This window comes from Tenrec ecaudatus, chromosome 3 (genome assembly GCF_050624435.1).
Source record: "Tenrec ecaudatus isolate mTenEca1 chromosome 3, mTenEca1.hap1, whole genome shotgun sequence".
NCBI lineage: Eukaryota > Metazoa > Chordata > Mammalia > Afrosoricida > Tenrecidae > Tenrec > Tenrec ecaudatus.
Genome location: NC_134532.1, coordinates 214709494 through 214781582, shown reverse-complemented (window position 1 = coordinate 214781582; position 72089 = coordinate 214709494). Strand labels below are relative to the sequence as shown.

Sequence of the window (72089 nt, the reverse complement as noted above, 5' to 3'; positions counted from 1 at the left end):
CACTCACCTATACGAAGACATTCAGATGACAGTCTTTCTGGAAATCAAATAGAACATATTCATACTTGCGCCCATATCAAAGTGTTGAGAGATCGCCGTCATCACGATGGCAGTGTTTTGTTCCGTTGTACTAGGGCCACTATTGGCTGTAAGCAGCTTGATGGCACCTCGCAGTAACAGCGAGCGGTCACCATCTTGAAGTAGTAGAAAGCCTAGCCTCTGTGCCTGTGTTCATGGCCCAATTTTAGAATGAGTTGACTAATCTATGAATAGGCAATTAAGAGTAGGGGAGAATTTTGAGTCATTGAATCACCTCTGTCCACTTCTTGCTTTAGAATATTGGGATGTGTTTCCTGGCTCTTATTCTGCCTATGAAGGAAATATCACGGGGTTGTTTTCAATCCAGTTAATGTTCTCCGCAGAAGCCATGATGGTATAGTAGGTTTTTCATTGGGCTCCAAAGCTCAAGGTTAGCAATCGGAAACCAGCAGCTACTCTATGGGAGAAAGAAGAGGCTTTCTATTCCCGAAAGAAATACCATCTCAGAGGTACCCCTTGTCTTATGGGGTTGCTATATATTAGAATTAATTCGATAGCAGAGTTTGTTTTTTGCCTTCATGTTTTTAGAACATAATTTCAGTTCTGGAAATGAACTGTTGCTTCTACAACACTTTCTGTTCTGGGAAAAGGGATTGCTTATTTTGTTTACATGAGAAGTAGCCACATAAAATAAAGGGATGTTTTGTTTTTCTTTAATTACATGCAAAGCAATTGGGACAAAGTTAAGGATTTACGGTGTTTAAATCAGGCAGAGAAAGTATCCTTTGTAAATCCAGAGTGTTCTTTAGAGGCAACGATGGCAAGATTTCTTCTTACATACTTTGGACATGTTGTCAGGAGTCACTATTCCCTGGAAAAGGGCATCACGCTTGGTAAAGTAGAGGGACAGCAAGTAGAGGGAGGCCCTCAAGGAGGTGGATTGACTGGCCACAACAATGGGATCAAGCATTGGGCAATTAGGAAGATGACCCAGGACCGGGCAGTGCTTTTTTTCTGTGGTGCATACTGTCGCTATAGTTCAGGACCAATTTGATGGCACCTGTGTTAGGGTTCTCTAGAGAGACAAAACCAGATTGCTAATAATTATATATATATTTATAAAGATAGATATAGAAGACAAGAAATGAACAGTTAAATTATGAAGCAGTACAAATGGCTCAGTGCAACTCACTCCCCTGAGAGAGTAGTGAGACACTAGCAGTCCTTCAAGTCTTGAGGGCCGCCAGGTAGTCCTCTGTAGAGAGAGCTAGTCTATCCCAGCACAGGCAGCAAACAGCAAGGCAGTTCACCAACTGTCAGCCATGTCACCAATCGTCAGTCCCCAGCCCAAGAGATGTAAATTCCAATCATGTGGTCTTAAAGGGACCTCAACTTACAGAGACACAGTCCACAGGTTATGTGTCCCACAGGTGTGTAGCTTGCAAATTGAGGCACAGAACAAGCAAGGCATCCGCACATTGGTCCGTTGACCAAAGAGCGAAAGACAAGAAAGGCGTCTCTTCCCCATTCAATTAATCCCACATGTGTTTATCGGCCAGGCTGGCACAATAAACTAGCTATCTTACCACCTAGCAGTCTCAAATCCCACAGGTGCAGTTCCTCTCAGTCCTATAGGGTTGCTAGGGCTGCTATGAGTCATAATCGATCGCATTGAGATTTTTTGTCGTCGGTGTTTTTCTTAGGTTGCAGCAAGTCAGAACCAGCCAGATGCAATCCTTGACCACTTCGGTGTTTCCCGTGTTTGAGTCGTGAGCACTTTGGGCATCATTGCATTAAGCTGTATCCACAGGGACAGTTCCAGCACTGGATCTTCATGAGCATGTGCTTCCAGGGCTCCTCACTCGCAGCAAGTAGGATGCCGTCATCTGCACGTTGCAGGTTGTTCATAAGCCTGCTTCCCCCCCGGGATGCACATTCTTCTTCATGTAATTCAGCTTCTCTGATGATTTGCTCAGTTGGCAGATGGCGTAAGTATGTTAAAGAGTACATTTTCCCGATTTTAAACCATACAGTATCCCCTTGTTCTGTTTGCACAACTTCCTCTTAGTCCATCTATAAGTGCCTCATGAGCACAATGAAGTGTTCTGGAATATTACCATGCTTCTCATGGTTATCCATAGTTTGTTAAGATCCCCACAATTCAATATCTTTGAATCATCAGTAAAACACAAACAAACATATTTTTGGTATTCCCTGATTTGAGGCACGATCCATTTTGACATCAGCAACGATATCTTGTGTCTTAGATCCTCTTTTAAGTCTGGCTTGAATCCTAGAAACTCCCTGGAATTGCACTGCTGTAACTATTGTTGGATAATATTCAGAAAAATTTTACTTACATGTGATATCAATAATATTGTTCTGTAATTTACACATTCTGTGGAGTCACCTCTCTTTGGAAAGGGCACAAATAAAGATATCTTCCATTCAGTGGGCCAGTACAGTACAATGGAACATGTTGTAAATATAACCTTTACATGCTCTGGGAATCAAGAGTCATGCGTTCTCTATATGTTGTGGCAGTCGCTTTGTTGAGGTGGCAGGGAGCCAAACACCATTATCTTTGAGGTATGCATGTGCTTCTAGATCACAGAGCTTTAAAGCCCAGTGCCCCGGCTATGACACCTCCACTCAATGTCTGCGTCTCCATAAAATTCCAATTAGTTTAAGACAAGGGCAGTTATGGTGGGCAAGACATTATTTCCTGGCCCCCTGCAGTTGCTTTCTTGGTTCATAAACCTTATCCATACCCTTTATCTCTCATTACCATGAGTAAATATGCTAACGTGTTTCAAAGATGAAATCAAAGCAAAACTTGAAGTTCCAGGATGTTGGCTTTTCCACAATCTCTGAACAATTTTGGGCTTTGTATTCTAACCCAGTCTGTTGACATAGGATCTTTGTATGTCCATTAGATGACATGTTCCTTAGAGGTCTGTAGGAAAGCCCTAGTGTCACTGTATATCAGGCATTCAGCTACTAAGCCTGTGGTCAATGGTTCAAACCCTCCAGTTGCTCCTTAGGAAAAATGAGGCTACTTGCTTCTGTAAAGAGCTACAGTCTTGAAACCCTCTGTGGGGTTGCTGTGAGTTGAAATGGACCCTGTGGCCATTAGTGGGAGAAGCACAATGGTCAAAGCAGTCAGTTGTTAATTAACAGGTTGGTGGTTCAAGCCCACCAGCAGCTCAGAGGGAGAAAAGATCTGGTGACCTGAAGACCTTAAAGATTAAAACATGACCATTGAGTTGATTCTCTTCCCCAAGCAGGTGTAACTCAGCGAGGCTTAAGAAGCAAGGGCAGAGGGATGGATATGACAGTGAAGAGCAAAGCTATACTTTGGCTCATCAAGGAAGGGGCAAGCTGGGACTCGAGTCTCCAAAGCAAACCCCCCAAAGGAAATATTTGCAGTTGATTTGTGTTCCCCAGGAAGCAGGATGAGGGAGAAATGAATAAGTAATCTATTTCTGAGAAGTGGTCAGGAATATACACTGGGGACAGGCAATGAGTGATTCCTGGCTGGAAAGTGGCTTAGAGGACTCCAGGCTTCTAAATCATATCCAATTTTTTAGAGACCTACAGTTCTCTGTGCAGAGCTCTGTGACTGCAGATCGACAATGCATTCTGTACATGTTTGTCAGGCTAGATTTCGTTAGAGCGGATCCTGGCTTGCTGTGGTGGGCTATGTTCCCAGGACGAAAATGCTCCAAAGAAGCAGGTTATCAGGCTCCATAGAGCAGGGAAGGGGGCTATTACACATTATCTCTGAGATAATATTTCAACATCCTGTGACAACAGCTCTTATTCCCTAAACATTGGTCCTCTGGGAAAGTCATGGAATTCACAGGGTTACATATAGCTAAGAAAGGTGTGGAATGGTCTCGCTTTTGACTCAATGTCATCTTACAGAACTGAGTAGACCTGCTTCACCTAGTGTTCCATGCTGTCAATCTATCTGGAATCAGAGTGTCTAATAATCGGTGTGTCTACTCTAGTAGAGAAGCTGGAGTTCGCATGACCGATGTTTGGGTTAGCAGCCTTGTGCTTAACATACTGCACTACCAGGGCTTCTTCTGGAAAGATGAGAGCCATGGAAATCCTAAGGGGCAGTTTTAATCTGCCTTAGAGGGTTGTTATGCATCCAGATTTACTCAAAACATCCACACTTTGTTTCCAACACTCCATCTGTTAGTTTGTCTCACGGTGGTGGCTAATGGGACACTATGGTGTTGGAAACTGGTCTTCTTAACAACAGAAAAGTCACTGAGCTTCCGTACTCAGACATACGTAGAATAGAGGCCCTGTGTTGTACCTCCTAAAATAGTCCATGAAAGACCCCAGGATCACAGTAAAACAGTGTCTAGTCTAGTAATGGAGGTAAGCTCCTAGACTGGAAGAAATGCTGGAAAGTGCAATATGTTAAGCACACACAGCAGCATTGTGTAGCTGTCAGCAATCCTTGATGTTCACTGGTACACATTGTCATCTTTCTTCAGCCTAGTCTCTGGGTCTGTTCTTTGGCACCAGACCTTTTAAGTGTTAAGAAGCAAAGATGTCACTTTGACAAGTAAGGTATGCCGGACCCAAACCAAGATACTTTCAGTGGCTTCATATACATGTGGAAGATGGACAATAAATAAGGACTTGTGAAGAATATTGAATGGGCTACCAGGAAAATGAATAAATCTGTCGTGGAACAAAGCTTGGGTGCTCCTTAGAGATGGCAAGTACCTTATGATCCAGTAAGCTCTCCACTGGTCATGTGCCCTAAAGAAATCAAGAGCACATCACAAACAAACAGATGAACATCTATGTTTATTGCTACATTTTCCATATCAAAAGCATGGAAACAACCCCAAACCCCAATTATAAAGAAATCAATAAACATTCATACTATGGAATATTAAGCATGAATAAACAACAATGACAACTCTCTTGAATATCAGAAGACATGGACACATATAAAGAGCATTATGCTTAGCAAACTCTTGTCCACTTTACAAAGATAAGTATTGAATCACACCATTGTTACTAGGAAAAACAGAAAAAGAAACTTGGGGGTGTATACACCAATAGATAAGACGTTGATGACCAGGAGGAGGCCAGGAACATGGGTGGGAACAGGGAGAGAGGAGGGATAGATTATTGATGGGGGAAGAAAAAGAACCACATATATGGTGAGTTTAACAGGATATTGCTGTTGATTTCATTTCTTGAGAGAGGCTGTCAATTTATGTATTAGCTTTCTTAAAAACAAAACAAAAAATCCTCCAAATTGCTTAGCCCTCAAACCTACGCAGTGGTCTGAATGGCTTATGAAAACAAAAGAAAACAAATAAATTTAAAAAAAGGGATTGGGAAGTAAAATTAAAATGGACTTGGAGTCTTTTCTGACAACCAAGTTAATCTCAAACAAAAAGAAACAAAACCAAGTAAATAACAAGAATTAAATATGGCAAAACTTTACTCATGTACATGTCATCCAAAAAAAGAGAGAGAAGAAACCCAAACTCATGTCTGACTCATAGAGATGCTATAGGATAGAGTAGAACTGCCCCTGCGGGCTTCTGAGACTAACTCTTCACTGGCGTAGAAAGCCTCACTTTTCTCCCTTAGAGCAGCTGTTGATTTCAAACTGCTGACCCCACAGTGAACAGTGCAATGTATAACCCATTACATCATCAGGGCAAGTTATCAGGAGGAAACAATTCCTGGAGGACATGACGGTTGGTAAAACAGAACGTCAGTAAAAAGAGAACAACTGTCAACAAGATGGACTGACATAGAAGATGCAGCAGCAAGCTTCAACATAACAGGGATTGTGAGGATGGGGCAGGGCTCAGTGATGTGTTTCGATTGACTGTGTGTAGGGATGCTGAGTTAGAACTGATTCAAGGGTACTTAATCACAGCAACCTCTTCTGGCTATTTCTTCTTTTAAAATCAACCAATCTGTGAATCAAAAGCTTTATATACCTTTCAAATGCTAAGAGCTTAGGATTCTTTTTCCTTGGATAATTTGAAATGTAAATTGTATGGGCTGACAAGGGCCAGTGAGAGGCTATTTCATTTTTCTCTCTTATTTTGCTCTCACGAAATTGTCAGAAAGGATCCATGCAGGAATCTAGCTAGGGATGTAGCTCTTTCCCTCCAACATGCTTTACTGTGGTCTGCCAATAAAAGAGAAGTAAGGGGGTGGCAATCATAGTATCATAAAAAGTCAGGATGCCAGCTACCTCCAAGGGGGCTCCGGTTGCTGGCTACCATGTGTGTGTGTGAGCAGAACTGGGCTCAGAGAGTATTCTGTGCTGAGTTTGGGGAAAGGCAGTCAGCAGGCCGCTGGTTTGACTTGCTCCTCTAGCCTCTCGGTTCTTGTTTCAGTTAACCATTTGCACCCCGGATGAAAAGACTCCAAAACCTCAAACCAAACTCACTGCCAGGACAGGGTGAATTTCGGAGACGACTTAGTAACTCTTCTTGGGCGTAGAAAGCTTCCTCTTTCTCCCTGAGAGCTGCTGGTGTTTTCAAACCACTGACCCTTTTGGCTAGTAGCCAACTCGTAGCCCACTGTATGGCCAGGGTTCCAAAGACTATTTAGGCATGCCCTGGCGGCTTAGTGCTTATGTGTTGTGCTGCTGCCCTCAAGATCCGCAAATCAAAACCGCCAGCCAGCCCAAAGGAGAATGATGGATCTTCTCATGCTCCCATACAGACTTAGCGCCTAGGAAACCCACGGGGACAGTTCCACCATGCGCTTTAGGGATTGCCATGAGGCTGAATCAACTTGATGGCAATGAGTTTGGTTTGGAAGTTTAATCCGGACACACTCCTGTGTAGTGAGTAAATAACTCACCCAGTCCATTTAATTCTCATAATGCAATGAAGTCAAGCCAACCCCAAATCCACTCCCATGCAGCCTATTTCAACTTTACTGACCCTATAGGACAGAACAGAACTCCTCTGTTGGGTTTCTGAGGATATAAATCTTTACAGGAGTAGAGATTTCCATCTTTCTCCCTGGGGGCTGATGAGTGCTGCTAATACACCCATTGAACCGATGAGGCAACTGAAATACCGAAATGTTAAGTCACCCATCCAGGTCACAGCTAAGAAGTGATTGGCTTAATTCTCTAGTCCTACTATCACAGAAATAGCACAAGGGAATACCATTAACAAACAGAAATTCATTTATTCTCTCATAGTTCAGGCTGGAAGTTTGAATGCAGAGTGGAGGCTCCAGAGCAGTGGTTCTCAACCTTCCTAATGTCGAGATCCTTGAATACAGTTCCTCATGTTGTGCTGACCCCCCAACTATACAATTATTTTCGTTGCCACTTCATCACTGTAATTTTGCTAGTCTTATGAATCAGGCAACCCCTGCGAAAGGGTCGTTCGACCTCCAAAGGGGTCGTGACCCACAGGTTGAGAACCACTGCTCTAGAGGAAGGCTTTCTCAGTGTGTCTTGGTCCTTTAGGAGGTTCTTAGCAAAGAGATCCCAGGTCCCAAGGTCAATCTTGACTCCTGGATCTTCTTTCTCGCGGGAAGTAGCTCCCTGGTCTCTAGGCTTGCTTCCGTCTCCTTTTCTCACTCGGAAGGAAGGTGTGACTCAAAGTTGAGTGTGACTTCGTTAAGTTTGGTGAGCGAAAAAGCAAAAACTGCTGAACTCTACTTGCTCAAAACCAATATAAGCCCGTCTCATTAACCTAATGCCAACCTGCCAAATTAGCACAACAAAGAAAGAAAACCTATTCCCAAATGGGATCCTAGTCATTGGCAGAAATAAAGACTTATAACACATCACTCATGTATAGATAAAGATGTATAACACGCCTATCCTGCTGGATCTCATAACAGGATAATTGAATCATATCTTCTATTTGGGTAAAAGTGGGCCATCGATTTAGTTATCTGCCGTAACTTCTGAAGTATTAGCTTTAGCCTTTCCATAGAGTTTTGAAGGTTCTCCTGGTAGATACTATCTGGTTTGCCCAAATAACACTCCCAAGGGAGTTGACACTCCAGGAAGCAGAAGTGGCACAGAGGGAGCCTGTGTCTCAGCAGCCTCTCCAGGGCAGCCGTGGAGACTCAGCTTCCACAACACCGGAAGGATAGGTGCTGGGAACAATAGCCCTGGGCAGGCAGGATGAAGGTGAGTTGGGGTCCTGTGATCTCACACCCCCTCAAGTCTAGGAATTGGAGAGTGGCTGGGAATTTACCCAGCAGAATTTGCAGGACCTCAGGATTGAAGTGGGTTAGGGCGACATCACTCAAGTGTAGGCAGCTCAGGTGACTGATGCTGGGGCCCACGGACAGGTATATGAAGTTGACTCCAAAAGTAAGCGATCTGTTATCCAAAGTGTTTTCAGTTGGGTATGCAGGCACCTGAGCCCTTGGCTCAATGTATTTTTGAGGACGAGGACAGAGTCTAGGATGAGCTCCTTGAGCTGGTGCAGACTGAGAAACTGAGAGGTGATGTGGGAAAGTAAGCCATCGACTTCTGACCTGCAATGCCAGGGAAGTAAGATGTTTTGTGAAAGTCAGAGTTTTCTCAAATGAACCATCTGGCCCAGGTGAGGAGAAGACCCAGACAGAGTGGACAGATCCCACATACAGTTCTCAGTCACCTCCTGGACAAAATCCAGCTGCACTGTCTTCAGAATCTTCTCGATGATCATTTGGGGTAGCATGGCCACAACCCCAACTCCCCGCAGCACAGATGCAGCTGACCCTTTCTCTGCTGGACCCTCGCAGTGAGGAAGGTGAGGGATTCATCAGGGCCAGCGGGCTCGAGGCAGACACGTGTCTATGAGCACGTGCACAACGCCAGTTGGCTGATTTTCACCCAACCTTGAATCTTTCATATTTTGCTCCTTTTTCTTTATCTGATTTGCTTATTTTCCCTGGTCTGATTCCCATGTTGAGCACACAGAGGACTCAGCCCAGGATCCTGTACATTTTCCCCAGAACTTGGTATTTGTGTTTTCCCGCAAATCTAACACTTTAGGTTTCCATTTCCTGGGATGAACCTTCTGAGAAAGTGGAGCATTCAGTCCAGCCAGTGCCGCCTTTAAGATGTCCTGATGAGGTGGCTGAGCCTCCAGCAGAGCCCCCAGGGGGATGCATGTGGTGGGCCGGACCCCCACCATTGCTTTCACTGTCTTGAAATGTCTCCTGTAGATGACCACCTTGAACAGGGCTGGGAAGAGTTGTACGGGCAGGCAAGCCAGAGTCATGAAGGCTGAGGCCTCTGCCTACAGCAGGCTCTGAATTGCAAGTCCAAGAGTCGGGGTGGGTCCTGCTGCTCCTGCTGATGAATCTGCTCCATAGGAACTGGCACTTCTGGTGGCAGGTGGGTCTACTCAGACCTCAGAGAGAACCAACCTGGTGACCCCAACCCCAGGGGGACTCCTGAGCTCCTGTATAATCCTTTCTGGCCAAACAACTTCCATTTTCAAATCATAAAAGAAGATTCTGGCAAGTCTTAGGTCCAAGGATCAGATGTCAAGTTAGGGGTTTTTCCTGTCTCATGTGGGTACAGTGGCCTTTAAAACCAAGGTGGGCAGGTAAGATGGTAGGCTGCTGACTCAGAGAATTTAAGATTAGCAAATATCAAGATACAAGCAACAAGACAGGCAGCTGATTCAAGTTCCCAGAAGTGGTGGAGATGATGGTGAGATCAATGTAGGGTCAGAATGAGACAAAGAAGCTGATGAAGTTGGCTAGAACATCCAGTATGTATTCAGAGCAGGCCACACCCCCAGATCAACACTCGTTCCACTGACTGGCTGTTCATACTGGATTTCACCTTGGAAGTGACTATGACATGTCTTCATAAGTGTGCATTGCTTGTATGCTCTTCTTTGATCTCTTTTGCCTTATATTGGTTACTGGTGTAAGTTTTCTGTTAACACTACAATTCCACCCCCATACCCCTTAGAAAACAGCAAATGAAAAACACAGAACACAAGAGTTTCCTTGGAGTTGACAGCGATTCATCGGGACCGTATGTATCAGGGAAGAACTGGGTTCCCTAGGGCTTTCAATGCATGATTGTTTCTAAATAATCACCCAGTATAATCTCCAATCTTCTGGCTAGCAGTGAGCACATTAACCCTTTCCAGCACCCAGGGACTTCTCTGATTACATAACCCACTGCTATGGGCTTGGTTTGGACACAGCAATTGCACAGGGTAGAGTAGAACTGACTTATGGTTCCCAAGGGTCTAAATCTCCTTGGAAGCAGCCTGCAACATCCTTATTCTGTGGGGCAGCTCGTGTTTTGGCACCGCTGTCATTTCAGCTGTCAGCGAAGCAGTTACTCCCTGTACTACCAGAGCTCCTTTACAATTAAATCAGCACCCATGAATTTTATACCTAGACATTAGTACCATGGGAAGTAATCATGTACCACGGATCCAACAGCAACTCAATTGTTTCTTTCATCTTATTCTCTACAAGTGTTAGTTATTTATTTGAAAAGCAGGTTTGTTTGTATTTCTAATTGTTTCTCTTTCTTTTAAATCCTCAAATCCACAGTCAAACATCACAGGTGGGGACTCTACCTGGGAATGTGCCCTGACATGGGGTCAGTAAAATGGAGTAATTTCTGTGATAACTGACCAGTTTCTTAAGATGAATAACCTCTTTGAACCCTGTTTCACCATATATATTGTAAACCAAGAAAGAAATTATGTCTTGTGCAATTTCACTGCAAAATATTAGCCAGACTTTGAGGAGAGCCCCTCTCTACCATTGAAGGGAGCCTATAATTCCTTCAAAAACATAAATTTTATTTTAAACCCATATGAAGACTAGGGTAGGATGTCATCTCCTGAGTTTCTTATGAATTTCTTAATTACATTGTTGTAGATGTTAAGCAAACAAGCAAGCAAGCAAACAAAACAAATTACTGCTATTAAGTCAAGTCTGACTCATAAGATCCTACAAGACAGGAGAGAACTGCTTTGTGGGTTTCTGAAACTAACTGTGTGTGGAAGTAGAAAGCCTCATCTTTCTCTGGGGAGTGGCTGGTGGTTTCAAACCACTGAACTGTCTAGTAGCAGTCCAACACGCAACCACTCTGTCACCACTACCTCTCTCGGGCACATCCAGAGTCACAGTGCCCCGATGTACCGTAGAACCCACTCTGTCTGGCCTTGCTTACACCATCCTCACCACTGCTGTTGTGTTGCAGCCACTGTGTCAGTCCATCTCCTTGGGTGCCTTCTTTTTCTCTGGCCCTCTGTTTTAGTAAGCATGATGTCCTTTTCCAGGGACTAGTCTCTCTGCATCACGTGTCCAAAATCCATAAGACAAAATCTCACCACACTCACTTCTAAGGGCCATTCTGGCTGTACTTCTTACAGGACAAATTTTGTGTTTGTTTCTGGTATCATAGTATTTTCGGTATTCTTTGCCAATGACGTAATTCAAATGCACTGTTTCTTTAATTCAATTTCATTGGGTTAAAGCCAGTGTAAACAGAGAACTGAGTCCCTGGGTGGCACAAATGGTTAATGACACACTTGGCTGTTGTTGTTACTAGGTGCCATCCAGTCAGTTCCTACCCACAGCAATCCTATGCACACCTGAACTGAACCCTGCCTGGTCCGACATCACCCTCAATATGGTTGAGCCCTTGGTGCAGCAGCCTAGTCACTCCATCTCGCCCAGGAACTTCCTTTTGCTCACTGGCCTCCTTGACCAGGCATGATGGCCTTCTCCAGGGACTGGTCTCTCGACAAGTCTGAGTGTGAGACAAAGTCCCACCATCCTAGTCTCTAACGCGCATTCTTCCAAGACAGCCTTGTCTCGTCTCAGGCAGTTCACAGTAGTTAAATATTCTTTGCCAGCACTGCAATTCCAATGCCTCCGTTTCTCTTCAGTCTTCCTTATGCAGTGTCCAACTTTCACATGCAGATGAAGCAGTTGAAAATACCATGGCTTGCCTCAGGTGCACCTTAGCCCTCCAAGTGCCCTCCTTGCATTTCAACCCCTAAAGAGGTCATGTGCAGCAGATTGACCACTACTTAGCTGTCCGTGTCGTACTGTGGTGGCTTGCGTTTTTGCTGTGAAGCTGGAAGTTATGTGACTGGTATTTCAGATGGCAGCTGAAACGGGTTTGATCGAATGATACACTTAGCGAATCATTGAACTATGTGCTGAGAGACCGCCCAGAAGAAAAACCTGACCTGCTTGTGAGAAAGCAGGCACCGGAGACCCGACGGAGGAGCGTTCTACTTTGGTAACGGGCTCAACCACGGGTCGGAGTTGAAATTACACTTAAAAATATAGTTCAATCTCACCCTGTAGAATTGTACATTTTCTAGCACAACCAGCCTCCAAATGTTTTTTTTCTATATGGACCCCTTGACGTCATCACCCCTTTACCCGACCACCACCTCTGTGCGCCCCTCCCCCACCCAATCCCTTAATCCACTTGCTGACTCTATAGGTTCATCAGTCCTGGTTTCACACCCCCCAAAATGAAAAAACATATTGCCGTTTCAGAAGTGCTGGAGCGTGATCTTGTGGTCGTCTCACACCAGAAGAGAGGCATCTGTGGATTCGGTCTTTCATCGACACCCCTACATTTGTTCCCTGTAACTGAATTTCCATGATGTCAAACAGAATCCAGCTAAGTGGCGCCAGCATCTTGAGCACAAGGAGTCACCATATTGTTCTGAGGGCATGATGTCCTTCTCCACGGACTGGTCTCTCCCCACCGCATCTTTCTGGTATTTTCTGCTTTCAGCAAGATTCCCACAACATCAGCAATGATAGTCCTTGGACTGTGTACTTCTCTGCGTCAAACTTGAATTTCTGGCCACTTTCTCTTAATGTCCTGCTAAGTTTTGGGTTACAGCATGTGTTTTGCTTACTCTAAACAGAGACTATTTTGAAGCCACAGAAAATAATACTTTGCAATAAGTTACAAATGGTAGAGGCCTCCCCTGAGGAAAGATGAAAGCAAGGGCAGGCTACCAAGGTGAGAATGGAAGGGGTTGAGTCAGGTAGCATTGTTCCCTGTGGATACCGCTTTTATCTTTCCCATCAATCAGGGTAATAGGGAAATTCTTGTAATATTTGATGATGTTTTCCACGGAATCAAACTTCTGAAAAACAGAAGAAAGAGTTAATACAATTGTATGTAATGTTTACAAAACCCTCACTGCCATGGAGTCAATTCTGACTCATAGCAGCCCCCACCCCCACCCCACACACCCTTATGGGGCAGGGTAGAACTGACTCCGTACATTTCCCAGACCTTAACTCTTTACTGGAATAGAAAGCCCTGGATTTTTTCCATGGTGTGGCTGGTGGTTTTGAACTACTGACCTGGTGGTTAGCAGTTCAAGTCTACTAGCCCTGGTGAGGGAGAAAGATGTGGTGGTGCATGTCCATAAAGACCAGAGCCTTGGAAAACTTAGGGGGCTGGACTCCCTGAATGGCAATGGATGAATTGCTCCTATTCTCAAAATAGAGAGGTGCGTTGAAGGTCTAAAATTCAGCACTCATGAATGGGACCTTTGCTTGGAAATATGGTCTCTGAAGATGTTATCAGCATTATGAGATCTGTATGAGATCAGTATGAGATCTGTGTTGGACTAGGGTGGGTCTGAATCTTGCGGCACAGTTGGTGTGCAGTGGGCTAGCTGCTAGCTCGGCAATTTGAAACCAGCAGTCCTTCCTCAGGAGAAAGCCAAGGGGCTTTCTACTCCTATAAAGAGTTAGAGTCTCAGACACTCACGGGGACGTTCTACTCTGCCCTATAGGGTCACTAGGTCTCAGAATAAATGTGGTGGCAGTGAGTGAGGGCAAGTCTTAATCCAATATAAGCAATGTCCTCAGCAAACAAAAAGAGAGACAGAGATACAGACAGAATCTGGCCAAATGAAGACAGAGGTCGATATTGGGATGATGCACTTATAAAGCTAGGAACACCAGAGATTGTCAGGAAACATCTGAAGGTAGAAAGAAGCAAGGTAAAATCTTTCATTAGAGCCCTGAGAAGCAACACAGCCTACTGATGCTTAGATTACAGATGTGTAGCCTCTGAGGACAGGAGAAAACACTCCCCTTTTATTGTTTGAAAGCAACCGGTTTGTAGCTCTAGATAGTGGTTCTCAAGCTTCCTAATGCTGCGACCAATTTATACAGTTCCTCATGTGGTGGTGACCCCCAACCATAAAATTATTTCCGTTGCCTCTTCCTAACTGTAATTTTGCTACTGTTATGAATCATAATGTAAATATCTGATATGCAGGATGTATTTTCATTGTTACAATTGGAACATAATTAAATCATAGTGATTAATCACAAAAATAATATGTAATTACATATTGTGAAATATTTATTTCTAATTACAAATCAATGAAATTTTGTCTGGAAGCATGGTGTAGCATGGGTAACAGTCTTCACACCAGGTACTCGTAGGTGGGCGTATCTGCATGTGGGCAGACCCGCCTGGACATGGAGAAAGGAGTGGGTTCTCGGTTCCTAAGACCATCAGAAATATGTGTTTTCTGACGGCCTAAGGTGACCCCTCTGAAAGGGTCATTCAACCCCCAAAGGTGTTGTGACCCACAGGTTGAGAACCACTGCTCTAGATGGTATGTGCTCAATTGCCAAGTTCAACGTTGGCAGTTCAAACCCACTTAAATGTCACCATGGAATAAAAGACCTGGAAATCAGTTTATATTACATCCAAGAAAACCCTATGGGACAGTTTTATTCTGTGACACATGAGGTTACCACGAGTTGGAAATGGCTCAGTGTGCAACCAGCAGTCACAACTGGAATCTAATACATGGACGCAACTCTACAGAGGACTTATGCTAATGGAAATCAGAAGTCTCTGCAGTGAGAGCGTAGCTCCTGCGAGGGGAAGGGGAGGGGGAAGAGATGTCACATTTGTATGGGTATCAAGGACGATTTCCTGGGAGGTGGGCTTATCTGGGTCTTGCAGAATGTGTTTTCTTCCCGTAGGAAAAGCGATGCAGATGACACAAAGGATGGTCAAGGGCTGGTCACTAGCCTGTTGTGCTGAAGTGGAAGGACGAGATTATATTGCCCACCTCCTGCAGCTGTGGGCATCAGGAAAGATGAGTTCGGCTACTAGTAATAACCAAATTCATTGCCATCCAGTCGGCGGGCAGAGTAGAACTGCCCCTGTGGGTTTGTGAAATTGCAGAGCAGCCTCATCTTTCTCCTGCAGAGCAGCTGGTGGATTTGAATTTCTGGCTCTGAGGTTAGCAGCCCAGTGCAGAGCCTGCTAAACCACCTGTCCTCCCCAGTGCTTCCCTACGAGGTGCCTGCAGTGTTGCAGGGGAGCAGAGAAGCAATGCTGACCTCGCCTCCTCTGAGTCCTGTCCCCAGGGCAAACTGCCGATCCTTCTCCAGGAAGCGGATTTTCACATTGTAGACTTTGTTTCCATAAAACACCACCAAAACATAGGGTTCTGAGCTGGATTTCGAGGAACAATCCCGGACCAAGAAAGTCCCATCCTGAAGAACAGAGAGTGATGGTGAGCTTCCCAGACCACAGAGGCAAACAAGGGCACCGCTGTGGCAATGAGCCCCAGGACAGTCATGGCTGCAGGGTTTGGCAATTCAGTTAAGTATTGTAGTTTCCGTATGCATAAGGCGTCTTGCTGTTTCTTGAAGAGTGGATCACACCACACTTCCTTCATCCCAATCTCCCATTCTCTGCATCATCCTCAGGGTGCTGCCTACATCCTTAGGGCAACAGTGGTGGGTACACGTGCTAGCATCTGCCTTGCTCTGTTAGCTCTCATCACTCCTTCAGCTTCCTGCCCCTAGGTCCTACCTCTAGCCAAACGACCACCTTCTGAAGCCATCATCGGCTTGAGGGCTTCTGGTTTGCTACACTCGCTGCTGCTTAGGCCCAGGGGTGGTAAGACTTCATCTTACATACTTTGGACATGTTGTCAGGAGAGGCCAGTCTCTAGAGAAGAACACCATGCTTGGTAAAGTCGAAGGGCAGTGGAACAGAAGGCCCTCAAGGAGATAGATTGACACAGAGGCTGCACAAACAGGCTCAGGCATTGGAACAATTGTGAGGATGACGCAAGACCAGGCAGTGTTTTATTCTTTATGCACAGGGTCTCTGTGGGTCAGAACTGACTTGATGGCACCTAGCCACCACAATGACAACGACAGCACAAATAGCAACACTTTCTGAGTGAAGTCCCTGGATGGTACAAACTGTTAACAAGCTCTCCTGCTTACTCAAAAGTTGGAGATTCAAGTCCACTCAGAGATGGCTCAGAAGAAAAGTCTTGCAAAATTTCTGGCATTGAAAAGCCTCTGGAGCACAACTCTGCTCTGAAACGTGCAGGATCCCCCTGCATGAGATGGACTCAATGGACAATTGTATAAAAGACTTTGTACACAGAGTGACCCTCCTCCACCTCTCCGCCTTCTCCCCTTCAATTATTCAGATGGCTCCTGTCTTGCTGAGACAGTGGGAGACATCACAGGATTGCTGCAGGGGGTGGGCCTTAGAAAAATGAAGTGAGCCTCTGTGAGAGGACATGACCTCCTACACATGAGTACAGCACAGAAAGGGGACTTGAGGTTCAGTAGGCAGTGATATCAAAATGAGTGGAGAGACTGAGGGATGAGAGAGAGAGAGACACTGGATCAAGGGGTGCAGCTTTCAGTGTGGATTATAACCCAATGTGAAGAAAACCCAAATTCTCACAACTGGACCACTAGGTAACATCATGATAAACAAAGAAAAGATGGAAATAGTCAAGCATTTGACCTTGCTTGGACCCACGATCAATGTTCGTGGAAGTAGCAGACACGAGATCAAAGGACATATTGCACTCAGAAAATCACTGCACAAGACTTCTTTAAAATGTTGTGAAGCAACAATGTCACTTTGAGGGGTAAGGTGAGCCTGACCGAAGGAATGGTAATTTCAATCACCTCATATGCATGTGACAATTGGGCATCTAGTAAGAATCAATGTATCGGAATTATGGTGCTAGTAAACAATTTTAAGTATCCTGCACGAACTGCCAAAGGAACAAACAAATCTGTCTTGGAAAAAGTACAGCCAGAATGCTCCTTAGTGGCACAGATGCTGAGACTTCATCCCATATACTCTGACATGTTTTCAAGACAGATGAGTCCCTGGAAAAAGATGCCATGTTTGGGAAAGCAGAAGAGGAGGGAAAAGAAGATGCTCAATAGGATGAATGAACACCGTGGCTCCAACAATGAGCTCCAACATAACAATTGTGGAGATGGTGCAGGAGGGGGTGGTGTTTAGTTCTCTGCTCACAGGGTCAGGAAGGGTCAGAACTGACTCGACAGCACCCGGAACAACAAGGAGCCCTGGTGGTGCAGTAGGTTAAGCACCAGGGTGCTAATTCCAGGTCAGCAGTGGTTCAAACACACCAACTGAGAAAGATGAGGCTGTGTGCTCTCATAAAGATGTAGAGTCTCAGAAATCCTATGAAGCTATTCTACTCTGTCCTCTAGGGTCACTATGAATCAGAATCACCTAGACTGCAGGGAATGATATCTCTATATCTATCTATCTATCTATCTATCTATCTATCTATCTATCTATCTATCTATCTATCTATCATCTATCTATCATCTATTTATCTATCATCTATCTATCTATAGAAATATATGCAGCAAAAATTACTGAGAACTACTCTCGTGGTTTCCAGTGTTTTTCAGATATGGTTTCATTGGACAGTTAAGATAAATTTTGAAGAAGGCATTCTATTCACAATTCTACAGGTGAGGGAATCTTCAGAGCTACTAAATGGAATGCCAAGAACTCAACCCTAAGCGCTTGCTCCTTAGACAAACCAACCTTCAGGTATATAAAGTAGGATTGAAAAATGTTATGGAATCCAAGTCCTTTCTCTTTTAATATAAAAATATCCAAGTATAGAATATGGGATTGAGGAGTTTTCTGGGAGCCAAATTCTTGCTCTTCATCTAAACCAGACTTGGAACATACGAGGGGGCTTTAAATCCTTTGTGGAAAAACTGAGTGAAAGATAATGGAATACTCCCCAAAATTTTCTGGAAAGCCTCTGATAAAGGGTTTGATAAAGCCTCTGATAAAGGGTTTGATAAAGCCTTTGATAAAGGGATTCCGGCTTTCTGGAACTTGTTCTGCCTAGAGCCCTCAGCCATCATTGGTGCCTTCACAATCATGCACAAGATGTTGCTGAAGACCAGAAAGAAAGGAGCTCCAAATTCAAGGCTAGTATTCGTGTTCATCATCTTAAATGGAGAAAAGACGGAAGTTGTCAAGGATTTTGTCTGGTTTAGATCCATAACAGATGTTCATAGAAGCTGAAGTTAAGCGAGTCAACTGATGCATGGCTTTGATTAAACCTGCTGGCACACGAGCTCTTTAAATTGTTGGAAAGCAAGGATGTTACTTTAAGGACTAAAATGTGCCTGTCCCAAGCCATGGCTCTCTCAATTGCTTCATGTGCGTGTGAAAGCTGGACAATGAATAAGGAAGACCGAAGGGGACTGGATGCATTTGAAGGATGGCATTGGTGAAGGATGCCGAAGAGATCATGGGCCGCCAAAAGAACAAATCAACCCGTGTTGGAAGAAGTACGACCAGAAGGCTCCTTAGAAGTAACGATGGGGAGACTTCATCTCACATACTTTGGACACGTCGTAAGGAGAGACCAGCCCCTGGAAAAGGACAACATGGTTGGCAAAATAGAGGGATAGAGAAAAGAGGGAGGCCCTTGACAACACAGATTGACACAGTGGTTTAAACAATGGGCTCAAACGTAAGAACTAGTGTGAGTATTCCCAAGCACCAGGTTAGGTTTCATTGTGTGATACATAGATAGGGTCATTGAGTCAGAACTCAGTTGGTGGCACAACAAAAACATCTTAACCTTTGCCATGAGTTTGTCAAATGAATCTGGGAAAGGTTGGTATTTAAATTCAGTGACATTTCATAAAGAAACATTAAGCTGTCTTTCATAAAGAACCAATGGAGACAAACAGAAAAGGGAAATGCTAAGTCATTCCATGGAGGGTCTAGTCCTCCCCCCCCCCCCCCCGGTGTTTTGGGAAGAACAGGAGGCAGAAGCAGGCCTACAAGAGAGCAGAAAAAACAGGAAATACTAAAAAATTTGGAACAAATATGCATTGATCAAAGGGAGACCAAATAACAAGGTGTGTCATATTTTAACCTAATTACATCTGTAGTAATCCACTCTACAACACATTCCATTGTTGTTGGTTTCATTTTGTATGTTTTTCCAGGATAGGTTTATCTATGGAGACAGTAACTGGATTAATAGTTTCTTGTGGGTATGGCAGGGGAGTATGGGGTGGGGAGAATGGGGAGCTAACAGCAATGAGTACAAGAAAGAATGCCCTAGAATTGATTGTGGTGATGATTGGCACAACTCTTTTTAAAAAATAATTTTATTGGGGGCTCATACAATTCTTATCACCATCCATCCATCCATCCATCCATTGTGTCAAGCACATTTGTACATTTGTTGCCATCACCATTCTCAAAACATTTGCTTTCTACAACTCTTTTTAATCTGATTGAACTCTCAAGTTGTATGATTGACTTGTAGGTCAATATATGAATGATGAAGGGTTCATGAGGCAGAGGGGAATGGGGAGGGAGGGGGAAAATGAGCAGCAGATATTAAGGGCTCAAGTAGAAGGCAAATTTTTTGAGAATGATGATGGCAACAAATGTACATATGTTCTTGACACAATAGATGCATGGATGGATTGTGATAAGAATTGTATGAGCCCCCAATAAAATGATATAAAAAGAAAGAAGAAAATGAGGAGTTGATACCAAAGGCTTACATAGAAAGAAAATGTTTTGAGAATGATGATGGCAACAAATGTACAAATGTTATTGACAAAATGGGTGTATGTATAGCTTGTGATAAGAGTTGTATAAGCCCCCAATAAAATGATTAAAGAAAAAATTGTTATGAAAAAGAGAGAGTGAGGATGGAAGAGAGCATTCAGTGAGAGTGCTCAGTGACACCAATCTTTCTCTACCATGATTTCACGTGTGCTGTTGAAAGGAACACCGCTGAGAGCAGTGCTTCCAATGGGAAATCAGGCTTGTTTGTTGCCTGGTGACCAAAAAAGGAGTCATGGCTGGCGACCTGGCTATTGTAAATCCAGTGCCACTGCCCTGCTCTTGATAGGTTGCTTGGCAAATGGGAGCCATGGCAGGTTCCAAGACAGACTGTCTCGAGAGGGGAGGGTCCTTCAGGAGAAGAGTGCGCGAGTCCTCACCCAGAGGTAGGACAGAGATAGCCATCAGAAGCAGCTGTGCTTTCTGGCTACCCTCTTCTCCATTGTGTGACCCGCATACTGGCTTAGCCTCTGTTTCCTCTTGTTTTCAGGAGGATGCCTTGAACACAGCAAGAGGTGCTTTGTTAGCTCCAGCATTAGCAGCCTGCTGCTGCTTTGACAAGTTCCAGGTAGTCCCTTATCTTACTTATGACCATATTTATCACTTTAGTCATTAGTATTATGCTCTGCACACAATGTTGCAACAAGTAATTTGCTGATGTGATTGTTCTCAAATATTAATTAACGATGTTAACTTTCATAAACAGCTGTTCAAGATCTTGCAGGCTTCGACATGGTCTACAGTGAAGAACAAACCAATCTGTCTTGAAAGACATTGTACCAGAATGCTCTTTAGGTGTAGAGATGATGAGACTTTGTCTCATTGACTTTAGACATGTTTTCACAGGAGAGACCAGTCCTTGGAAAAGGACACCATCCTTGGTAGGGTGGAGGGCAGTGAAAGAGCGGAAGGCCCTCAGCAAGATGCTTTGACACAGTGGCTGCAACAATGGGCTCAAACTAACAATTATGAGGATGAAACATGGCCGGGTGGGGTTTTGTTCTATTGTACACAGGCTCTCTATGCGTTGGAGCTAACTTAATGGCATGTAACAACAAGATCATTGATGCTTACAGATCACTATTTATCTACCCACTAATTAACTTATTTATATTGGTATTCCTCCATCCAACAATGACTACTGCACTGTCTAGTTAAAGAGAGGTTTAATGTTGTATCTGTCTTGAGCACTTGTCTAGCACTTCTAAATAATCTATAGGTCTGCACATAGTTCCTCGAAAACTATTTTCTGCTTTTCAAGTTTGGGCATTGATTTGATGCTATTATTGAATTGTGCCCCTCAAAACATGTGCTGAAGTCTCCTCACATCTATCTCTGTAAAAAGATGGTAGAAAAATTTATTTATATTTTCATTGCATTTTTCCCATGAACTTTTGAAACTCCTGCTTGAAAACAGGGGTTTATTGTTTAATGAATAAGGTCACACTAATGTAGGGTGGGTTCTAAACCTGATTACTTCTGAGTTATGAAAAGAGTTGAATAATCACAGAGATACATGCACAGGTGGAAATGTTACATAAACACGCACACACAGAAAAGACACAGCTATAATCCCAGAAACATCCCAAATTGCTGGCTACTAGATGCTGAGATCGGTAAGGACCTCCCTCTAAAACCAGGCCCCTACTTCTGACTTTTATTCTGATGTGTGAGAAAATCAATTTACTTAAAGTCTCTTGCTTGTGATGATATATCTGTTACTAGAATCAAAGACCCTTGCTGCAATTGCAGCCATCCCAGTTCTCTCCACCTTTTGGACACTACACTGTCATGTTATCTGCATGACACACTTAGCCAAGGAAATGTGAGCAGAGGTGATGTATGGGGCTTCAAAAGAATGCAGAGAGCCAGTGTGATTGGTGGAAGTGGATATTGGGATGGGGCCTCCAGCATCCCGAGTTCTCACATTGCAAACCTGCTTAGGTCATGGATGTAAGCAAGAAAAAGTTTCACTTTCCTAATGACTGAACTGCTGAGGGTGTTTGTTACAACAGTGTATAACCTGTCATGGAGACTGGATGATGACAGTGCTCCAACCCCTGCTCCTTCTTGTAAAAGGTAGGATGTAAAGACCTCGCTGTAACTTGGGCAGATATTTAGGAGGGAGATGAAACTGAAGAAGGAAGACACAATGATGGTGACCTTTATCTATACCCAGATTTACATATTTGACCTTCAAAATTGTTACCAGTGTTTGATTCCCCTATCTCCATTTTACAAGTAAAGAAACCCAATCTTAAAAGCATTAGTCCTTGGATGTTATAAACTAAAGATAGGTGATTCAAGCCCACCCAACAGCATTGTGCACGAAAGGTCTGATGATTTGCTTCTTTAAAGATTACAGCCAAGAAAATACCAACACATGGGGGAGGGGCAAGAAGTAGAGTTGACTTGATGGCCTCGGATTTGGTGTCTAGGTTTATATTTGGATCTTTTTTAAGAACTTGAGAAAGCACCACAGTGACAAGTTGCACAAATGAACCTCAAATCTGAAACACTGCATATGAATTTTCTTTTGTAATTACATATTTCTCAAACCAAACCTACTGCCATTGAGTCCATTGAATCACAGTGACCCTTTGTAGGGTTTCTGGGACTGTGAATGTTTTCAGGAACAGATAGTCTCATTTTTCTCCCTCAGAACAGGTGGTGGGTTTGAACAGCTGACCTGGTATTTAGCAACCCGATGTCCAACTCACAGCACTAACAGGGACACTTACACTGAGAAAATCAGGGTGATACAGGAAGTATTATGCTAAAGTACACTGCGTATGACATTCTTGGACTTATGGGATGAAACCCGTGGGATGATAGCAGGAAGGGCATTAGGCTTAAAGGGAATTACCTTGTTCTCCTTCCTTAGTGCCTCTTCTACTGCTTGTCGGCTGTATTCTCCAACGTACCAATTGTGGTGCTCGACACCCTGCACACCAGGTTCAATAATAAATATTTTAGCTCAGAAGGAAATGAGATTTCACCCATGCATTCATCCATCCATCCATTGATTCAACATTTAATTTTATTTCACCAGCCAATTAAAATTTGATCATGGTTGTTGTTTGTTGTTAGATGTCCCAGTAAGGACTTAGAGTGGCTCTGTGTACAACAGAAAGAAACTACACCCAGTCCTTTGCCATCCTCACAACTGTTTGTACGTTTGAGCCTATGTTACAGCCATTGTGTCAATGCATCTGGTTGAGAGTATTCCTCTTGCTACGCTTGTTACCAAATATGATGTCCTTTACCAGGGCCTGGTCTCCTGACAACATTTCTGCAGTACACGAGACAAAATCTTGACATCTTTGCCTCTAAGGTGCATTCAGGCTGTACGTATTCCAAGATACAAAAATTCCCAGAATTTGTTTGTTTGTTTTTTACCCCCATCCCCCAAGCCCCCATCCAGAATTTGTTCTTTTGGCAGTTCATGGCAGTTTCTATATTCTCTGGCACCATAATTCAAATGCAAAATTTTTTCTTATCGTCTTCCTTATTCAATGTTAAACATACACATGTAGATGAGGCAATTGAAAATATCATGACTTGGGTTAGGTATACCTTAGTCCTCACAATAACATCCTTGCTTTTCAACACTTTAAGAAGGTCTTGTGCATCAGATTTACCCAATGCAATGTATTGTTTGATCTCAACCCTGCTCTGAGAACTGGTTGTGGATTTATAATATATTTGCAGTAAAGCCGATCCCATCCCTGAATCTGGAAAATCCCGCAGGTGCAAGAGAAAATTGGAATCAATAATAGCAGTTATTATTAAGTTAAGTAGGTTCTAATTCATAGTGACCATAAATATATCAGAAAACAATGTTACTCAGTGTTACACCATCTTCATGATTGTTAAGAGTATTTGAGTTTATTGTTTTGACTTTTCTGTCAATCTATTTTATTATAAAGTGTTGATTATATAGTGTCCATGAGCAAGGATGTTACTTTGAGGATTGAGGTTCATCAGACCCAGTTATTTTCAATAACTTCACATGCATGTGAAAGTTGCACACTGAATAAGGAAGACCAAGGAATTTGAATCATGGTGCTGGTGAATAATACTGAAAGTGCCATGCTTGCCATAAGAACAAACAGATCTGCCTCGAAAGAAGTGGTCAGGAGAGATCAGTTCCTGGAAAAAAACAGCATCATGAGAGATAAAGAGGAAGAGAAAAGTAAAAAGAGGAAGACTGTGTTAGTCTGGACTTTAGAGACACAAATCCACAGAAACTCATGTATAAGAGAGAGTTTTATATAAAGGTTAAGTGCACATCAAGAAAACATCCCAACCCAGTGCTGCCCAAGCCCACAAGTCCAACATTAACCCATATGTGCAACACCAATCGACAAAGTTCTCAATCACAAAACACACGCAATGATTCTGACTGCAGGAGGAAAGCCGAATCAGTGAATGTGTAAGTATCTCAGTGCTGGCAGGGGTCTCCACACGGCTGCTCCAGCACCCAGGGCTGCATCAGGGTAGGTTCATGCAGCTTCTCCTCGGAGATGTCTTGCAGGAAGTGAGCCTTGCCAGTTGAAACAGGGAACTGGCTAAGGCAGCTGCACCCACCATCACAAAGCAAGAGATCCAAGAACTAGAAAGTCGAGGCTCACTGAGCCATTTATCCCTCTGCTCTTCAATTAACCCCACATGGGTGCTTATTGGCCAGGTTGGCACCATAAACTAACTACCTCAAAGACCCTTGAGATGGCCTGATACAGTTGCTGCAACAATGGACTCAAACAACAAATGTGACAATGGCACATGACAGCGAAGTGTTTCCCTCTGTTGTACATCGGGGGCTGGTGGAACCAACTCCATGGCAACGAAGAACAACAAAAAAACAACAATAATCTTATTGAGTATTTCTCTCATTCCCACTGACCCTGCACTTTACCAATTATGATGTCCTTTTCTAGAGACTATTTTTTTTCCTGGTCACATGCCCAATGTAGGCAAGCCAAAGTCTAGCCATTCTCCAACATGAGGTTGCAATTCCTGCCTGCCTTTCCTGAGATGGTCCGTTGCTGGAAGGGACTAGAAATCTCATTCCACCAGTTGACAGATACAATGTTAGCGACAGTTACACGTAGCTCACGCATGTAGAATGCAACTGCTAGCCTAACTTTCTTTTCTTTCTTTTTGGCTTTACAAAGAGAACTTTATTCTGTCTTCCTTGAGGTACAGAACAAAGAAATGTAGACGTGGCTGTTTAAAAAAAATAAGGTTCTCAACAGGTTGGCTGTAGAAAGTACTGGTCTCTTTTCAACATCTGAGGTGCCTGAATTCCTTGGAGATCTCCATGTCTGGGCATTCATGTTTTACTGAGTCAAGAATGTTTCCAGGGCAGGAATCTTGGCTTCAAAGGAAATGATTGTCTCCTAGGAACCTGGTGACGGAGTGGTTATGCATTGGGTGAAATCTGCATGGCAGGCAGTTTGAAACCACCAGCAGCTCCACACGAGAAAGACTGGGCTTTCTACTCTCTTAAACAGTCTCAGAAACCCATGGGGGCGGGGGGCGGGGCAGGGGGTTTCTAAGAGAAATGGCAGTTAATTTGGGTTCCTTGTTTGCTGATGGGAGTCAGCATCCTCTCTGCCTGCTGTCTTCGCTCTCCTTTGATGTCTTGTGGAGGAGAGACGGGAAGCAAGCAGGGGGTTAGCCTAACTTTCTATCCATATTTATTATGCCTTATTTACACTGATTTTTAAATGGGGTTCTTTTGATCACCCACAGTCATTGAGATAGTTTCTAGAGCTACAATTCCCAAGTGTGTGCTTGTTCATGATGGATCTCATATATGCAGTAGTCAATAAATCCAAGGATGTATTCTATTGAGTAAATCTGCTGCACAGCTTTCTTTAAAGCATTGAAGAGCCAGGATGTCAGTTTGTGGGAGAAGGTAAGCTTAACCCAAGTCACTGTGTTTTCAGATGCCTCCGATGCGTGTGAAAGTTGGACAAGGAAGAAGGAAGATGAGAGAAGACTAGATGCATATGGATTGTGGTGTGAGTACACAATATTGACAGTACCATGGACTGCCAAAAGAACAAACACATATCTTGGAGGAAGGACATCCAGAATGCTCCTTAGGAGTGAAGAGATGGCATGACTTTCTCACATACTTCGGACATGTTATCAGGAATGACCAGTCCCTGGAAAAAGGACACCCTGCTGGGTGAAGCAGGTCATTATTAAATGGAAGATCCTTCATAAGACGGATTGACACAGTGTTTTAGAAAGCGACTAGTTCATTTTCTGCCACATAATAAGCGTTGAGTTGTTCAATCGAAAGGCATATGCAATATGTCCATCAGTGTTGAAAAAAGAATGGTGAAGGTATAAATACCAGTGAATCCACAAAAGATAATTGAGCAGCAAATAAATAGAAAACACATTTAAATCTCTCTGCTCTCCGGTTTTGATCAATGGGAAAATATTTTGAGAGCCTGGTAACAGGCAAGTTAAAGAACTTGATAGAAGAGCAAATTGCATTGGGCAAAGCCCAAATTTAATGGATCTAGAAAAAATGGTATCAATCATTATCATTTCATTTTAGGCATTGTTCAATAAAGTCTATTGTGGTGCGTAGTTATCTAGAAAGACTCGACAGAGAAATATCTGTTTTACCTTTGTATCCGATGGTGGGGGATAAGGCTTTTTCCAGTTCATGTTTTTGCAAGGTAGCTGATTCTCGCGAGCATTGTGGCTGGTTGGAGATGGACATCGCTGAGGAGAATGGGATTGCAGGCTTCCATTATGAACTAGGGAAAAATTAATTCACATTTAAATATGATGTCATTAATGTCTCACCTCGTCTTCCTCTAACGTGGAGCTGGAGCTCACGCACACCCTCCAATCCCCATGGTGACCATCCTGGTTTCATCACCATCACCTCGGACTCCAATGATTGGGATCACCTCTGATTGGTTTTGCCTCATCTCCTGCATTCCTTACCCTTTCCTATAGAACATCCAGAGTAACCTTCAAAAAATGTTCATTGTGAACTAAACTGGGAAACATCATACTTCACAACTTTAGTGAATCTTACAATGATAACTAATGAGAGACAATCAAAAAAAGGAGAAAAGTAGTTTACCATTGATTGTAAGACTTTGATGGCTACAAGGAAGCCAGGGACAGAGGCAGAAACACGGAGTGGGGAGGTTAGGAAATTATAGTGGGAGAGGAAAGGTGGAAAGAAATATCATTGTGACTGAGGGAGAGTGAAGAGTGGAGGCCCAAAGCCCATCTGTAGATAACTGGACACCCCCTTACAGAAGGGTCACACGGAGGAGACGAGCCTGTCAGCATGCTGTGTCGCAACATATAACTTTCCTCTAATTATTAAATGCTTCCCCCCCCCCACTATCATGATCCAAATTCTACATTACAAATATGGCTAGACCAGAGGATGTACACTGGTACATATAGGAACTGGAAACATAGGGAATCCAGGACAAATGATCCCTTCAGGACCAGTGGTGAGAATGGCAATACCAGAGGGTGGAAGGAAGGTGGGGTAGAAAGGGGGAACCGATTATAAGGATCTACATATAACTTCCTCTCTGGGGGATGGACAACAGAAAAGTGGGTGAAGGGAGACGTTGGACAGTGTAAGACATGGCAAAATAATTTGTAAATTATCAAGGGTTCATGTGAGGGGGAGTGAGAATGGAGGGGGGAAAACGAGGAGCTGATACCAAGGGCTTAAGTGTAGAGCAAATGTTTTGAGAATGATGATGGCAACGAATGTAAAAATGTGCTTGACACAATGGGTGTATGTATAGATTGTAATAAGAGTTTTATGAGCCCCCAATAAAATGATAAACAAAAATAACCCCCCACAAGATATAAACTAATAAAGCTGAGCTACACGATGCTAACAAAAATGAACGAACCCAAATTGTTTAGTCTGATAGTAAGAAAATGATCTATAGTGTCATCAATTAGGCATCACTGTGATGCCTATTTGTATAGAAACATATATTTACAAATACTTAGAAAGCTGCTGTGAAGGAAATAAGTAAGCAGAGAAAAAAATGAAGATAATCTACATTAATAGGTTTTTTAAATTACTTGTGTTATCCTTGTATTTTTGCTAAAGTGGTGTGCATAATACATATTTATTAATTATATGAATATAAAATAGGATGGATTTTGAATATTAATTCAATTTCATAATTCCAAATTTAAGATATTATATAATAAACATTTAAAAGCTTTAAAAAGAGAGAGAGAGAGAGCCACATATATGGGTGTCTAATGTGATATTATTATTGATTTTATTTGTTGAGATGGACAGCATTACCCGAGAGGTCAAAATGTGGAAACTCTCTAAATGACTATATTCATTATGAATGAACATTGTATTATATTTACACCATGGAACGCTAATTACCAATGAAACTTAACTAATTACCTTCATAAACATCAGCTCAGTAACTTTGAGGGTCACGAAAGTTCAGTAGCTGTATGGCAATGTGGTGGTGGGTGACCTGCTTGCTTTTTAATCTTTATGTAACGTGTTCTTACCTCTGCTTTGCACACTGTGGCTGCCCGTCATGAATGAAGAGCTAAAAGACACGTGAGAACGGGAAGAATGTTAGTGTTTCTAAAACTCCTTTCACCGTCAGGGCCGATGATAATGCCAAGAAGAAAGCACTTTAAGTTTTTCGGATTATGTTGGAAGCATCATTTACTCTTCAAGGCAGTATGACACGCATTATTTCCCTGAGATTGTCCACGTTAGACAGGGACCAAATCTACAAACAAATCATTTTCATACGCACACGCGAGTGTCTCCTCCTGGATGCTATTCATTTAGACTGGCCTCGCAACTCAGGTTGGGCTGCGATGCGCGTGGTCGGCAGTTCCAAACCACCAGCAGCTCTGCTGGAGAAAGAGTGGGCTTTTGACTCCCGTAAACAGTTACAATATCTGAGACCCCCGTGGTCGCTGTGAATCAGCATTGACTTGGCGGCAGTGAGTTTACAAGGATAGTCATTAAAGAGCATTGTTTTGACTGGTTGCAGTTCATAGTCTGCATCGGAAATATGTATTGAATTGAAGTTGATTAAGCCACAGCAAGGGAGAAAGTCCAGGAATCATTTCATACTGTTTTGAAATGTGAGCTAGGTAAGAACTGTGGAGCTCATTAAAAGGGGGGTCTCAGCCAGTGGGCCTTGTGGTTAGCAGCCCAATGAGTGACCACTATGCCACCAGAGCTCCGTGAACGATATGTTGCGAGGAAAAATACAAGGAGCTTCAAAAAACAGGTGGAAAATGGAAGTGAGAGGTAATGGATTGTTGTTTTGCGCACAGTACCACAAAACATCTCCTGGCATGATCGACCAGGCGAGCATCGTGCTGAGTGCCTTTAGTCCATCACAAAAGGACCAGAATCACACAAGACCACTGTTTAAAGCAAAAACAAGACCACTGTTAAAGCAAAAAACAAAGCAAAAAGAAGCCCAAACAAAAAATGAGACAAAGGTTTCCATATAAAAGGGAACAGATTTGAAGTGTCCAAGGCGGGGGGAGGTGGGGGAGGAGGCAAAGGGGTGGGGGAAGGTGAAACAATTGACTAGAATATAGGTTCCCAAATTTATGTGGCCTGTTTCCCACTTTTCAGGAAAGAAAGAAAAAATTACTTAGCACTCTTAACTTCTGCAATAAAATTTTTGTAATCCAGTCCTTCCAGAATGAAGTATGGGTTTGTGATTTTGCAGCCATTCCAACATCCTCCAGGGAGGGTGGTATCACCCCCTTTGGGAAGACTGGGTTAGGAGGTTCACTTGGATGGAGGGGAAGATAGTAACCCACAGAGGGGGAAGAGAAATCAAACGGGGGGAGGGTGGGGGTGGTTTGGGCTAATCCATTGGGAGGTTTGTTAGCGAGTTTAAACTAAACCCACTGCTGCGAAGTTGATTCTGACTCAGAGACCCTACAGGACTGGGTAGAACTACCTTCCCTGTGGGTTTCCATAACGACAACACTTTAATGGAATTTAAATACACATCGTTCTCCAGACGACTAGTGGGTGGTGCCACATTGCTGAACTTTCCAAGCAACAATCCAACCACTAACCTCAGGGCTCCTGCTGAGCGAAAATTGATGACAGGAGATATAAACCATTCCTTACTTACCATTAAAAGTTTTTTAACAATAGATCATGGAATTTTTCCACAGAATTTTTAAGTCTTCTTCTATTTCTAAATAAACACAGACACGAATCTCACCAAGATTGTCCCTCAGTGGCTTGGCCAAGATTGACACTGAACTCTGATTTGGGGGTTCAGTCTATATCATGGTGTGCATTGTCTTTATCTGTGCCCCGGCTGCTACTGCAGTTCAATCTCATGACAGGGAATGTCTTGACCATGGATTATGCTCTCCACTAAGGTCTCCAGGTTAATGAAATAGAACCCGTTTCTTGCACTGAAGAAATCCATAGCGTATAAACCTGATTTTAATCCTGGAAGTGGTCTGTCCAGAAGGCTGGGGGCACTTCAGCTTGCTTTATAGACAATGCTAGCTGAGTTAGCCACCAGCACCCTAAGCGGTTCTCCCTGGTCAGATTTCCACAGACACCAAGCCTTTGACCCCGTGGAAAACAGGATTCCTTTACTGGGAACCATTGTGCAGCCCTTGCCAAATGTGCTGGGGAAAAGGAAGCAGGAGGCGCAACATCTCACTGCGCTACTCTCTCTGGGTTTCTACAACCTGTCGGGAGACTAGCAACATCCTCAGAGCCGATTCTAGGTCCCCGCAATCCAGAAACCAAGTCACTGACTCACTCATTATTGAATTATATACGGTAGCATTCTTCTGGCTGTGACCCCTCTGAAGCACAGAGTGCCAGGCCTTCCTTCAGAGGCACCCTGGGTGGTTTTGTACTGCCAACCTTGGGACTCTCCAGGAACTCCTCTCAGTGCTCCCAAGTACTTCGTTCCTAAGGTCATGAGCGAAAGGGGACTAAAGCCAAAGTGTGATTCTTTCATGAACAAATACATTGTGAGGTTTATTGTGCCAACCTGGCCGATAGACACATGTGGGATTCATTGAAGGACGGAGACATCAATGGCTCAGGAGCCTCACCTTTCAATCTTATACTCTCTGATGGTCGGACCAGCCTTTGCTAGTTCTCTGCCTCAGCTGCTAAGACTCACTTCCTGCGAGACATCCCTGAGGAGAAGCTGCATGACCCTACCTGATGCAGCCCTGGGTGCTGGAGAAGCCACGTGGGGACCCCCCTGCCAGCGCTGAAATGCTTGTATGCTCACTGATTTGGCTTTCCTCCTGCAGTCGGCATCATTGCATGTGTTTTGTGAGATTGAGGAGGACTTTGTAGATCGGTGTCAGACACATGGACTAATGTCAGACTTACGGGCTCGGACTGAACTGGGTTGGGATGCTCTCTGAATGGACACTTACTTACCCTTTATATAAAACTCTCTCTTATACATATGAGTTTCTGTGGATTTGTTTCTACCCAGACTCACACATACATCTTGAACACTTACTAGATATGTGGTAGGTCTTTGGGATTATTTAGGAAATAAGACATGGCGTATGCCTTAAAGACACTTTATATATGAGGAGAAGATGCTCCCTCCCTTATCTCCCCCTTCACATGCCTGATTTTGCTTAGGAACCCTGGTGGGTAGTGGTTATGAGTTGGGCTATGATCCTAATGGTTGGTGGTTGGAAACCACCAGCAGCTCTGAGAGAGAAAGACTGAGCTTTCTACTCCCATAAACATTTACAGTCTCAGAAACCCACAGGGGGTAGCTATGACTTAGCATTGACTCGAAGGCAATTGGTTTGGAGATGGTTTTGCTTCTTTAGAGAACCCGGCTGGACACACCATGAGTGCCTGATAAGTATCCTAGTGGAGGTGGGCAAAGTAGAAGATCCTGTGGAGGCAGGACACCACTGATCCCAGACACAAAGGCTTGGGTTTTGGGGAATGGTTGAGAAGTGCTGAGTAGATTTCTGGAGGTGGTCGGGGAGGGTGTGTTCCAGGCAGGGGTGTGTTCCAGGGTGGAGGGCAGGACATGTGCAAATCTCAGAAGTGCAAACAAAGCCCTAACCAAACTCATTGACAACCAGGTGCTTTCAACTCACAGAGAATGCCGATGTTAATGAGAAGACTTTTGCTCCGCTGGGTTCTCTTAGCCTGGCCTTTGTTCGGAGGCACTCCTGGGTGGATTTAAACTGCTAACCATCAGACCAGTGGGAAGATGTGTTAGAGGGAGAGGATTGGCATGTGTAAATGTCCTGCACTCAATGACAGGGTGCATACTGAGGTAGCAGAAGCATCTGCTGAGGCTAGAATGCAGAGGTTCACAAGGCAATGGTGCACTCAAGGACCAGTGTGACTGGCCAGAGCGCTAGGGTCACACAGGGCTGATCATGCAGTGGTTAAAGCACTCAGCGGCTGACCAGAAAGTTCTAACCCACTGCATGGGGAAAGATGTGGCTGTCTGATTCTGTACAGGTTTACAGCCTTGGGAACCCTGTGGGGGCAGTTCTACTCTGTTCCATTGGAGTCAGAGCAAGTCGGAATTAACTTGATGTCGACGGTCAGGGTTTGATTTTCAGGAAGCTGTCATCAAGCCAATGAGTCACACCTGCCTATCTCTTCATGTTCTCGCCTCTAGTTGAGATGTTAGTTGTTATGGTGACCTGGTCAGGCATGCCTATAATCAGGTAATGCCATTTGCTAATCCCCCCATCCTGTAAGGTCTTATACGAAAGCTTCAGTGTGGTGATCACTGGTTAAGACAGTCCATTTTCCTTCCCAGACGGCCTTACAGCTAATCCTGGCAGCAAAGGTGCAGATTTGGACCAAGCATGTGTAGAATCTCTGTAATATTTTGAGACTACATTTCCCAGAAACCCTTGTTCCCTCCAGTGGAACTTTTCTGGTCCTTGCAAATATTTAAAATCCTGTTTTCACATAGGCAGGCAGATAGAGGCACCAACGAACCAGCCATGGGCGCAGGTGTGGTGATTTCTTGCTCTCTCCTGGGAGATTCCTAATAAAATTTCTCACTGCAACAAAGGTAGTCTGTTATTTCAACCTATACAATTTTGCTATACCCAAAGGTAGTCTATTATTTCAACATCATACCAGAACACTGCTGTTGTGGAGGTGAACATTCAACAAGACTAAGGAATGTAAATTTGTGATTTCCACATTGGGTGGCTGCCTGGCTGCCCATTTTAGAGAGAATCTTGATAACGAGTGTTATTTGAACAACCTGCTTGCTGAAGTTAACAACAAAAATTAGGTATCAGTTCTGCCAAATCGGTTCACACTGGCTGGGTGCCACCACTGGTTATAAACCATCAAATTTCTCTCACACTCAACCCGTCACTGATAAAGTGCAGAAAGTCCAGCGGTGCCAGCGTCAGAAAGGACTGTGCGTTTCAGGTTTCCGTTGGACTAATTCCAGGTTTCCTGATCCAAAGTTAAACATTCCTCTGCTTTTCAGGAAGCCTTGGTGAGTCGTCATCTGAGAGAACATTAGGCCTGACTGCCAAATCGAGAGTCAGCAAGCAAGGGGTCCCTGGTTTCTTACCTGGCAGCAGCCAAAGGGATCCCTGGGAGATTCTGGTTTTGTGGCAAGTGAGACACCTCAGGCTCCACATGATGAGGAACTGCAGAAAGAGGGACCCAATTTGGTAAGGTGTCAGAAGGCACGTGATGGAGGACAGTGAGAGGCTGTTCAGAACGCCGAGGGACGAGGCTTTATAATCCCGTCAAAAGTGACAGCCCCGGGGAACCCACAGGAGCAGCTCTACCCAGTCCTCTGGGGTCGCTGTCAGTGTGGATGGACTGGGTGGCTTAGGTAAAAGCCAGCACTGGATGGGACTGCCCTGCTTTTGTGGGTTTCACAAATTTTTTTGTGGGGGAAGGGTAGTCACCCCTTTCCTACCACTCCTTATTTGGTGGAATATATTTTCATTTTCCCCTGACAGGTAGGTTTCCACCCTACACAGATTCCAACGTCCGCCGGTTTGACTGCGCCATCTCCCTCAAGAGATCTCTGCCTACTGGGGAGGGTTTTCCAGTGGTGGTGGAAAGGGTGGCCTGTGTGCTTTGCAACTTTCCCAGCTTGGAAATGCCTTCTCCCTGAGGCTTTACGCCCTGCTGTGAATAACATTCATTTTGGAACCCATCAGTGAATTTTCCAGAAAATGAGCATATTGCACTGGGACATAGTTTAGAGATTATTCTAGACTCGTTCATGTAAATAATCTTTCTTAGCTTCGTTCTCATTGAGTTACACGTTCATGTATTTGTTCATTCGCCCCCTTACTGTATTGGGTTTCTGTGTTCAGAATGGACTGATGGCAGTGGACGACTGTAGAACAGAAAGTCTCCACAAGCTCAGTGGGAATAGAGGCAGAAACTGATCTTACCTTTGGGGGAGAGGAGAGAAAGTAAGCATGCACGTAAATGACTAAGAAAACCCCCAACAGCATACGTAATCTTTGCTGCCTGGGGATCCATACAGAAATACCACATTAGGAGGTTTAAAAGAGCAGAGAGTATTTCTCACTTTTCTGTAGGCTGAGTTCAAGGGGAAATCCCTTTGTGTCTATAGGAACTCCTAGTAGCTGGTGATCATGGAGATCCTGGGCTTGTAGATTCATCTGCCTCCATCATCCAATAGCTTCTGTTGTCCTGTGTAACAAGGGTCCCTGCACCGAGAAACTCCTAAACTCAGGGGAGCATTAGCAGCAAGATGCAGAGATATCTGCTGTGGATGCTGGGCCCACAGGTTTGGAAAGGAGACCTCCCTCCCAAGGTGACAGAGAAAGTAAGCTCTCTCACATCTTCACACAGAGTGGCATCGTGAATTTGGACTCAGAGCCTCCTAAAAGAAGGATTGGAGGAGGGATTTAAGAACCTGCCTTACGAAGATGGCACATTAATGCTTGCTGAAAGGGAGGAGGGGTTGAAGCACTTTCTGATAAACCTCAAGGATTACAGCCTACAGTATGGATTACAATTCAATGTAAAGAAGACAAAAATCCTCACAACTGGACCAATTGTTGTAAGGTGCTGTTGGGCCAATCCTGTCCCATGTCTACCCTATGCATGACAAAACGAAACACTGCCCGGTCCTGCACCATCCTCACAATTGTTCCTGTGCTCGAGCCTATTGTGGCAGCCACCGTGTCAATCTTGTGTCCTCTTCTTGAGGGCTGTGTTAGGCTGGGGTAACTAGAGAAACAAGTCCATGCACACACACGTGTAAGAAAGAACTTGACATCAAAAAGTAATTATATATCAAGAAAATATCCCAGCACAGTCCTACTCAAGTCTGTAAATCTGATACGAGTCCATAAGTCCCACTTCAGACCCATGCAACCACATGCAACAATGCAGAATGCACAACTATCACAAGCTGGTGAGTGCACAGTCATGTGTATCCAATGGCGGTGGAAGCATCACACGCCTCTTGCAGCAACCAGGGTTCGCCATCAGAAGGTGGAGAGAGAAAGAGAAGGCAGGAGGCTCACGGGTCTTCCTTATGAGAAGGCCAAACCCACAAGGAGGCACCATCAGGCTGTGACCTGACTAACAGGTTGAATATCACCCCTACACTTTTCTATCTCTTCAAGTTGACATGAAATTATGTAACTACCACAAGGGTTTCCCTCCTTTTTGCTGTCCCTACACTTTACCAAATACGACGTCCTTCTCCAGGGACTGGTCTCTCCTAACAATATGTCCAAGGTATGTACGTATGTCCACCTTGCTTCTAAGGAGCACTGTGGCCCTACATCTTATCTTCAAAGGCAGATTTGTTTGTCTTTAAGCATCTATGGCACCGCAATTCAAATGCATTGATGCTTCATCAGTCTGATTTATCCAATGTCCAACTTTCACACATACTTACAAACTGTGATATGCAGATGACACAGCCCTGTTTACTGAAAGCGAGAGGGGCCTTAAGTACTTACTGATGAGGATCAAGTATTGAAGCCTTCAAAATGGATTATCACTCAATGTAAAAAGAACCAAAACCGGACCACGAGGTAAACAACAACTAAACTCAGCGCCACTGAGTTAATTCTGACTCATGGTGACCCTGTAGGACAGGGTAAAGCTGCCTCTGTGAGTTGTTGAGACAGTAACCTTTTACAGGCGTGGAGACCCTCATCTTTTGAGGGCCAGCTACTAGTTTTGAACTGTTAATCTTGTAGTTAGCAGCTCAACACGTAATCACTTTGCTACCAGGGCAACGTGATCAATGGAAAAAAAATATTGAAGTTGTCGAAGATTTCATCTTGCTTGGATCCTCAATCAATGCTCATGGAAGCAGCAGTTGAGATTAAATGATACACCACTCGGTAAAGCTGCTGTACAAGACTTTTTGAAAGGGTTGAAAAGCAAGGAATTTGCTATATACTCCTGCATAAACCATTTTTTCAGCACATTTTAATGCAGTTTCTGTGGTAAAATTAGGTGCCTTGGCTGATATTCAGGTCGGTTTCTACTCGAGTACATACGATAGTTTGAGGACTAAGGTGCACCTGACCCGAGCCATGGTGTTTTCAAATGCCTTCCCTGCATATGAAAGTTGGACATGGAGTAAGGAAGAAATGCAGCCAGAGGCAAGAAATAGAGCCAAGGATGGCAAGACGTTGTCTCATACACTTTGCGCATGTCGTCAGGAGAGAGCAGGCCCCGGAGAAGACCATCGAGCTTGGTAAGGCAGAAGGGCGGTGAGAGAGGAAGGCCCTGAATGGACGGACTGACACAGTGGCTGCCACCACAGGCTCAAGCATAAAAGCGAGGTGAGGGTGGCGCAGGGGTCCAGCAGCCCTGCTTTCTGTTGTACATGGGGTTCCCATGGGTCACGAGCGATCACACGGTGTGAGGATCAGTTTCTGTTAAAGCAACCCACTGGTGCGTTTCTGTTCCCAAAGCAGCAGAGAACTAGCAAAGAGTTACACAAACATCCTTAAGAACCAACACACAAACACCCCTGCAACGTGCATCAGAATGAAGAAGACACAGGGCCCACAGGGGCTTTTCCGGTTTGGATTCTGTAGTAGATTCTAATCTGCAAGGAGCACCTACAAACAGAGGAGCTTTACTTTTTAATTGACAACAGCGTCACCCTGTCTGCTATTAATCACACTTGTCTACAAAAGCTTCAATCCTCAGGGTTGGCAGTTCAAAATCACCAGCAGCTCCTTGGAAGAAAACCAGGCTTTCGACTCCGGTAAACAGTTACAGTCTCAGGAGCCCTCAGGGGATTGCTATGAGTCAGCAATGGCCCTATGGAAATGAGTTTGTTTTGGGTTTCAGTACTAAAACCTCACAAATGCAATCCAGTCCACTCCCAGAGCATCTATTTGATGCTATAAACCAAAATAGAATTGTTCCCTGGGGTTTTCAAGGCTATCCATCTCAGTGGGAGCAGATGGTCTCATCTGTTTCCTGTGGAGCAGCTGCTGGGTTTGAACCACCAACTTTCTGGTTAGCAGCCTAACACCCCATCCACAGTGCCATCAGGACTACTTAATCTCAAAGGTAAATAAAAACGAAACCAACTGCAATCAAGCCACTTCTGAATCCTATTGAGCCTATGACGCGGTTGTTGTGCTGTATTTAGGCCCTGTCCGTCGGCTCTGACTCACAGTGGCCCATGTACAACAGCATGAAACACTGCTCAGCCCTGTGGCCGTTGTCACAACCATTCTGATGTTTGAGGCCATTGGTGAAGCGCTGTGTCAATCCGTTTGGTCAAAGGTCTTCCTCTCTTTTGCTGACCACAAGAATGATATCCTTCTCCAGCTATTGTCCTCACCTGACAACATGTCCAAAGAATGTGAGATGAAGTCTTGCCATTCTTGCCTCTAAGGAGCATGCTGACTTACTTCTTCCAAGACTCTGTTGTAGTTTGTCTATGTTATTGTGTATGTCTATGTTGTAGTTTGTAGGCGCTATGAAATTGGTTCCAGCCCATAGTGACCCTACACGTAACAGAATGAAATATTTCTCGGTCCTGCATTGTCCTTACGACAAGACACTCTACGCCTGTAAAGAGTTACAGTCTTGGAAACCCACAGGGGCAGTTTTTGACTACCCTACGGGGTGACGAGTCAGAAATGACTAGATGGCAGAGAGTTTGGTAACAGATTTGTACTTTTATATTTTTTAAAAAAGCTTAATCTGTTTGTGAGAGATACCATATCCAAAGAGAGTTGATGTGTAGGGTGGGTGGGTGGGGGGATTACTGAATCTGGCTGATATTCCTAAATCATCAGAGACAGCCTCTGAATCAGGCCACATGCAGGAAGAAGTCCTTTGCTATATTCAAGCTCTTGCCAGACCTCTCAAAAATCCATCCCAGCCTTGTCCTCATATCTGGTATCTTCCCCTAGTTCCTGAAGCCTTTGGGCCACTGTATTCCCAAATATAGGTTGAGTTTTGTGAGCTGAGTCAATTTAAACTTATGTAAACAGCTTCCCCAAATTCCCTAGTATCCACTCAAATGGGAAGCAAAGGGTCTAGAAACACATGGTTTCCTTTCTATATGTTTCTTTCTTATACCAACCCTTGTGGTACTCCTGTTCTCTCCAAAACAAAAAGCCAGGATTGGAGATTTGTTGCCGATTTGCACGCAATCCCTGATATTCCTGGAGTCCCCGGAGCCCCTAATGCTCATTCCGTACATCCCCGTGCCCTTTCCCAGGCATTACTTCAAGTCATTGTGATGTTGTGGAGTTTGCAGTTCTTTCTTCAATACAGGCCTGCATTACTTAATGTCCACAAGTTTTAAGTGTTGATTGAGTTGTTCTGAATCATAGGGACCCTATTTACAACAAAGTCAAGCAACACCACAGAGGATTTCAAGCAGACACGACATTTTATCTATAAATAACCTTCTGCCTTCCCTTTGTTCTTTTTAATGCCCAGAGGCTCTCAAGAGTCCCAATCCACTGGAGGTCTACACGTTAGAATAAGGCAGCTTGAACTGTGGAGTGATTTGTATTTTTAACTTAGCACTGCCCAGATGTGGAGGTTGTTCTTGTTGTTAGGTGCCACCGAGTTGGTTGTGACCCACAATGACCCTATGCACAGCAGGAGACACTTCCTACATCATCCTCACAATTGCTGCTATGCCTGAGCCATTGTTGTGGTCATTGTGTCATTCTGTCAGATATAAATCATCCTGCTAGGACCAGAGAAGACCAGGAGATTCTATCTCAGTGACCCGTTGAGATTATGCGTGCGCGCGCACGCGCGCGCGCACACACACACACACACACAGCTCATAAATTGTCACAAGCACCATAAATTTGGAGACAGCTCTCCGGCTGCTATAAGGGCAACAGATTTACCTTTCTCTGCTCCCAGGACCTGTATGGAATTGAAACAAGAAAATCAGTGAGTGGCCCCTGATAACAGAGAATTTAACATAATACTGTGTATGTTTTAAAACAATTGTTTAGTAATATTTGTGCCAATTTTTGCTGGTATAGAGGCATTGTTTTTTCAGTCTACTGGCAACCTCCAGAAGACTAAACAAAATTCAAAACTTGATACTCTTTAGGGAGGTGTGCCAGGCAACAGAGCCACATTATGGTATGGTGAGTGATTTGACCCTCGAGCACAATCTGACTGTAGCTGTCAAGGACCTTGGCAGTTGTCTCCAGTATATTCCAGTCGTTCCATGGATGAGACTGCTTTTCCAAGAAAGCAACGTGGAATCTGGACCATGTTTCATGGACAAAAAACATGCCATATCTGGTGGTTAGGTTTTACGTCAGTTCGATGGTGTGGTGGTAGGACTGGAGTCCAACCTATCAATCAGGTCACAGGTAGATGTTGCCTCTTTGGGAGGCTGGACTTTGTATAAGAGAGACCCTGGGAACTTCTCTCATTCTTGCTGTTTGCCACTTTGCGTACTTGGATTCTGTGTGCCCTTGGGGGTGGCTCTATGTGGGCTACCAACCCTGGGAGCTGTCGGCTAACTGCCATATTCCCGCCAACTTTGGCTCCATGAGTCTCTGTACCCTCTGGCCTATGGTCTCCCTGCTTCCTCCTTCTGCCTCATCATCTGCAGCTCTGAGAGGCTGAAGAGGACCCATGGGCTTGAGTTGGACTGGGCTGGGATACCTTCTTAATAAAAAGATCACTTCTCGATATAAAGTTTTTTCTCACACATAGATGAACGCCACGGATTTTGTTTCTCCAGACAACTCCGCCTAACACACCACACGATATCGGAACAACGGGAATAACTGACGTGTCCATCCAAGTAGGAATCATTACGTAAATTTGGGTGGCATATCCGTCTATTGGAATAAAGGTACTGCAAGCACTTATGTAGAGTATGGAATAACATTCTAGGATCGCTATACTTCAACACTACAGGATGCGCTCAGGACAAATACCAGGGCTCTGACAGGGTTCTTTCTATGCACGTTACAGCTCTGCATATATAAAAGCATGCATTTGAAGAAATGACTTGAAAGTCTATAATAGAATATTAGTAGAGCCATGTTTAAACAATGGGACTAAGGTTAGTTTTCTATCTTTATCTGGTCTGAAAAATTGAGCATGAAAATATTTACGCATTGTTCTTTCCAAACCTGGTCACTGATCTTCACAAACATTTCCTGGCTATTCCCCCTCCCCCACCCCCCATCTTCCTTAATACTGATAGGCTTCTTTACCATCTTTCACACTGGAAATCTACATGCTTATGAACTTGTCTTCTTGGGGCCAGATCCACTCTCCTGCTCTGTGGGAGAAAGGCGGCTCTCTGCTCCTGTAAAGCGTTACAATGTGGGAAACACGGAGGCAGTTGTACTCTCGTGGTTGATTGGAGTCGGAATTGACTCGATGGCCTTGAGTTTGGTTTGTTCTTTTATCCATAGTCTTTGTAACACCCGCCGAGTAACAGAGTGATGTCAGTTGTTCTAGTTGACACCACATTAATTCCAGCACCTAGTGAGTGACCCTACACACAACAGAAGGAAACATCGCCTGGTCCTCAGCCATCCTCACAATTGTTCGTATGGTTGAGACCATTGGTGCAGCCAGTGTGTCAATCCACCTCCTTGAGGGGCTTTTGCTTCCATGTTACCAAGAATGATGGTCTTCTCCAAGGACTGGTCTCTCCCGACAACATGTCCAAAGTACGTGACACAAAATCTCACCTTCCTTGCTTCTAAGGAGCTTTCTGGCTGTACTTTTTCCATGACAGATGGATAGAACTGAATGGGTGGGGAACTGTAAATAAGGTGCAGAGAACTCTGACTTCCTGATGGCACTTGGTTTGATGCTTGTGTTACCTAGGGACTCCTTCAACATGTGGCTTACCCAACAGTGAAGTACCACCCCAAACTTTCTCTTTCCTGGTGGCACTTGAGCTACCCAGCAACGTCCACGAGTAGAGGAGGCTGGTGAATTCTTTAATGGATCCAGGGCAGACTGGGCCCCTTTATTCAGTAATTATGTGGACTAACCTTCTTGATGTAACGGCCTTATGGATTAAAGGTAATGAGAAAACAGCATGGGGCTACATCTATCCTCCCAGGGTTTCAGTTGGGAGATTGAGAAGAGCCATAAGAAAGAGATCACACATGTTTCCACCCTCCCTCCTTCTTTCTCCCAGTCTAACAACAACTGATCCTCTTATGACACTCTGCTTTTCTGTTGGGTTCAAGAATTCATTGCAATGGCCACACAGAACTCACAACAGACAATGCTCACAATTATGGGGATTTTTAGGGACGTTAACAGGATCAGAATGACAGCTTAGTCAATCAGATGTCTTTATCTTGGACTCCATTTTTGAACACCTGCTGTGTGCCTACCCATGTAGACCCAATTCCTGGAATTTTCTTTCTCTGTTCATGAATAAACATAATCTCCTTGCTGCCTAAACTCCCTTACAACCTCACCTTTTTCTTTGTCCTGGGCTGCCAAGTCTCCTCTTGCAAGGCACTTCTCTCTAATACATCTTTTCTGCCTTGTTATCCTGGGAAAGGAAAGTACCCAACCTGTGGAAGCCTCCTGCTACAACCCTTGACCCTTCCTCCTTTGGCCAGAAGCCCATCTGCTGCTCTGCCTGACAGACCATAGTCTTTGTGGTATACCCCCACTGCTCTGTCTCAGCCTGGCCTGTTCGCTCTGGCTCATGGTCTCTGTGAAGCAGCCTCTGGTGCCTATGGTCTTAGCTTCTTTAGGTTGTTCCACTGGTTGCTCTTCATCCTTGATGGTCCTGGGATTTCTCCCTGTTCTTGCTTCTAGAATGACTCTCATTTTAGCCAGGGGAATGGCAACCAGAACTGAACAATCCGCTCTACTAGTGTTTCACGCAATCTATTTGCATCGTTATACCCTGACCTTTAAAGGGGGGGAATTAGAGATTTGGCTAGAAGAGCCATTTAAGAAATTCCACTTCACCACAGGTGAAAACTGTCGCATTGAGTCACAAGTTAGAAATGTTATTTTGGGTTTTATAATCCTGCTTTGGAGCGTACTTTGTTTGCTGAAGGCTGTAGTCTACAGTACAAGTCCTAATGCCATGTGGGGTCTTGATATAAATTCAGACTCCACTTGAGTTCAATTATGTGGTGGCTATGCTCAGATGGAAGTGAGTGTTTTGGTTTTAGATAACAATTGTTGGGTAGCTGTTGGGTGCTGCTGAGTTGATTTTACCCACGGCACCTACATGACACAAACAGTTTGCATTACCTTGTTGGTTAGCCTGACAGACGAGAGGACTGGAAGTCTACTCCAGTTACGAGTAACCCAAACCCATGGCCATTGAGTCAATCCCATTCATAGTGGCCCTTTAGGATGAGAGTAGAACCAGCCCATCGGGTTCCAATCATAACAGAAGCAAACTTTCTCCTGCAGAGCGGCTGGTGGGGTTGGCACGCTGACCTTGTGATCAGACAAGAGCTTAACCAGTGTGCCACCAAAGTTCTTCAAAGCCACGAAAGCCCTTTGGAGCAGTTGAGCCCTGCCACACAGGGGCCCACCCTGAGGGATAAAATTCCTCATGGTCATCAAGTCCATTCTGACCCAGTGGCAATCTTAACGGGAGCAGGTAGCCTCCTGGTTCTTCCGTGGAGCATCTGATGAGGTTGAACTGCTGACCTCTGTGTTAACGGTGTGGCGCTTAGCTCACCGCACCTCCAGGAGTCCTTCCTTGTCCTTTAGTCCCTCCTCACACAGCCCTCTCTGTGTTTCCTAAGTCATCATGGTGGGGATGGGACCCCTGATCTTTGACTTGCATTCAGGGTCTGGCCCTATTAGCTGCCGGCTGTGCATCTTCTAGTAGTTATTGCAAGATTTAGGTCTGCTAGGCACCCAAAGCAAATAGCAGAGCTGCTTCCCAGGGTTTACAAAGCTGCAAATCTTTCCCCATCTTTCTCCTGCAGAGCCGAGGATGGGTTTGAACGGATGGTGTTTTAGTTAGTAACCAAGCGCTCCAGCAGGGCTCCACACCATGCCCCCCACAAATGCTTAATCAATGTCTGCTCTCTTGCTTCCCAGGGCGCCCCTGCTACTTACCTCTTGTAAATCCTTTAAGTTCATCTGTCTGAAAGAAAAAGAAGTGGTGTTATTAAAATAGGTCCATAATCATCACAATAAAAATCATTCTGAGCCCTTGCAAACCTTTAGTTACATTTTCATGGCCAAACTCACAGCTCACAGTCCAGGGTGGCATTTATTGCTATTTATAACTATTCCATAAAGCTAAATTTTAATTTTTGTCATAATTTTAAGGGAGTGGGAAAAAGATGGGCCAATATAAAAGATGGTGACAAAAGGGACGTAAACTTGCTTCTCCTTTTGGGACAATTTCAATACTTTCATAATTCCTGCTAACACCATTTTTTATGCCAGACCTGCTGTGAGTACTTAGATTGTAAAGCTCTGAGGTTTTTGTTTTAAAGAAGTCTAAGAACTTTATAGATATGAAGATGGCCAGGGCAGTGGAATATCCCCAGAAGGCATGTTCAAGAGAAATAAAGGGGGTGACGTGGAGAGGAGAGGGACAGAAACAGAAGGAAGCATAAAGCTGAATGGTGGGGACCTCCCCCGACATGGAACTTGATGGCATGGGCGTGGGTTGGCCTCAGAATACGCATCAAGCCTTTCAGATTCCTCAGTGAAGTAACCTCTCCAAACTCCATGTTTCCCAAGAGATCTCTGCAAGGGTATCCCTCTTGGAAGGCTGACCAAGAGCTATGAAAGATGACAGCGAAAAGGGCGTGTGTTAATCAGGCAAGACTGCTAGAAGGACATTGAAGTCAGATGAGAAGCCATCAATGGAGTGGGGTCAACCAGGTGCCAAACCTTCTACTCAGATCTGTTACTGAAAGGCCGCAGCTGGAAGAAATGCCTGGGTGGTTGAGACCGCAAAACCACTTTTAGTGGGAGGTGGTGATCATCAGGGTCAGGTTGTGGGAGGCAAGCTTATTCCAGGAGCAAACTGAGCGTGCATGCTACAGCTAGATCTTTCATGTCTGAGGTGTTGGAGGGGACTGTTGACTGGACGACGCCAGTCCATGGACTGTGGACCGTGGCCTCTGGATGACACCAGTCCATGGACTATGGACCGTGGCCTCTGGATGACACCAGTCCATGGACTATGGATTATGGTCTATGAATGACACCAGTCCAGGGACTGTACCAGAAGAAAGAACCAATCAGGCTTGGATGAAGTACAGCCAGAAAGCTCCTTAGAAGAGAGGATATGGAGACTTTGTCTCACCTACTTTGGCAGGTTATCGGGAAATAATAATAGCTGGAATAGGGCATCATGTTAGGTAAAATAAAAAATTCAAAACAATAATAACCAATCATTTCCATCTAGTCAAGTCTGACTCACAGCAACCATATAGGACAGATTAGAGCTGCCTCTCTGTTTTTGAGACTGTAACCCTTCACAGGAGTAGAAAGCCTCACCTTTCTCCTGAGGAGTGGTTGGTAGTTTCAAACTTATAACCTTGTAGTTAGCTCAATGTGTCACCCACTAAGCCACCAAGGTCATATACAGGGCCAATGGAAATGAGAACCATCCGCTCAGTTGGCCGGGTAATGATCTCCAGATTCCTTGGCATAGGCGGAGGAGGGCCTCCAGCAGCGCTGCATCAGTTAGTTGAAACATTTCCGTTCACTTCTGGAGTTTTGTGTTTGCCAGGGCCTTCAGTACAGCTAAGGAGCCCTAGTGGCGTGGTGATTACACAGTGAGCTGCTAAGAGAAAGGTCAGCAGTTTGAAGCCACCAGTGTGCTCAGAGAGAGCAAGAGGGGCTGTCTATTCCTGTAAAGAGCTACAGTCTTAGAAACTCACACGGGCGGCTCTACCCTGCCCTTTCGGGCTGCCATGAGTTGGAACCGATGTGATGGCAGTGAGTCAGCTGGACATGCCTGGTCCCGGGCCATCCTCACAATTGTTATGTTTGAGCCCATTATTACCATCACCATGCCAACCCTAATTGTCGAGATTCCTCCTCTTTTTCACTAAAGAGCATTCTAAATTTTGATTATCTACCTTTCGTTTTTTTGTTCTTTCTTTTTCTTTAAACAAGAGTCCCTGGTGGCAAAGGAGGCTAAGCACTGGACTGCTAACCTCTAGCTTGGTGGTTCAGCAGTTGCTCCAAGGGGGAAAGAGCTCTGTACCTGTAAAGATTTACAGCCTAGGAAACCCTATGGGTCACTATAGGGAGCCCAGGTAGTGCAGTGGCTATGTGTTGGGTTGCGACCTTACAAGGTGAGCAGTTCAAAATCACCAGCCTCTGAGGGAGAAAGATAGGGACTCAGAGAGGCAATTCTACCCTGTCTTATAGGGCTGCTATGGGTTGACATCAAGGTTATCACAATGAATTGGAATCCACTTAAAGGCAGAGATTCTGCCTTCTTAACAGAAAAATTCTCCAGGCTTAACATTTGGTCTATGATATTATTGAAAATGCTTGCCTTGCAGTTATTTATGGGAATTCTGTGCTTCGTTCTTATAGACTGTCATAAATATTTATGTAAAGAAACATTGGTCATTTCAACACTTTCACATATCCTATTCAGCGACATAGATTACACTCATCATGTATTCACAATTATTCATTTCCAAATTGTATCATTGCCCTTGTGAGACATTTAATATCCCTGAACCAACAACCCTATCAATCAATCCATAGCCAATGATGTTCGTGTGTGGGCATGGCCTTCTCTGAGGATTCTAGGAACTCCTGTCTTCCTCTCGGGAGATGGACACACACAGTCTCTCTGCTTTACATTCCTGTGAACAAGCCACATAGAGCTACATTGATGGCATCCAGACCTCTGGAGCTGGAGGAGCCACATAGAGACCCACACCAGGGCTGAGATGCTTCCAGTGCCACTGGATCCACCACCGGCCTGTGATCTTTCTGCATTCAGCATTATTGATTGGGTGTGCTGCCTGAGTCTAAAGAGGAATCTGTGGACTTGATCTGAACTGAGCTGGGACGCTTTCTTAATATACATTTGTTCTTTGATATAAAGCTCTCTCTTACACACATATGATTGTCCCTGAATTTGTTTCTCTAGTCAACCCAGACTAACACAGTCAGGAAATGGGTTCAGTTAAAAAAAAAAAAAGAATAAATATTAAGTACACCAATAGTTTGAAAATCATGATAACAGACTATCTTTCCAACATTCCCCAAACTTCCCGGTTAGCCTCCAGTTCTGAGTTGTCACTGTAAAATCCAAATAGCATTTCCTTTAACTGGTCTGCTTTGAATCAGTAATTGTTTGTGCAAAGCTGCAGCTTAGTGGTAAAGCAGAGAATGGGAGAATTGGGGGAGAGCAGACCAATGGGGCTGAGACAATAGCTTGACCTTCCCAGGGCAAGCACCACCCCTTGTAAAAGGCTGCAGCTGTCACTTTGCCTGCAATGATGGCGTTGATTGCCTGGTGTAATTGCAGGTTGTGCTAGAGGGAGAGCAATTCAACCCAGGATGACGCATGCACTAAGGGTGCAGCTGCTGTGTGTGAATGGGGCTTCTGTAGAGACGTGCCTTGAAGTTCCGATCTCCCAAGTCCCATAGGTTTTCTGAGGAAACCAACCCAGCAATACAATCTCTCACAGTTGTTTGCATGCAGCATGGGCCGTTAGTTAGGACTATCTAACTATGGTGCACTTTACCCAAGCCATGGCATTTTCAGTCGCCCCCCAGACATGGGGAAACTGGACATTGAATAAGGAAGACCATAAAAGAATCAATGCATTTGAACTATGATGCTGGAAAAGAATATTGAAAGAAATATGCTGGAAAATAATATTCAATATTGAAAATTATTGATAGACTATTTACCATGGACTGCTAAAAGAACAAACAAATCTGGTTTTGGAAGAAGGATAGGTGGAATGATTTTTAGAGACGAGGCTGGGAAATTCTGTATCTTGTAATTCAGGCATGTTTGCAGGAGAAGCCAGTTCCTGGAAAAGGACATCATGCTTGGCAAAGTGGAGGAGCAGATTGACAAGATGGATTGATACAGTGGCTACAACAATGGGTCCAAACACAACAACAACTGGGAGGATGCCACAGGACCAGGCAGTGTTTCATTCTGTTGAACCAGGGTGGTTGTGAGTTGGAACCGACTCGGCAGTGCCTAACAACAACAACAACAAAATCACCACCGTTAAGATGACAGCAGAACCGGCTGGTGTGACCCTGGACATAGTGGAGTGTTTGCCTTATTATTATTTTGCCTTCACATATTTTTAATTATAAAAAAATATGAATAACATCTACCCCGTCTGTGTTATTCATGTATACAATCCAGGGACCACAATGATATCAATCATATTGTGGAGCCATCACCAATATTGTCCAGGCTATTATTTAATGCATTAGAAATTTTTATAACATATGGACATTAGATGCTTTGGGGAAGGTATATTTATTCTTAGAATCAGGGTTCTTTTGGCTTCTGAACCCTGGTTGTACATTAGTTTCATCTGAAACCCAAGAATACCAAACCTACCGCCTTTCAGTCAATTCCAACTCGTGGGAACCCTAGATATGTTGCTTAGGATGTAAATCTTTGTAGGAGCAAGTCACCTCATCATTCTCCCTCAGAGTGCTTGGTGGGTTTGAGCCAGTGACCTTTGGTTAGCAGCCTATTGTTTACTCAACAGTTCACTCAAGGTTCCTGAGGAACTTTGGAAATGCTGATGTCGTCCAGGTGCCACACCAGACCAATTAAAACGGATACGTGTGCAGGATGGAACAGGTGGAAGAGGCTGAGCGGGAGTATCCTCCTGAATCTTCATAGGCTTGATGGAGCACATTCGTGTATGTCCATTTGCTTCTGCTGCAAATGTGTATGTGAATGTGGTGTAACACACAGAGGGCAAAGTTATGAAAGCGGGTTAGACTGAGCCAAACACCTTGAAGGGACGAGTCACTGGGCTCGGAGTATCACAGTCATAGTCTTGGGGGCACCACCGTCAATTGGCCCAGCATGCACTGTTCACAGAGACAATGTCCTACTCTGGTGAGTAACAGCTGAGGTCTTAAAACTTATAGGTGGTCGTCGAAGGTTCAACGATTGGTCTCTTTCTGTCCCAATAAAAATAAGAGGGACAAAAATAAAAAAGATACCTGGAAACAATTAGTCAGATGGACCAATGGGCTACACAAAAGCCTCTAGAACCCTAAGCTCCGAAGAACTAGTTGGTGCCCAGCTGCCATTAATTGTTTGTGCTGGACAGGAACAGAATTAGAAGGCACTGGATAGAGTAGGAGAAAATGTGGAACAAAACTCAAAATCAAAAAAGGGACAGAGCTAACCGGTCAGCTAGAGACTGGTGGGCCCCCCAAGACTACAGTCTAGAATGAAACTCACCTCTCCTTTAAAATCAAATGGGTAGCAGCGTTAACTCAAGGACTGGAGGGTTCGGAGAGAAGGAGGAACAGAAACAGGACATGCAGGGAGGAAGTGGGATAGACGGTGGTACGTTAAAGAGATGGCGGGCTGAGGTAGATGCGAATGTGGATGCATGCTTGAACGTGAAATGGTGAGCTGCACCTCAGACGCAAGAAAAAGTGTATGTAAAAAATTAAACAGTACTGAAAAAAATTAAAAAAAATATAACAAGTAATTGCACTTTTTAAAGGAGACATTTGAAAACTGAAAATTAAAAGATTATATATTGTCTTAGCTACCCACCACTGCCATAAAAAAAACACACCAAATGGGTGGCTTTGAAGATGACTGAATTCTTTCCTTCCTCCCTCCCTCCCTCCCTCCCTTCCTTCCTTCCTCCCTCCCTCCCTCCCTCCCTCCCTTCCTTCCTCCCTCCCTTCCTTCCTTCCTTCCTTCCTTCCTTCCTTGCTTCATCTCACTGCTTTCCTTCCTTTCTACCTTCCTCCCTCCCTCCCTTCCTTCCTTCCTTCCTTCCTTCCTTCCTTCCTTCCTTCCTTCCTTCCTTCCTTCCTTCCTTCCTCCTTTCTGGTCCTTCACTTGTTTCCTTCTTTCCATTCTTTTCTTCCTTCACTTCCTTTCTTCCTTTCTACCTTCCTTCCCTTTACTCTCTCCCCCTTTCATTCTCCCCCCCCCCACCCCCCGACACAAACACAGTCCTTGATATTTAAAGTCCAGGGTAGGATTTCCGCCAGCTCAATTCTCCTCTGGTTCCTGGCATTTGCTGGCCATCTTTGGAGTCCCTGGGCTGCTGTGTCTTCATCTACTGTGGCCCTTTCATGAGTCAGAGGAGATTCAGTATAGAGTCTATCCTATCCCTGTGTGACCTCATTAACATAACAATGACCCATCTGTTTCCAAACAAAGTCATATTTATAGAAACAAGATTCAAGGACCTCAGCACATATATTTTTGGAAGGATTCAATTCAGTATAATGCATGTATAAGTTGGCCATTGAATAAGAAAGAGAGAAGAAGAATCGATGCATTTGAACTGCGGCGCTGGAGAAGAATATTGAAAGTACCAGGGACGGCTGAAAGGACAAACCGATCTGTCTCGAAGAAGCAGGGCCAGAATGCTCCTTAGAAGCAAGTGAGACTTCATTTTAAATACCTTGGGCATGATGTCAGGAGACCCCAGTCCCTGGAGAGGATCATCACGCTTGGTAGAGTGGCTGAGAATGAAAGTAGGCCCTCCAGGAGACTGATTGACACTGGCTACAACAGTGGGCTCAAGCATCGGAACAATTGTGAGGATGGCGCAGGGCTGGGCAGTGTTTCTGTTGTGCATAGTGTTGTCATGGAATTGACTTGATGGCGCCAGACAACAATGACACCAATTCAGTAAGAGATAAACACACACACACACACACACACACACACACACACACACACACACATAAAGGTTCATCGTTATCTTCAAGTCAATTCCTACTCAGAGCTACCCTCTAGGAGAAAGAATTGTCCCAAAGGGTTTCCAGGGAGGTAAGTCTTTCCTGGGGTAGAGGGCCCCATATTTCTCTAGCAGAGTGGCTGGTGGGTTTAAATGGCTGATCTTCCAAATAGCTAATCCCATAATGATTTGCACCCCCAGGATTCCTTGTAGAGGGAAATACTCACAGCCATCAAGTTGATTCCAAGTCATAGCGACCCCAAAGGACAGAGCAGATTTACCCCCTTGGGTGTTTGAGATCTTAAAGATTTAAAGGAGCAGCTAGGTTCATCATTCTGCCATGCAACGGCTGGTGGGTTCAAACTCCTGACCCTGTGGTTAACAGCTCAGTATGTGACCCACAGCACTACCGTAACTATGAAATATCCGTCATGAGTCAGATAGGGGTCAGTGGTAGAACTCTTGCCTTCCATGCAACAGAACGGAATTCGATTTCCAAACAGTAGGCAGCCACCACCCACTTGGCCATGGAGCATTGTGTGGTGTGCTCTGCTGCTGACCAGGTTTCAGTGGAGCTTCCAGAGTAAGACAGATTTGGAAGCAAGGCCTGGCGATATTCCAAAAATCAGCCAGTGAAAACTATGGATCCCAGACCCATCGTGGAGAGAGAGTAGGACTGGGTAGTTTGTGTTCAGTAGGGCATGGGGTCGCTATGAGTGGGGGGCTGTTGTCAGGTCCTGGCCAGGACATACAGTTGCAGAAATGAATCCATTCTTCCTTGTTGGGTGGTCGACACAGACGGGTATACAGACATGATATATGAAGTGACAACGGCAGCGGCAGAAGTAGTAGTCCCAAAGAGCAAAACTGGCTGCCATTGAGTTGATTCCAACTTCTAGTGATCTAACGGGACACAGCAGAACTGCTCCCATAGGTTTCTGAGCTACACATTTTTTCAACAGTTCTAGTGGCATATAGTTCATATGTCATACAATTCAATAGTTCAATCACATCCAAAAGAGTTATACAATCATTACCACAATCACTTTTAGAACTTATTCTTCATTCTTGTACCATTTCCCCCAGCCTCCCTTGCCACACCCCCAAGGGACCATTAGTCCAGTTACTGACCCTTTGGTTTAAGTATCCTGGAATTCATATGCAGAAAAACATGCAACTAACAGCCACCAGAAAACTAACCAGGATAACAAAGTAAGACAGATAGGGCCTCAACTGAAAAGAAAATATTAAGCAGTAGAACAAATTGTAATGGCTCATAAAGGGGATCAAATGATAGGGTGTTAAATTTTAACCTAATTGCTTCTGCTGTGAATTTTTATGCGAGCAGATAACCTCTTCTTTCTCACTCCCCCAAGGGGCTGGTCAGCTGTTCACTTTGCCATGCTTGGTAAAGTGGAAAGGAGGAAGGTCCGCAACAACAAGGACTGACACAGTGGCTGTGACAATGGACTCAGGCATAGCAGCAATTGTGAGGATGACACAGGACCCTGCAGTGTTTTGTTCCCTTGAGTGCAGTAGGGTTGCTATGGGTTGGAACCAACTCGATAGTACACAACAACAACAAAGCTCTCGCCACTCGGTTTTGACTCATGGTGACCTTCGGTGACAGTGCAGAGCAGCATGGAAGGGTTTCCTACATTATAACCTTTACAGGAACCCTGGTGACAGAGTGGGTTACACATCGACCAACTCACCACAAGGTCAATGGTTCAAACCTACCAGCTGCTCCACAGGAGAAAGGTTAGACAGTCTACCCCTGTCAAGATTTAAAGTCTCAGTAACCCAAAGGGCAATTTGCTGTGAATCGGAATCAGCTCGATGGCAGTGAGTTTGGGCTTCTTCTAAACCTTTACAGGAACAGATCACTAGACCTTCGTACTGATTGGTCTCAAAGATTAGTCATTTACCTTCAGGCAGGGTTTGCTCCATCTCTGCTCTGTTGGCCCTGGGCTGTCTCATGCACTGATTGATTCCCAGCAAGCCTGGTCTCTACCCACTAGATGTCAGTATCAACAATCTCAGAATGGTGACAATCAATAATATGCAGTAAATGTGGGAGTTTGGGGGAAGAAATGGGAGCTGATATCAGGGGCTCAAGTGGGAAGAGAATGCTTTGAAAATGATGATGGCGGCATAGGTGCAAATGTGCTTGACACACTGGATGAATGTACGGATTGTGATAAGAGATGTAAGAGCCCCCAATAAAAGTAAGAGGAAAAATGCAATAAAAGTGACCCAATGTCTCGGGGGTGGGGGTGGGGCAGAGCTATCCCTCCTGGAGAAGGAGAGCTCCACCCTGACAGTTCCTGAGAATTTCAACCCAGGCAGGTTGAGTCCAAACTCAAGCAGCGAGTTTGTACCCTCATGATGCACCGTCTGAGGGGAACACAGACGGTATCAGGAGAGGAGGAGGAGGAGGGGGAAATGTCCTTGGAACACAGGTATCTGTGTGGGGTTCTGAAGGTTGAAAAGATAAAGGGATGTTCGTCAGACAATTATGAGGAAGGATAGTTTCTCGATACCAGTGATGGATGAGGCTTTCCATTCTACGGAGCTTGAGAGCTGGAACATCAGTTTCCTGGAGAAATATTTGCTGATGAATGAACACTCTATACCCAACTTGCAGAATCAAGCTCACCGTGAGAAAGCATGGCTTATTTTGTACAGCGTGAAGAGGTTGCTGCTAATTTTTGAGCTTACTTCCCAAATAAGGTAATTTTGAAAATCCAAGCTTTCAAGAAAATAAAGAAAACCCATTCTTATCTATAACATTATGGAGATTTCTAGAAGGAGCGCTGGTGGTGTAGTGGTGACTTGTAGGGCTGCTAACCACAAGGTCAGCAGTTCAAAACCACCAGCCTCTCCGAGGGAGAAAGATGAAGCTTTCTACTCCCATAGAGTTACAATCTCAGAAACCCACAAGGCCTAGGCCCGTAGGATCGCTAGGACTTGGAACTGACACAATGGCAGTGAGTTTGGTTTTGGGGGGCAACATCCCAAAGTAAGAGCAAATCATTAGCACTTAATACTAAGGGATTGTTTTATTTATTTAAAAATGCTTATTTGTCAAACATGCTTTTGATAAACGGGGTTTTGTACAGCATGATATGCCTTCTGTCTGGGTGAAGGGAGGCTAGGGGGCAATACTGAGTCCGGATCATTTGGGTCCCCCTCTGGGTTTTCCATAATGACGTACGTCCTGATTCTGTTTGGCATTGAATGTTTTCCTCAGCAACTGATTCAGTCCTCCATTGAGCAACACTTGGAATAACGCCCTTTGCTACAGAGACATGCATTTTCCAGAAAGACTCAGACTCCAGACATCTAAGACAATTGCCCCTCATGATGTGTTTGGCTTCTCTCCCTGCTCATGCTGGAGTCTGTTCAGAGAGGGCACAGGTCTGGTTTTTCCTGTTACTTCTGCAGTGGTCAGAGCCCTGGTGATGCAGTGGTTAAGCACTGGGCTGCCATCTCCAAGTTCGGCAGTTCGAAACCCCCAGCCACTCCTCGGCAGAAAGATGGGGCTTTCTACTCCCGTTAGAGTTGCGGTCTCCGAACCGTACAGCGGCAGTCCGACCCTGTCCTAGAGGGACTCTGTGAATTGGAGTCGACTCACGTTGTGCTTTCTGGTTTTATGCAAGGGGTCATTTTGTGTGTTCACTTGGCTCAGGCCTGGCTCTCAGAGATTTGCGAAGCCGTCTGGTTGCTGCCACGGAGGAGTTATATGTGGTTAATCAAGTGTCCTCGAGTAGGACAGATCTCTATCTCAAAGGTGACGTCTAGGCTGAGAAATCCCGAGTGATTCAAATAACCAAGGGCTCAAGGAACTGGAAGGTGGACCCGCTTGGACCGCCCAGAGGCACCTTGAAAGAAAGAGCTGGCCGCCAGCCGTGGGCAGGTCCCAGGAACAGGAACCTTTTCTCTGAGGCACAAGGGGTCGCCTGGGTCAGAATGGACTCCATGACCATTGGTTTGGTGTTTTGTAACATTTGTGCAACATGATGTGATGTGGTGTAATCACTTCCCATCATGTAATGCAGCTAATCTTACCACCATAGGGTGGATCTTAAGCCGAGCAACGTCTGACTTTCCTCAACCGCTCTTTCACGGCCACCGAGTCCACGCTGACTTCATCCTGATCCTTTAGGACAGGGAGAACTGCCCCTGTGAGTTTCTGAGAGTGTGACTCTTTATGGCAGTAGAAAATCCTGTTTTTCTCCCACAAAGTGGCTTATGGTTTAGAACGGCCAACCATGCAGTTAGCAGCCCCTCATAACCACTATGCCTCCAAGGCTCCTTTTGATTTATAAGACCAGAATAGACACACACACACGAAGACAGACAACCACATGTGAAGTTTGTCCACAAATAAAGAAACACCAAGAATTATGGGCAGTCACCATCAACAGATCCCAGCTCCTGAATTGGACATTCAGCCCCCCGGAGCTGTGAGAAAATGAATGCGTGTTCTTTGAAGTCACTCACTTGTGGGGTTTCTATTTCACCCTCCCGGAACCCTCAGTAGCCCTGGTAACTCGCCCAGCACCCACAATAACCCCGGTGGTCACCCCAGTGGTTGCAGGAGCAGGAAGAGTCCACTCACCTGGGTCCTCTCACCTGGACTTCAGGAGGGGTGTGTCTCTGAGGGACAGGTGGCAAGGGAACGGGTTCAGGGGGCAAGGGCTGGTACTTCTTTGGAAGACTCATGGGCAACCTGTGTGAAGACAAGAGATTTGGCTGAAGGAGCAGCCCCCAGACTCGACTCACACTCACAGCTGTACCCTCGATGCCCCCCAATGTCCATGCAGGGATTTCCACTTCATCATGCTCACTACTCCCAGAGAGGCGGAACCAGCTAGCTACCGATCCCGGAATATTCAGTCTACTAATGAGCCTAAGACGACCTCCCTGTGGTTGACTCATCGGGTTGCTGCTGTTCTCTAAGGAGTATGATGTAAACTTCTGCAGGATGTCCTGTAATTTTCATTATAGCAACCATTTGAGTTTTAGGAGTTATGGTGTGCTATGCCAAGCACCTTTTCACAGACTGAAAACTGAGGATTTAAAACCTTCCAAGGAAGTATGAGGATGGTTGAAGTCAACACTTTTCTCACTCACCAGCCTATTTATCCAGTCCCTCACTCAATCACACAGTGGCTATTATGTGTCAGGATTATGGTAGATGGTAGAGATGCAGAAAGGAAAAGGCACGGTTCTTAGTTGAAGATGCCTCTCTCCATGAGAGCAAAGAGAGAAGGAAGTGGACACTTATGATGGAGTGCAATCAGACCGAGGGACACGGACTCAAAGGGCATGAAGAGAGGACAGAGGTGGGTCCAACTTGGAGGATCAGCAGTCAAACCCACTGCTTTCCCTCCTATCTACCATCCATCTATCTACCCTTCCCTGTCCGTCCTTCCACCCACTCACCCACCCATTCATCAGTTGATTCGCCCATCCATCTACTCATCCGTCCATCCATCCATCCATCCATTTTCTAGGTTTATTCAATGGCACCTAACAACAACACGTGTGTGTGTACATGAATGTATGAGGCATAATTGATGTGTCTTATGTGATAACTTATTTTATCTCCATAAAGATCATAGGAGAAAATGAGAGGTGACCCATAGAGTGTGTGGATCACCCAAAATCATAGAGGGGAGCAGAGCAGGCTAAGATTGGGGTTTGGTGGCTCTGGTCTTCCTGGGGTCTGCTGTAGGGTAGTTGCTTGGCTTGATATTTCAGAGTATCTCAGTTTGGGTTCCTCCCCAAAGGTGAACACAGCAAAATGATTGGAGTGTTTTGCCCCATAATCACAATGAAGAAATGGAGACGTGAGATGGGCCACCTTGCCAAGAAGTTTTAGTGGACAGGTTAATGAATGAGCTTCCTTTGATGTCTCCTGGTTATGTATGGGGCTGATAAACACAAGGTCAGGAGTTCAAAACCACTAGCTGTTCCATGGGAGAAAGATGAGGTGTTCTACTCTCATTAAATAGTTATAGTCTTGGACAGTTCTACTCTGTCCTACAGGGCTGCTATGAGTTGAAATCAAATGGATGGCAGTGAGTTTGTTTCTTTTGGGGGGTAGGGGTAGGTGGGGGGGTGAGGATTCATTCATATGGTGACCTCCTGAGGGACTCAGTGTATGTCTCAGAAATGCACACTGAGAAAGAGCAACCCAGGGTATACACCAGGGCTCCCCATCCATCATTGATCAAGGGAGGCTACCAGAGGATCCATGCCCTTGGCTTCTGGGGCCAGGGAGATGTGGGCACCAAGGTTAATACCCAAACAGAGGTTCAGTAAACTTGTGGTACCCGACTCAAAAGGTATCAACGTTATTCCTTACAGGTCCCCAGACGGTGTTTCTAGCAGATTTTAGGGCCCTGAACATTCAATGTAGAAACACTTGATCTGCCTGCATCTCTCAGTGTCATTTCTCCTCTGGGAAAAATACTCAACAGATGAACCAGAAGACTGCACTGCTGAGGATGAGAGGCCAATGACATGGGCTTGTGGAGGGCAAGGAGACACTGGTTGTACATTAACCACTACTACGATGTCAATTCTGACTCCTAGGGACCCCGGAGGGTATGCTGTCATCTCTGACGGCGTTGTGGTAACGAGTTGGGCTGCTAATGACAGGGTCAGCAGTTAGAAGCTACCAGCTGCTCCAAGGGAAAAAGATGTGGCTTCCCACTTCCATTAACTTTTACAGTTTCAGGAACCTACAGGGTCAGTTCTCTCCTGTCCTATAGGGTCCATATGAGTCAAAATGGACTCAGTTGCAGTGATTTTGGTGTGGGTTAGTCTATGGAAACCAGATGACACAGATGAAACCGCTTGTTGAAAGGCTGATGGGTTTGAACTGCCAATCTTTGGGGATAATAGCCAAGTACTTCAACCACTGCCTTACAAGAGATCCTTCGTTGTCATAACCCACTGCCACTGAGTCATTCTGATTCACCTATAGGACAGAGTTGAACTGCTCCTGGGACTTCTGAGATTGCAAATCTCTGTGGAAGCAGGCAGTAACATCTCTCTCCCTCAGAGCAGCTGGTGAATTTGAACTGCCCACATTGCTGTTAGTAGCTTATGCTGAACCCACCGCACCGCCAAAGACCCATAGTAGGTAGCAGTAAGTGTTTGTGACACACAGTATGCTTGTCGTTGTTAAATGAATGAAGGGTCTTATGGTTTAAATGCCTTCCACCCTTGTCAATTTTCAAAATGGGTTCGAATTAGTCCTCAATGTCCCACAGCAAACAGGATCGTCTCAGGTCTTTGCTGTTATGTTTAGTTTTTCTTACACGAATCAATGGACTTTCATAACTTGCTATCAATAGTCCTCTTCGGATGTGAGAACCAGCAGCTAATAAAAACTAGAAGGTGGAGAGTATTAGATGTTATTGACATGATGGCTTTGATAATGGGTGGCAATCTGCCAATGATTGTAACCATGGCCTCGGGTGATAAGCTTGTGATACATAACGTTGTCGTGAGCTGGAGCTGACTTGAAGGCAACTCCCAACAAAGGACGACAGCAACAACTGTACAACCTCAACTCCTGGTCTTCAAATTAAGTCTGACTCACAGCGACCCAGAGGACAGGGCAGGAAGGTCTCTGTGGGTTCTCCGTATTATAACTCTTTATGAGAATAGAACATCTCCCTTTCCCATGTAGAGTAGCTAGTGGTTTCAAACTGCTGACCTTGTGGTTAGCAGCTAATACATAACCTACACTGCCAGAGCTCATGTCAATTGTTAGTCCCTTGAGGAAGTACCCCATCTCATATACTCATACGAGTACTAATTTACAGATGTCCCGATCAAACGCAAATATGAACATGTGAAGCATGGTTTCTTGATGCACCCTCTGTCTGAGTCTAAACATGTCTGTAGGTGCTGATTCCACCTCTCTAACCTTTCTTTGAAGATTTTGTGCTCTTTTATGTACATCATGTCAAGAGGGACACTGGACATCCCAAGGGACTGAAAATGTGTTTGCTTGGTTTCAATTTTTAAAATTTGGGAAACAAAAATAAGTCTGAGAGGGCAAGATCAGAACTGTAGGGTGACTTGGGGGAGGTTTCCCAACAACATCGTCACGGGGCAGCCATTGCTACCCATTAAGAAAGGGGAGGCTCGCTGTTGTGATGGGAAAAAAGGGCGAGCTGAACATTTCCTGCTCTTTCTCTCACAACAGTTTTTTCTTCAAAGTTCTTCCTCACGAGCCCCCGTGGTCATCCTATGTATTTTGAGAAATTGGATCAAGACGACTCCTTTTGAACCACCCCAAACGGTCATCATAACATTTCGTCCGAATTTGAACTTGCCCAGTAGGTCCCCTCGGGAGCCCTCGTTTTGATATGATCCTATAATGAGACTAAGACAAGTGTATCACTGACAGAACTTGTCTGCAGCCGCCCACTGATCACGGAGACATATATATACACATTTTGTTCGGAACACACCCACACATCTATGAAGTGGAGCCCCTGCATCACTGCCTTTTCTGACTGACTTTCATAGGTACATAGCAAAACAAATAGAAAAGTCTCTTACCGTGGAGGTGGTGCAGGAACCTGCAAAAGAAATCATTAGAAATTCAATTTTTTGTCCACTGAGCAGGGAAGGTGTTTTCCAAATGTAGGGTTTGCTTACAGAAATGGCAAATCCCAGCCAAATTTTTCAAACATTTTTTCTTGAATAATATTTTATTGGCATATCTTACTCATTCCAATATTTCCCTTCCTTTCCCATACAGTCGAACATATTTTTGAAGTGCTAGTTCAACTCTCACATTGTCCGTAATTCCACACTCCTGCAGTAAAAAGTGGGTGGCAATATTTCTCTCACCTTGACTCTTTTGATGAGTTTGTCACCTAGGAAACAAGAGGGCATACCGGTGAATGGGTGGGGAATGTCATCAAACACTACACACACACACACACACACACACACACACACACACACACACACACACACACATTTAAATGGGAATCATTCCCCTTTCTAACAATGTTGATGACAAAGACATTGGCTACCCTTGTTGGGGTAATGGAGGCATGGGGGATGTAAGGGTCTTGCCTACAGGAGTAAGTAGCAGAAGGGGGAGTATGCCATTGTTTGCAATATTACCCTTGTTGTACCCCTTTCTCCAGCATTTTCTGATTAGAATTCACAGCCTTTCTATGTAGCAATCTCATTAGTCTGTTTCTGCTGAATTCAGCATCTTCATTGGCTCTCATGGGACTTTTAAGACAGAAGGGTCTTTAGAGACCGAGGAATCAATTCTTGTGGGAAAAAACCAAGAACAAACTAGGTAAGGCAACGAGGTAAGATAATCCGGTCCTAGAGAAAGCCCGCAAAAGGCCTGGAATGGATTTGCAGACTTGTAGGTCATTTTACTTCCACCACGAAATGAAATGCAGACAGAGTTATTGAACTCTATTCTGGGTTACCAGACCTTGGAGAAGGACATCATGCTTGGTAAAGTGGAGGGGCGGGGAAAGAAGAAGACTCTCAAGGAGATAACTGGCACAATGGCTGTAACAAAGAACTCAGGTGTAGCTCATTGCCTTGTGAGGATAGGATAGGCCTGGGCAGTGCGTTGTTCTCTTGTGCATGAGGTTGGTCTGGGTTGGAACAAATGCAATGGCACCTAATGGCAACCGCAACCATTCTGAGCTACAGACTTGTTCTGAGCAACCTTGACTCATGGCAATCTCATACAGGGCAGAACTGGACAATTGTGATCCACAGGGCTTAAAGCAAAATCCCCAACAGTTTCATTGGTATATAATTCACATATTACACAATGCTATTGTGTAGTCACATCAAGATGTGTTGTACAGTCATCACCAGCTTCCCATTTCACCCAACCTCCCCTGGCATACCCCAAGGAACCATTAATCCAGTGACTGCCTATAGATTTACCTCTCCTGGGTTACATAGACAAAAAAAATTACAAACCAAACAAACTAACAAGAATCACAAAGTAAAACAGCTAAAAACCTCAACAGCAAAGAAAGTATAAAATATTAAAAATGAGAACAAATTTAATGGATCCTAAGGGAGATCAAATGATTGAGTGCTACATTTTTACTTAATTCCATATGCAACAATCCACTTTCCAATGCATTCTGCATCATAGCGAGGCAATTCACATCCCAGATTCATGGTCAGCGGGGATTAGCAGGGCCTTAATCCTTGTACATTTCCCCTTCACTATTTAAAAAAACCAAAACAGCTTTAAAAGGGTCAGAAGGGCAACCAAATGACAAACAAGGCGTTTATTAGCTGATTTTCATAAAGATCACCAGGCCTTCCATACTAGTGTCTGAGTGTAATGGATCCACTCAAACCTGGTTAGAATCACAGCAGCACGCAAGCCTCCATGGACCCGTGGGTGGAAGTTGTGGCCGCAGTGGGACTCAGGTCGCTGTCTAGAAGGTGAGAACTGTACCATTGAAGCCCACTGGCCTCCTGGTATGACATTTTCTATTATTAAATGTTATCGAGTCCATTTAGACTCAATGACCGCATGCACGGCAGAAGGACACATTCTCCCTTCCTGTGCCGTCCTCAGAGTCATGGCTACGTTTGAGCCCCTATGTCAACCCATCCTACCGAGGCCCTGCCTCTTGTTGACGAACCTTCTACTGCACCAAGCACAATGTCATTCCCTGGGGCCTGGTCCTCGTTAACATGTTCAAGTACGTGAGACCGAGGTCGAACATCCTCACTTCTAAGGAGCAGTCTGGTGATCGTTCTCCCAAGACAGAGCTCTTAGTTCTTCCGTCAGGCATGGCATTTCATCATGCTTTGCCAACACCATAATTCTTCTTCTAAATCCACTACTAGCCTGACTCTCCTTCTTTCTCCTCCTTCGGGTGGAGAGGAGGAGAGGCAGTGGTGCTGTTCACATGAGCCAAGAAAAATGCATGCCCTCCCCCCAAGGACAAAGGGTGGGGCTTCCTCTGACGTCATAAGGAGAGTCTAGCTCCACATCCACCCAGGGATGGCTCCAAGGGGGCAGAGGTCAGGTGTGCTTCCCTATCCATCTTCACGTATCCCATTCTGATGCCCAGCCTCCTTGTAGGAAGTCTGTGATGTGGTCATCAGTCCAGCACATCCGTTCTGGAGAGCGGGTCTCTAAATGTAGGTGGGGTAGACTCCAGGCTGTGTTTCAGCAGTCGATGGCCTTTCTGCAGCCGGCCTTCTGTTGGGTGATACTGATTGCCCCCGTGTCTCTCTCCCAGATGGAGCTGATTTTACTGGATTCAGTCTGTGAGTTCCATGTGTACAGTCTCCCGGTAGTGTTGAAAGAAGACAATGGCAAGAAACAAGTCCTTAGCCTTGCAAATTTCTGTCATTGGCTCTCCAGGGTCATTTCTATCACCAGATCCAGATCCTCCTTTGTTTTTGCCATGTCTGACACAGATCTGGGAAGACCACGCTGATGAGGTGCCGAGACAGCAGCCCAGCGGGAGCACAGCATATGTGTGTCTCAGTAAGCAGTATTCCTGATGGATCGAAGAGCAAGTGCCAAGGGCCCAAGATGGGTGAAGCATGGGTTGGGGGGGATGGAGAACTCCAAGAGGTGCCACAGGAGGGAGGAGTCTTGGATCTGCTTCGTTTGTTTGTTTACCTGTGCCTTCACCACTGTGAATCTTTTGAGATGAAACCCACTAGCAGAGCTCCTTGTCTTCCCCAAAAAGTAACGTGTTCTCAACATCATTTAATATCAATTGCTCTCCTCACAACTTAAAGCCTTGTGCAGGAGAGTATCAGCGATGTTAGCGAGAGTGGTTGAAGGTTCCAGCTTTATCAAGCGTGCCTACTAGCAATATTTAATACTGGGACTTCACTTATTCATGGCTTAGGTAACCCTATAAACTCAGAGGCCATTAAGTCTACAGGTTTACCTTGCACACCAGAGCACCGTGTCCACCAGGGGAGCCATTGCCCACTGCCATTCAGCTTGGATGACTTGGATTTAGTGAGGCTAACTCAGGTGTTTGGAGTCAAGGAAGGAGGTGAGATTTGGAGCTAGGTTTCGGTCTTTGCTCCTTAGTATGTGTGAGATGGTGTTGTTCGTAACTAGTGAGCCGATTGAGACTCATAGAGAACCTGTGTGACACAGTAGAACCGACTCATAACCAAGGTTTTCTAAGCCTTGAGGTTTATGAAAGGTGGCTAACTCTTCAGTGGTCCTGTCCTTCACCCCAAAAGTGGCTGGTGGTTTTGAACTGCTGACTTCTTAACCACAACAGCACCAGGGAATCCGAGACTTCATCTTCATCTTCCGGACTTTGGGCAGGTTTTAGAATAGAGCAGTCCCTGGAGAAAGACATGTTTGGTAAAGTAGAAGGGCAATGAATGAGAGGGAGGGAGGCCCTCAAGGCGATGGACTGACGCACTGACTGCACAGTGGACTCAGGCATAAGAGCCATCGTGAGGATGACACAGCACCGGGCAGTGTTTCCTTCTGCTGTGCAGAGCGTCACAACGCTGAGAGCCGTTAGCCTAACAACAATAGATGCTTATGGAAAACCTGGATGTTTGAGGAATGAAGTTTCCCGTTTGGAAAAGCAGGGAAGGATTGTACAGATACTCTTGCTTGGAATTAGTGCATCAAGGCATTTCAAAAGCGTGACTTCTAATACAGACAGGCGACGGGACTTCAAAAAAGTTCCTGCTAGGCATCCCGATCTTTCAACTCCATGTTCCTGTGAATGTTCAGAAGCCCCTGGCCCTGTTACTGCTGTAATTGAGTAGTAGGAAATTAGAGAAGAAATGGCCATTTTCTCTGCAGACGAAGCACAGTTATTTCCACATGCTATGAAATGTTTCCAATTAAACTTGGGAACACAGCTAATTGATTTCCCAAGGCAACCTCCTTAAAATTCCTGGAGCTGGAGGCGGTGCATGCTCGCCCTCTCGTGGTCATGTGTGATTAGCACCACTGGCTCTGAGAAGATCCCTGTCTCAGACAAGCCAGCTCTTACCTGGGCTGCACAAGTCATTTCTTCCTGGAAGGTTAATTGAGCCCGGTGAACACAGTACGACCTAGGAGTCTGGTGGGCCTTCGCTCAGATTCTGTTGTTAAACATTTAACCCCTCTGGTGGTCTACTTTGGTTGCTATTACTAACGAGCTGAGGTGCTTATCACACAATTCTTGGTCTGTTTGGAGTAGAGGTTATGCCTTGGCCTGCTAACCACAGGGCCTGCTGCACACGACCTCTTTGCAGTGTTGAAGGTCAAGGATGTCCCACTGAGGACTAAGGCATGTCTGACACAAACCATGATATTTTCAATGGCCTCCTATGCATATGAAAGTTAGATCTAGAGTATGGAAGACCAAAGAAGAATCAACACATTTGAATTATGGTACTGGCAAAGACTATTGAAAATATCATGGACTGCCAGAAGAACAAACAGATATATCTTGGAAGATGTACAGCCAGAATGCTGCTTAGAAATAAGAACATTTTCTGTCTCTTTCCAGTGTTCAAGATGTGAGAGCAAGGACGAGGTGAGTCCTCAAGTGCCAAGTTCCAGATTTCCCTGGGTCTTCCGGGAGGAGCTGTGATCAACTGTGCTGACAACACGAGAGTACTCCCTCAATGCAAGAAAACTTTGTTCTAATAACCTGGCATTCTGTGAGGCTCATGTTCCCGACATGATCACTTATGACAAAATGGGTATATAAGCAAATGTGGTGAAGAAAAGCTGATGGTGCCCAGATATTACAAGATATAATGTCTGGGGTCTTAAAGGCTGAAGTTACACAAGCGGCCATCTAGCAGGAAAGCAATAAAACCCACATGGAAGAAGCACACCAATCTGTGATCACGGGGTGTCAACAGGATCAGGTATCAGGCATGAGAAGCCCCCAAACAATTATACAGATGTGAACGAGTGGGGTCAGAGTAGAGACCCAAAACCTGCCTGTAGCCAATTGGATATCCCCTCACAGATGAGTCACAAGGAAAGGATGAGTCAGCCAGAGTGCAGTATAGCACTGATGAAATACACAACATTCCTCTAGTTCTTTAATGCTTCCTCCACCCCATCGCCTTTATCATGACCCAATTCTATCTTACAAATCCAGCTACACTGGAGCATGTATACTGGTACAGATAAGAGCTCTTGACACATTGAATCCAGGACAAATAAAGCTCCCAAGAATAGTAATGGGAGTAGCAATACCATGAGGGTATGGGGAAGATGGGGGAATAACGGGGAGCAAGGAGGGATCACAAGGATTGACATATACCCCCCAAGGTTTAAGGTATGAAAACAATAATAACATTTTATAATTTTCAAGGATTATGAGGGTGAGGGGAGGGAGGGAAAGAAGATGAGCTGATACCAAGGTCTCAAGTTGTAAGAAAATGTTTTGAAAATGATGATGGCAACATATGTACAAATGTGCTTGATACCACTGATGTATGGATTGTTATAAGAGTTGTAAAAGCCCTCAATACAATGATTTATTGAAAAGAAGAAGAAATAGCAGCAGCAGCAGCAACAGCAGGGATGGTAAGACTTTGTCTCATGCACTTGGGACATGTTGTCAGGAGAGACCAGTCCCTGGAGAAGGACATGATGCTTGGTAAATCGGAAGGGCAGCCAAGGAGAGAAAGATGGAGCGACACAGTGGCTGCAATAGGGGGTCGGGCATAGGAACACTTGTGAGGAAGGCTCAGGACAGTGTCACTGGGAGTCTGCTCAGACTTGAAGGCATCTAACAACAAGTAGGAAATATTCGCTAGATTAGGAATTATTACGAGTCCCTGGTGGTGTCATTATGGGTTGGGCTGCTAACCGCAACAGGAGCCGTTCAAAACCGCCGGTCAGTTCATTGGAGAAAGTTGAAGCTTTCTACTCCGATCAAGGGTTCCAGTCTCAGAGACCCAGAGTAAGTTCCGTCCTGCCCAATAGGGTCACGGTGAGTTGGAATTGACACAATGGCTGTGAATCTGAGTGTTTCTTCATGAGCTCCTTATTTATTCGTTGGAAAATGTGTTAGCAAGATGAAAAAGTTATAGTAGCTGGTTCTTTTTCTTCCATCTGTGTCCTATGCTTTTCTCTGCGTGGTGGTAGCGAGAAACCATTTCTCTGCGTTCCCACGGGTGGCTGTTTCTACAACAGGAACGAGGAGGATTCCTGGTCATGCAGTGGGTCTGTGCTGGGCTGCTAGCCACAGGGCCACTAGGTCTCAAGTCACCAGTTCCCAAACACAAGCTGCTCTTCAGTTGAAAGACGACGTTTTCTTTCTACTCCTGTAAAGAGTTATAGTCTCGGAAAACCACCGGGACAGTTCTACCCCGCCCTATAGGGCCATTGTGAATGTATATCTTTAAGGGATTAGAAAGTCTCACCCCACCCCCACCCCTGGAGCAGTTGGTGGTTTCAAACTGCTGGTCTTGCAGTTACCAGTTCAACTCGTAACCACTACGCCAGCAGGGCACCCCAAGAAGCACTCTAAAACGAAACCCAATGCACTGCCATCGAGTCGATTTAACTCACAGCATCCCTACAGGACAGGGTAAAACTGCCCTGGTAGGTTTCCAAACCTGTCAATGTTTATGGGAGTCGAAGGCCTCATCTTTGTCCCAAGGAGCAGCTGGTGGTTTCAATCTGCTGACCTTGAAGTGTAACCCTGTGAGCCCCCGTGGCTCTGTGGTGGAGACGGGGACAATGTGCAACAGCATCGGAAGGCCTGTGAGCTAAGGAACGAAGCAACCGAGGAAGGCTCGGGCTCACCTCTAAGGCAGGAGCCTACGCTGCTAAGCCTCTGCTCTGGACCTTTAGCTTCGGAAATATGAGAAAAAACGTCCCGTTTTCAAAGTCTCTCTGTCCTGCTGTTTGTTTCGTCACAACATCCCTGTGTAACGAAGGCACTTGGATCGGCAGGATGAAAGGATACCTGTTTTCCGCTCAGTCCCCGTGAAGCACTTACCCATGCTACACGCTTTGTCTATGAAAGACCAACCCCAATCCAAACTCACTGCCCTCAGCTTGATGCTGACTCATGGCGACCCTATGGGGCAGGGAGGGCTGCTGCTGTGGGTGCCCAGGGCTGTAACTTCTACGGGAGTACAAAGCCTTGTCAGTGATTTTGAACAGCTGACCTGATGGTTAGCAGCCCAACACATACCCACTACGCCCAATAGACCGTCATCCGTGTGATGCCTGGTCACTAGGGAGATAGACTTTGGATAGAATTGGATAAAACTGAGCCTCAGTCTCAACATTTCTTATATCTCAGGGTTGTTTGGCAGACACAAGCAATGCTTTAGGGTTTTGTATCTTCGTGGTTAGTTCTGGAAGCGCTCAAAGAAGCAAGCTATGACGCATGCGCCAGGCGTAGACCTGACAAGATCGACTGAAGAACCTCTCTCTATGTCCTTTCTGAAATGACAGATTACTGAATGGATCTTCGGGTCCAGGGAGGGCTCACATTGGGTAGTGCTGAGGACCGGGGCATAGGAGGAAACTGTCTGCCAAAGAGCTGAGCGAGGGTCAGAGAGGATGTCTGCTTCAGCAGCGTTGAGGCTGGGACCCTTAAGAGGTGCAGGAGGGGATGTCGTTCCCAACAAGCTCTGGGAGATGCCATTGCTGCTGACCCGTGGGTGGCTCCGGGGAAAGTCAAGGACTGAGACTGAATGGAGGGGAAGACACAGCCTGGCATTGGTGGATTTCTTCTACAACATTAAACTTGGAGCTAGATATTCTATCTACATCTCTGTTGATTTTGAAATACACTTGAATCTGAAATGGCTGGAAGATGACCTTGAATTTGTTTCTGATCAATTCTGTAAACTCCGGCCTGCTATTTATGCAAAGGGTACCATCAATGGGAAATCAAGGTCTATTGTGATGATGAGGCTGTGTGTCGCCAGTTTCTGCCACGTGGGGGCAGCATCACCTATCTGCTCAAGTTTGGCACAAAACCTTGAAGTTTGGCTGCTAGGGATTGTCAGTCAGAGAACAAGAGGGACAGACTGAGGGATGCATTTCTCTGGGGAATTTGCACACTTAAACCTTGCCCATGGATTCACGAAGTGCTTTAAAGGACATCCGGTGACATAGAGTCGATCCCGATGCGTTGGGGCCCTATGGGAATCGGTGGAACTGTGCTCCACGGACTTCTCAGGGGACGGTTCTTTGGAAGTGGAGAGCCAGGCTTTTCTTCAGAAGCCCCCCTGGGTGGACTCGAATCTCCAACCTTTCAGTGAACAGCCAAGCATGTCAGCCACATTTGCATGATGACGGCCTCTCTGCAGGTAGGATGTGTCTAAGGACTAGCAAATGAATAGAAGATGTCTATTGAAGCAGAGACCCAAATGGAGCCAGGATCAACCTGGACTTTCAGACTTGTCCCGCCATAGTCCCCACTTCCCCCTACCCAGTCACAACCAGTGCCAGGAGCACAGGCTCAGCTCCAGGTGGGTCTACGATACCTGGAAAAGAGGTAATGCCTATCTCCCTGTGAAAATGGGCACATTGTGGGATGGGTGCAACAGGCATCGATCAAGCATCTAGGATGTGTCAGGCACAGTAGGGGGCGAGGGAGCAGGGGGCTGCTGTTAGGAAACTAGGCTGCATAGACCTCGGGGCACAGGCCCTCCAAGGATCCTGATGGCATAGCGGGTGTTGTGGGGCTGCTAATCAAAAGGTCAGCAGTTCAAATCCGCCAGCTGTTCCGAAGGAGAAAGGTGAGACGCCCTGCTCCTGAACAGATTTATAGCCTCCAAAACCCCCTGGGGGCCAGTTCTGCACTTTTCTATGACATCATTGTGTCAGAACTGACATGAGGGCTGTGAGTTTTGGGTGATAATGAAGTTAATGTGCTGGTTAAATGCATTTCTGCATCCCTTTGGGACGGGGATGGTTTGTCCCGTACAAGTTGTGTTGAAGCTCTGCCACTGTTCCCGAGGACTGCTGCAGCAGAGAGAGCATTCGCAGCTAACCCTTGTTGCTGCTGTTGTTGTTGTTGTTGGCTGCCATAGAGTCGGTTCCGATTTATAGTGATCCTGTGTACAGCAGAATGAAACACTGTCTGGTCCTGCACTGGCCTCCCAATTGTCCTTAGGTTGGAGTCGTAGTTGGAGCCACTGTGTCCGTCCACCTTGTCGAGGGCCTTCCTCTTCTCACTGCACCTCCACTTTACCAAACAGAAAGGCCTCCAGGGACTGGGCTGTCCTGAGTCCAGGGCAGCTTCTCTCCCTCTGTCAGTTCTTGGGAAAGGTCCTTGTCTCCTTTCCACACCTGTGGGCCCAGCATTCCTTGGGTCACGACATGTCTCCGCATCGCAAGTTCACAATTGCAGGGACTTCAAGTCTGAAGGATGGATTCCGTGCCTGGTTTTCCTTTATTCTTGGAAGTAAGAGTCTCTGTCTGCTTGCGTCTGTCTCTGTTTAGCTCTTGTGCAATAAAAGGTATTGTGGATGACCTCCCATCAAAACTCCCCTTAGGTCAGCTCAGAGCTCTGATGGGTTTGAGTGTGTGTGGCCTTCCACCCATCAAACAACACATTGCATTAGGCAAACCTGCTGCAAAAGACCTCTGTAAAGTGCTGAAAAGCAAGGAAGTCACCGTGAGGACTAAGGTGGGCCTGGCCCAAGCCATGGTACCTTCCATGGCCGTGTATGTATGTGAGCATTGTACATTGAATAAGGAAAACCAAAATAAGTATCGATTTGTTTGCTGTATAGTGCTGATCAAGAATAGTGGAAGTACCACAGACTGCCAAAAGAACGAACAAATCTACCTCAGAAGTACAGCCAGAGAGCTCCTTAGAGGCAAGGATGACAAAATTTAGTCTCACAGACTTTGGACACGTTGTCAGGAGAGACCAGTCCCTGGAAGAGGTCATCATACTTAGTAAAGTAGAACCAACCAACCAACCACCCAAAATGACACTCACTGTCACTGAGTTGATTCTGACTGGAAGACCCCATAGGACAGAGTAGAACTGGCCCCTGATAAAGTAGGACAGTGAGACAGAGAAGACCCTCTGAGATGGATTGACCCCGTCACTACACCCATGGGCTCAAACAGGGCAACGTTGTGAGAATGACACAAGACAGTGTCACTGTGACGTGGAACCAACTGGGTGGTACCTCACAGTAAAGTGGGAGACTTTGGCTAGATTGGGAATGCTGATTTCTGTGCTGTGACACCCTCGGTTGGCCATTTGAAACCACCAGCAGCTCCGTGGCGGGAGAGAGACTGGGCGTTGCAGTCTCCAGAACCCACAGTGGGGTCGCCGCCAGTCAGCACTCACTTGGTGGCAGTGGGTTTGTTTGTTTGTTTTTGAGTCTCTCATTCAATTCCTCATGGGATTTCTCCTGCGCAATGATGGCTTAATATTTATGTGTGGAAGAATGTGTTTGCCCCATGAAACAGCTATAGGATTCTCTTCTTTTCGGTACCGTACACCGTTCTCTGTGCTGCGGTGGAGCAGAGCACGCTTCTCTGTATCGGTGAATTTTATACAGCATTAACTGGGAGCTAGATATTCTATCTACGCCTCTGTTGATTTTTGAAATACATTTTAAATCGAAAGCGGCTGGGAAATGACCTTGAATTTGTTTCCGATGAGCTCTGTAGCCGCAGGCCTGTTACTTTGGTAAAGGATGCCATCAGTAGGAGCTCAAGGTCTATTGTGATGGCGGTGCTAGGTGTCGCCACGTGCTGCCACGTGGGGGCAGCATCACCTCTCCATTCAAGTACCAAACTCAGGTGAGGTAGGGATGCAGGGAGTACTCAGAGAACAGGAGGCACAGGCTGAGGCATGAATTTTATGCACTACCAAATACTGTAAAGCCCTGGAAACATCTCACCACGGTCGAAAAATTCCTGGGTTCCGATCTTGGTTGTAACTAACTTTCTGGGAGAGGGCTTTGGGTCAGATGAATTCTGAATTTTTCTTGCATTCCAATTTTTCTGGCACGTACACCCGTCCAAGAGAAAGCTAGACTAAAGGTCTCCAGATGACATTGTGTAGAATTCTATTTTGCATCCCCTCCCCCGCCCGCCAATCAAGCTCATGTTTCTGGCTTATACATGTGTATTCACCTGTGCATAATTCTCATTTTCTTTCCTTGACTGGCTGATCATATTTCCCTGTAAATGCATTCTTGTATATGATATGCTTGTCTCTTCCAAGGAAATTGGTTTACACTTTGTGGTTGAAGCACTCCGCGGGCAAAAGAGAAATGCTTTGTAGCTTTCTTTCGTCTCAATCTTTGTTTCAGCAGGATGTTCACTCACCCCCTGTCGGCATATCGCAGCCACCCCCACAGTAAGACGAGGTGGCTGCAACCGGCATCTGTGGTTAATGACAAGCTTCATGGGCCCCCAAATAAACTTTCACCTTTTTTTTTTCCTTTCTTAGGAATGAAAAAAATAAAAACAGTTAAGTTCCAAGGAAGAAACGTGCTTGAGATCTGACAGTTTCCTGATAATGTCATAAGATGACAGCGAGAAAAAAATGACACGAAACGTACATTAGCATAAATCTCCGACTGCTCCAATAGATGAAAAACATCACCATAAAATTCTGCCGTCACCGAACCAACTGATAGGCCCCCCCGCCCCCACCATGGCATTTTGTGAAAATGAATAAATTATCAGAAGATGTGTTTGCATCAAAAATACTGTTTTGTAATAAGCACATAAATCATCCCAGCGTCTTCCTGCAAGATGTGTGATCTTAAAAATGAGGAGCATTCGTGTTAATTTCCTCCCTCCAGCATCCTTCTTTGTATATTGCCTATATGCTCTGGGGGGGTGAAGGAGAAACATCAATTTGGAAGAGACAGGAAGCAAGGTGTAAAGAAAAGAACTCTTTCCAACCAAGTTTCCCAGGCAGTCTCTCCTGCTCCCTGCAAGCCTCAGTTTCTCCAAGCCTTGCTTTCACCAAGGCCCCACATGGGATATGCGTTCATCAGTTTGACACCAAAATCTGCTTGAAAGAGCAGCTGTAATTTTGAAGCCATGACATCCATGATCACAGCTAACCAAACAAATTCCCTGCCATCAAGTCAATTCTGACTCTCGGTGACCCTAAAGGACAGGGCAAACTGCCCCTGTGAGTTCCTGAGACTGTCTTTACAGGAGTAGAAAGTCCCATCTTTCTCCTGAGGAGCTGCTCATGGTTTTGAACTGCTGACCGTAAGGTTAGTAGCCCGGGGTAAGATGAAATCCTCGACAACTTCAATCATTTCTCCATTGATTTTATGTTTCTTGTTCATTCCATTGTGAGGATTTCTGATTTACGTTGTCAAAGATTTCATCTTGCTTGACTCTACAATTAATGTTCTTGGAAGCTGCAGTCATGAGACCATTAAAAGAAGATGGAAAGCGTACACATATTCACTGTACCAAACAATTAGCCAACTTTCAGCCATGGCAAGACGCAGCATGTGAGCAAGAACCACTGGCGTGGGAGGAAGAAGTTCCCACAGCACTGATGGTGCTCGCCATCAACAAGGCTCCAGGAATTGATGGGAAACAGATGGAGATATTTCAACAAACTGTTCAACACTTACTCATCTACGCCAAGAAATTTGGAAGACAGGTTCTTCCTCGACCAAGCTCCATCTTTGAACCCATGTCAAAGAAAGGTGACCCAAAAGAGTTCTCGAACTATGAACAATATCA

The 72089-nt window shown here is 45.1% G+C and overlaps 1 protein-coding gene across 1 annotated transcript; it reads right to left on the bottom strand.

The window, feature by feature from the left end:
* Positions 1 to 13037: 13037 nt before the first annotated feature.
* On the bottom strand, positions 13038 to 55105 carry CLNK (cytokine dependent hematopoietic cell linker). Its single transcript, XM_075543599.1, has 9 exons — positions 55002 to 55105; positions 43575 to 43602; positions 39383 to 39401; positions 33595 to 33673; positions 28541 to 28581; positions 26636 to 26769; positions 22851 to 22928; positions 15409 to 15564; positions 13038 to 13172 (listed from the first exon to the last, which is right to left on the bottom strand). Exons 1-9 carry the CDS (start codon positions 55103 to 55105, stop codon positions 13038 to 13040), a joined length of 774 nt encoding a protein of 257 aa, XP_075399714.1.
* Between the last annotated feature and the right edge of the window lie 16984 nt (positions 55106 to 72089).

What these genes read in the sequence shown, in the direction of transcription:
- CLNK (XM_075543599.1), bottom strand. Translation starts at nt 55,105, where the DNA reads ATGAGTCTTCCAAAGAAGTACCAGCCCTTGCCCCCTGAACCCGTTCCC. An exon ending in ATCCCTTTGGCTGCTGCCAG is followed by an intron (nt 28,582 to 33,594) that starts GTAAGAAACCAG and finishes CGTGTCTTTTAG; the next exon opens with CTCTTCATTCATGACGGGCA. An exon ending in CAGGACTCAGAGGAGGCGAG is followed by an intron (nt 13,173 to 15,408) that starts GTCAGCATTGCT and finishes TCTGTTTTTCAG; the next exon opens with AAGTTTGATTCCGTGGAAAA.